This window comes from Acartia tonsa, chromosome 3, assembly GCF_053477335.1.
Source record: "Acartia tonsa isolate MP-2025a chromosome 3, ASM5347733v1, whole genome shotgun sequence".
In the NCBI taxonomy this organism is placed as follows: Eukaryota; Metazoa; Arthropoda; class Copepoda; order Calanoida; family Acartiidae; genus Acartia; species Acartia tonsa.
Window position 1 is genome coordinate 54426867 of NC_137262.1, and position 72089 is coordinate 54498955.

The 72089-nt window shown below is 31.2% G+C and overlaps 1 protein-coding gene across 1 annotated transcript; it reads left to right on the plus strand.

Moving 5' to 3' along the window:
- Positions 1-38205: 38205 nt before the first annotated feature.
- Positions 38206-43687, plus strand: LOC145314588 (serine/threonine-protein phosphatase PP1-gamma catalytic subunit B-like). Its single transcript, XM_080154571.1, has 7 exons — positions 38206-38473; positions 38891-38979; positions 39556-39666; positions 40107-40184; positions 40636-40739; positions 41205-41379; positions 41972-43687. Exons 1-7 carry the CDS (start codon positions 38240-38242, stop codon positions 42201-42203), a joined length of 1023 nt encoding a protein of 340 aa, XP_080010697.1. The 5' UTR covers positions 38206-38239; the 3' UTR covers positions 42204-43687.
- The last annotated feature ends 28402 nt before the right edge of the window (positions 43688-72089 follow it).

A 72089-nucleotide genomic window follows, 5' to 3' on the forward strand; every position in this document is an offset into this window, starting at 1 on the left:
AGATTAAAATAACTGGTTGAAACATTCGAACGCTCAACTTAATGAAACAACCAATCAAAATTCAATAAAAGTTTCCAACAAATACGAAAACGTTACAATAAAACTTTAGGGACTAGTGTAATAAACAGCCCAATATTTTAGTGTTACTTAAGATCTCTGAAAACAGAATGAAGATTCAAAGGGCCAATATTTTCATGAGAAACCTTTCCTTTTTTCAAATCCTTATAGTGTAAATTTACATTCAGTAAAGCTACACATTTTGTTTCCATTATGATTGGCAGAAAAGTTGATAGCCAAATAGTTCTTCTTCTGTTAACTATTTACTTTCTGTTAAAGCTTTTTCTTAATCTTTCTCCCCGTCTATGATTACTAGGCCAAAATAGGAATGTTAAAGTAATATGAACGCCTTTATGATTCTATCGCATTCCATAAAAGAAATTTTAATGGGTGCTATCATAAAACCACAGAAACTTTACTGCAGTTTTTATGATAACATGAATTCATAAAAGTTGCAGTTTATTTAGGTAACAACAGTTATTCATTGCATCGTATTACAGACAGCTTTCTGCGTATATCAAAATAAAAAAATAAAATTTAAATCTGTTATTATTCTTTTTAAAAATTGGAAAATTGCTTGTAATGCAATGCTTTACATGATTTTTCAATATGGCTTAAAACCGTTTCTAATCCAGCGGATGTTAATCGGTTTCGAAGCCATACTGAAAACCAAATAGAAAATTAGGACTGACCAAAAATTTGCAAGTAAAATAAAAAAATCTTCTTCATATACATTTTATTTTGTTGAATTATACCGACACTATTTTGATATATAAGTAAATACATCAACAAGCATACGTTTTTGTTTTCAGTAAGTGGATTTTTATCTTTTAGACAGATAGCTTTATTTTATGATTTTCGAGTGGCTTCTACCATAACATATACCTAAATAGTAAATGTTGCAATTTATTTGAAATGCGCCTCTAGATGCCTCTAGAGGCACTTGAGGGGGGAGTGCGAAGTTGAGCTCCCATTCCCACTTTCAATTTTACTTTTTAAAATTAAAGAAATTGAAAAAAATTATGAGCCTTACCAGAAACTATGAGAAGCTACACTATAAAGGAGAAATATGTCGGTTTAGTGGTTAGCGATATTATTCAGTACACACAGATAGACATCCTGTTACTTTTATATAAGGATTATTTGTGTATTCTAATCCTGGCATGGTTTAAAGAAAGTCGTTTTTTATGACCAGAGACCTGTGACATCTTTCAACCCTAAGGCGCATAAGGTTGGTTTTAATAGAGTAAAACTAGAGTTTCTATTAGGTTTAACTCCTGAGAGTGCGTAAGTTCTGTAGCTCATTTAATGATTGATGTATTGCAGTCTATATACAGAATATGGCAACAATTCAGTCTTCACTTCTTTCTCATAAGATTATCTCTATTTTGCTGTATTGCAATTTACTATTCCTTCAGAATATAAGAAGAAAATATCTTAAAAGTGTAAGGGATATTATGTACTGGCAATACTGGGAAAAAAACTTTTAAAAACATCTTATTGGTATATTTTATACTAGCGGTTACGCCCCTAGAGGCCTCTAGTGGCACTTTATATGTTTTTGTTTGTTAAAGTTAATTTTTTATGTACGATACCACCTTATTTGACGTTGAAGTCTCCCAGATTTTAAGAAAATTTTCAATTTTTTTGTCATTTCTTTTGGGAGGGTGGTAGTACCCTCCCCCAAAATAGTTAAAAACCTTCCCAGGACATATGAGAATCTACCCTGTTAAGGAGAACCCGATCGGTTCAGCGGTTAGCGAGATCCTTCGGTACACACAGACAGACACACAGACAGACACACAGACAGACAAACATCATGTTACTTTAGTATAAGGATTTATGGTAATCAATTTGAAATAATTTGTCTAAAAGTTTTGTGAATTTCTTTGAACCAAAAATCATGACATTATAATAGCAAGAACAGATAATCTTTGTAATTTCCTTTTTGAGTGTGCTTGGACGTTCAAGATTAACCCCTTTTATCCGAATATAAAAGAAGATGGACGTCCAAGGGAGCGGGGGGATTAAGTGGTGTTCACTCCCCTCTTTTATACGACTTTTATACCACTCATTTACCCCCCCCCCCTCCCAACCCCCACTTAAATTTTTGAAAATAAATTAGATTATTTCCCTCAAAACTTAAAATCCCATAGTTTTATCTAACCACAACAGTTTCCTTCAGTATTTTGTATTGATCATAAAATACTTTTTCAGTAAAATTCTACTGAAACTTATATCACAACCATGGGAAGTTATAAAGAATATTCGGATCATATGAAGGAAATGAAGTCATTCCTAAAAAGGACAGAAATTCCCTTCCAAAAAGGACAGAAATCATCTTCCTTTTTCTCAGATATCTCAAATATGGACAAAAATCACTCTCCTTTTTCTCACATATCTGAAAAAGAGGATAAAAATCACCTTCCTAAATCTCACTTAATCTTCCTAATTCTAAGAAAATTAACCCAATACCTCTAAGTTCTTCCTTATTCTCAGATAGCCTACCTTATTCTAAGAAATTCTTCCTTATTCTAATAAGATCTACCTTATTCTAAGAAATACTTCCTAATTCTATGACAATCTACCTTATTCTAAGACATTCTTCCTTATTCTAAGAAATTCTTCCTAATTCTATGAAAATCTACCTTATTATAAGACATTCTTCCTTATTCTAAGAAAATCTACCTTATTCTAAGACATTCTTCCTTATTCTAAGAAATTCTTAGTTATTCTAATAAGATCTACCTTATTCTAAGAAATACTTCCTAAATCTATGAAAATCTACCATATTATAAGACATTCTTCCTTATTCTAAGAAAATCTACCTTATTCTAAGACATTCTTCCTAATTCTATGAAAATCTATCTTATTCTAAGACATTCTTCCTTATTCTAAGAAAATCTACCTTATTCTAAGACATTCTTCCTTATTCTAAGAAAATCTACCTTATTCTAAGACATTCTTCCTTATTCTAAGAAAATCTCTTCCTAAATCTCACTTAATCTTCCTAATTATAAGAAAATTAAAACATTACCTCCTAGTTCTTCCTTATTCTCAGATAGCCTACCTTATTCTAAGAAATTCTTCCTTATTCTAATAAGATCTACCTTATTCTAAGAAATACTTCCTAATTCTATGAAAATCTACCTTATTATAAGACATTCTTCCTTATTCTAAGAAAATCTACCTTATTCCCTCAAAGTCTTCCTTCTCATCACATATCCTTCCTTTGTCTCAGATAATTTAGCTAATTCTTGCTAATTAGACCAACCATTCCTGGGATCTTAAGCTTCAGACAGAAAAACCTTACTATTTTCTTCATATTCTACCAGGAGATAAGAACAGTGCTGTGTTGCAATAATTTTATGTAGATTTTTTTCATCCAAATAAAAAAGCTAGCTTTTTTTAAGAGTGAAAAATAAGAATGTTTTTAATTTAATGACAAACTAGCCCCTAGAGACCTCTTTAATTTTAGTGGGTTTTAAATTTTTTTTTTTTTTGGGGGGGGGAGATTTTTCCTAGGGGAGATATCTCTTTAGAATGTGTTAGTACTCTCCCCCAAAATAGCTATAAACCTTCCTTTGTCTTATAAGAAGCTAAACAGTAATGAAGAACCATACTGCTTCTATATATAATATTAAAAAAATATTCTTATAAAAAAGATAGCTTTTAGAAATTAGAAAAAAAACGTCCGTCAGCTTGGCTAGCCTGGACAAGAATTTGACGCAGCACGGCGGCCTACATGGTAAGGGAGGGCGTGTATTTTTCAAGAACGAACACAAACCCACAGACATACATTTAAAATAAGACCATAGACTATGTATATTTAGAATTTAAAGAATTTTAATGGATAATTAATTATATTGTTAGTGTTTTATTTCAAACTAGCGGCTACGCTCCTAGAGACACTTTTAGGGGCACTTTAGGTGGTGGGAATTGAATTTAATATCTCCATTTTCTATAGTAGTTTAAAATGAAAAAGTGAACAAAATGAAGGGAAGGGGGTTAATTTTTTTGTTTTGTTGGGGGGGGGGGGGGGGTGACCATACTCATCCCCACATTTTTCATTTCTGTTTTTTTTTATTTTAAATTAAAAATTTTTGTAAAGGAGTAATATTTTTCAAGGTGGGTGGTGGTACCCTTCTTAAAATAGCTATAAACCTTCTCAGGATCTATGAGAAGCTACAGTGTAAAAGTGAACCATATCGGTTCAGCGGTATCTAATTATTTTTAAAAAACTTTTATATTACATATTCTATATTTATAAATTGTCTTTGATATGTTGTCCTTGTCCCATGCCGAAACCGAGAAATCAACCTATAATCAGGAATTAAGAGGGATAGGACAATGGATGATAAATCAATTTACTTAATTAATTAAATAAAAAGTCTCTAAAGTTGTTGAGCCCATAAATAAGAAATTGTTAAAATAAAACTTAGTGTACTATGTAATAATCCAGGGAGGGAGTGAATATTGAGCTGTTTATTACACTGCACTGGTCCCCAAAGTTTTATAATAACGTTTTCTTATTCAGTGACTTAAAACTTTTATTGAATTTTAGGATCATATGAAGGAAATGAAGTCATTCCTTAAAAGGACAGAAATTGCCTTCCTTGGGTATAGGAAGGCTATTTCCTTTCCTTTTTCTTACAAATTCTCAGTAAGGAAGGTGATTTCTGTCCACTATCTTACAAATTCTCACTAAAGGAAGGTGACCTCTGTCCACCATCTTACAAATTCTTCCTAGCTCTTAGAAATTCTTCCTTTTCCTCACTATTACAACCATGTTTAATAAATCTACCTTATTCCCCCAAATTCTTTCTTATTCTAAGAAATTCTAGCTTATTCTAAGAAATTCTTCCTTATTCTAAGAAAATCTACCTTGTTCCCTCACATTCTACCTTATTCTAAGATATTCTTCCTTATTCTAAGTAAATCTTCCTTATTTCCCCAAATTCTTTCTTATTCTAAGATACTCTTCCTTATTCTGAGTAAATCTACCTTATTCCCCCAAATTCTTTCTTATTCTAAGAAATTCTACCTTATTCTAAGAAATTCTTCCTTATTCTAAGAAAATCTACCTTGTTAGAAAAGTTGTCGCCAAATTAAGTTGCTAACCTGTTTATTGGTCAGTTTATTCACCATAAAGAAGGAAAAGAGATAGGGTAAAGGGGAGAGGGGATAGATAATGTTTTAACCATCTACAACAATGATATTTTAAGAGGATACGAAATTATGGTTCATCATCCAATTAATTTTATATTGATTCACATGGATACTATCACAGGAGAAAATTTTTAGTCAGTTTAGGTTGCAATTTCCCTTCGATTTTATTTGGTGGGCCATTTTCCAGTAGGAAGGGAGGGAATAGGGTAAAGGAATTGGGTGGAAAAGATCGTTATTTTAGCCCGCAAGAGAGTTCACTCTATTATAGAACATGAAGTGTAAGATCTAAGTAATAATAAATCCATTGTGGTGAATTCAAAATTGAAAAAAAACATTGAAAATTGACCCACTCTAATCTTCATAGGATATATTGCGCAATCGCAAGGGGAGTTATGTGTCAATTTTTTTTCTTATTTTGAAAAGCTAGCTTTTACACAAGAACATATATTTTACTATCCTTACAATAAAAGTAACAGGATCTGTGTCTGTTTATCTGTGTGTATATCTTGTTAACTTCTAAACCAAATATTTTTTAAAAATTTAAAAATTAGGAAACCCACTAGGGGCATAGCAGCTAGTTTTTCAATAAATTAAGAAGCATTTTTATTTTTTGCTCTTATAAAAAGCTATCTTTTTTATTTGGATGAAAAAAATCTGACCTAGATAAAATCAAAATTATTGCCATCCTGTTCTCATCTCCTGGTAGAATATGAGGAAAATAGTAAGGTTTTTCTGTCTGAAGCTTAAGATCCCAGGAATGGTTGGTCTAATTAGCAAGAATTAGCTAAATTATCTGAGACAAAGGAAGGATATGCGATGAGAAGGAAGACTTAGAGGGAATAAGGTAGATTTTCTTAGAATAAGGAAGAATATCTTATAATAAGGTAGATTTTCTTAGAATCAGGAAGAATATCTTAGAATAAGGTAGAATGTGGGGGAACAAGGTAGATTTTCTTAGAATAAGGTAGAATGTGGGAGAACAAAGTAGATTTTCTTAGAATAAGGAAAAATTTCTTAGAATAAGGTAGAATGTGGGGGAACAAGGTAGATTTACTTAGAATAAGGAAGAATATCTTAGAATAAGGTAGAATGTGGAGAAACAAGGTAGATTTTCTAAGAATAAGGAAGAATTTCTTAGAATAAGGTAGAATTTCTTAGAATAAGAAAGAATTTGGGGAAATAAGGTAGATTTACTTAGAATAAGGAAGAATATCTTAAAATAAGGTAGAATGTGGGGGAACAAGGTAGATTTTCTTAGAATAAGGAAGAATTTCTTAGAATAAGGTAGAATTTCTTAGAATAAGAAAGAATTTGGGGGAATAAGGTAGATTTACTCAGAATAAGGAAGAGTATCTTAGAATAAGAAAGAATTTGGGGAAATAAGGAAGATTTACTTAGAATAAGGAAGAATATCTTAGAATAAGGTAGAATGTGAGGGAACAAGGTAGATTTTCTTAGAATAAGGAAGAATTTCTTAGAATAAGCTAGAATTTCTTAGAATAAGAAAGAATTTGGGTGAATAAGGTAGATTTATTAAACATGGTTGTAATAGTGAGGAAAAGGAAGAATTTCTAAGAGCTAGGAAGAATTTGTAAGATGGTGGACAGAGGTCACCTTCCTTTAGTGAGAATTTGTAAGATAGTGGACAGAAATCACCTTCCTTACTGAGAATTTGTAAGAAAAAGGAAAGGAAATAGCCTTCCTATACCCAAGGAAGGCAATTTCTGTCCTTTTAAGGAATGACTTCATTTCCTTCATATGATCCGAATATTCTTATCAGATATTTAACCATATCATTCCTGCAATCAGTTCGCTATCACCTCTGCAAACATTCAAATTATTGATCGCAAAACATTGTTAAATCAGAATTGCATCTTCCCCATGTAGTTAAATGTCATTGAACTATAAATAATACTGGTGTTTTAAGTTTTCTCATTTGTTGGCTTAAAAAATACAAGTAATTCTAAAAATTTCTGTATTGGTTGATCCAAAGGTTCTCTGTAATGAAGAACCATATCGGTCCAGTGGATAGCAAGATCCTTTGGTATGCAGCAGTGATGACACACCTGTAATCAATTTATAAAAGGATTAAACTTACTATCTTAGACCATATTTTTACATTTTGGTACTTTCCAACAATAATTTTGAAGGGACATTAGACTGTAATTTACAAAAGTACCCAAAGTTTTATAACCAATTAATCATTCACTTTTCTTAAATTTTTGTTGGTTGGTGTCAATCTTTCTGTGTCTAAACTTTTCGACCAATGGTTGTAATTTTATTTCTCATCATTTGGAATATACATCAATGCATCGTTTTTTCTCTTATCCATTAAGAGCTCTTCAAAATTTAGAATATAACAGAAGGTTTTTGTTGTTCCTTTATTTTTTTCTCTGTCTTTCTATCTTTCGTTATAGTCTAAGATCATTTTATTTCTCTTTCTCTTCTCTAAAAAACCTCAAAAGATTAAAATGTGCTTTTATCTCTTTAATTTTTTTATTGACCAGGGATAAATATATTACAATTATTGTTCCTCCAAGTTTTACAGGTAAAAACCTGCCTTTGAAAACTTAGTAATACAAGAAATTTTAAAAGAGGACCATATAATATAAATTTTCTCATGCTAGCTTTAAAGTTAGTCTTTTATAAGCCTTAAATATTCCTTTATATCTACACTAGCGGTTTCGCCCCTAGCCTCTAGGGGCTTTGACCCTAGAAGTTTGATCAAACCAATTTTTCGTATTTCAGATTTAAAAGAAAATTTTTTTAAAAGAATTATTTGTCGGGGGGGGGGGGGGGTTAGTCGACCCCACTATTTTAGTTTTAGTTTTAAAAAGAAATTTTTTTTTTGGAGGGGGGGGGGTATTTTTTGTGGGGTTGGGGGTGTCCCATCCCCAAAGAAAATAGTTATAAACCCTCCCGGGACCCATGAGAAGCTACCCTGTAAAGCAGTTAGCGAGATCCTTCGCTACAAACAAACAAACAGACAGACATCGTTCTACTTTGTATTATATCTATAAGACTAAGGAAATTTGATAAACTTTGGTCCAATATTTTCCCCTGTTTTTGTGCCTGACATAAGGATTTGTGAAATGTCAAATCTTCTTGACCACAGCATAAGCGTACAGCAGGGGGGGTTGTAATAATTACACCCTCCTCCCCTTGGCAAATCCCTGTGCACGCTACTTACTAAAGGTACTTTTATAATTCATGAATAACATGGATGACTACACCCAAAAAAGGGTAACTCAACAAATTATACATAGGGACAAACGAACATTAACCGTTATAGAGCAATTGGAAAAAAACAGGATATTAAGTAGAAATTTTAAATAGAAAGCTTTAATATTAAGGAGAAGTATATCGATTCAGAGCAGTTAGAGATATTTTCCGCTACGCTACAGCAAGATACGGAGACCTCTTGTTACTTTTATACAACTATAGCTAAAACTTGATATGATTTAAAAGGTCTTGCTATGTTAATAGGGTAATAATATCCAAACTGATCCCCATTTTAAACAACTTATTTTGGAGTTTATGTTATTCCAATTATGGTACCTACTGCTTTTAAATCTTTATTTTGATAATTCAAGGTCGTGTAAACGGTAACATACAGGGTGTCATAAAAATAAACCTGTTATGTATTACAATGTAATTTTTTTTTTGTTAGCTTTTCGGATTTTTCATCATTATTCTATAAAATGGTCAGTAGTAGGCTGCCAAATCCTTTTTATTTTACTAATATTTAAGGGAGTATTGAGCGTTTAAAAAAATCAGTTTGCGACGGACACCCTATATATACAGAGATTTATTGAACAAGTCGCTAAACGTGCAAAGACTTTAAGATTAAAATCATTTATTTGTCAAAGAACTTGTATAATTATTTTTCTCGTATTCATTTGAATCCGGTGGATAGGAACCGGTTCTCATAAATACGAAAAAAATCGTATTATATCCAGTTTTCTACGAATATAGAAATGTACAATCATAAGATTAAAACCAGTTTTTTTAGCCGGTGCCTCCGGCACCTCGGGGCTAAAAAAACTAGTTTTAATCTTATAATTGTACATTCTATATCCGCGGAAAGCCGTTTATAATACGATACGAGAAATAACTATTCTCGTATTCATTCGAATCCGGTGGATAGGAACCGGTTCTCATCCATACGAAAAAACTATGTCTAGCATCGTATCATATCCAGTTTTCTACGAATATAGAAATGTACGATCATAAGATTAAAACTAGTTTTTTTAGCTGGTGCCTTTTGCACCACGGGGCTAAAAAAACTAGTTTTAATCTTATAATTGTACATTCTATATCCGCGGAAAGCCGTTTATAATACGATACGAGAAATAACTATTCCTAGCGTTGGCTTTATTGTCCCTTACAATTAGCAGGGGGCTAAAGGAATAAGACATTGGCCAAATGATGTACAATTACATTCCCAATGATGATACACAAAATTACCTCTTATGTAGACTTCAATTAGTGGATAAAACGTTTGGACACTCAACTGAATGAACCAACAAATCAAAATTCTATAAAGTCTCGAAAGTTAAGTCAACGGATAAGAAACGTTATTATGAAACTTTGGGGACTAGTGTAAGAAACAACACAATGTCCTCTCCCTCCCTGACAATTGGAAACGCCGTTTACGACATCTTTTTGGACAGTAATACGGAAAACATCCATGATACAAACATACTGTTATTTATGTAGAATTAAAATTAAAGTATAATCACAAAACCTCTCAAATAAACTATAAAGTTTCGTGATTTTCATTGAAACAAATAATAAAATTTTATAAAAGAAACATATCATTTTTATTTTAAAGTACATATTATTGGTTACAATTGTAATGCTGAAGACAATTAATGTCGTTTAGGGTGAAAATATTAACCCATTTTTAAATTGTTAGGTTATTGACTTTCTTATACCCAGGAAAATGTTTATAGGTTTTGTTTAGGTCCAAAGTATCTATATTACTAATCTATATTAAAACTTTTGGGTCATGGAAAGCAAACGAAGTTGCAGGTTTCGTCGCATTTTCACAGTAGCTTTTGAAAGGTTATTTTAGGTTAAGTTAGGGTTAATAATTGCCTCGCAGGGTTAGCACCCCCCCCCCCCCGCAGGTGCTAGAAATAGAAGAAAAGCTACTGTGAAAATTTGACGAAACCAGAAACTTCGTTTTCTTTACATGCTCCAAACTTTTATATTTAACGAATTCATATTTGCACCCGTTAATAATAAAAAAAAACATACCTTGTACAAAGAGTTTTTGGGCATATACCATTTTTTTTCCATCTCATGATAAAATATGATTAAATGCCTTGAAAACAGCCTTTAATGTGAGTCACACTAGTTTTAAACCGTTTGATGTTAATATTATTTTAGTTTTGGGTTGCTAGCTTCATAAATTGTGACAAATCTTCATTATGTTAGATGTGGTGACTATTATTATTGACACAGTGACTTATGTTAATTAAAAAGCTTTTGCTTCCAGGGGCGTCCAAGCTTTTTTTTTGGGGGGGGGTAAAATTTTTTTAAGGGGCGGGTAATTCGGTTTTGGGGGGGGGGTAAAATGGCGCGCGAAGCGCGCCGCGAATTAATTTTACCCCCCCCCCCCAACAAATTTTTACCCCGGGGGTAAAATTTGCTTGGGGGGGGGGTAATTACCCCCCCTGAAATCTGTTGGCAGGGGTAAAATTTGTTTACCCCCCAAAAATTTACCCGCGTGGTAAAATTTTTTGGGGGGGTAATTTAAATTTTATTAAAAATTTAGTATTAAAAATGCGCGGGAAGCGTGCAAAAATTTTTTTTGTTAGAGATTTTTTATTTTGAGGGGGGTATTTACCCCCCCCCCCAAATAATTTTCCTAAATGGTTGGGGTAATTTTTAAATGGGGGGGGGGGGGTAAAATGAAAAAAATTTTAAGGGTGCCTACAGCACCCCCAAATTCGTTTGGGGGGGTAATCGCCCCATTACCCCCCCCCCCCCTTAGACGTCTATGTTTGCTTCTGCCATTTCATTCAATTTTTGAGAAATTTGACTTCCAAGTATTCGTCCAAGATCATATATGGCATCGTCCATTTCAACTGAACCTGTTGCTCATTTATAAGGTTAAGTATCAAACCTTTATACGACTTTTATCTGGAATTTCTAACTGGGCTAGATAATCAGTTACACCTGTTCATAGGCCAAGGTATTTCCCTAAATCTCTCCTCCTTTAATATTACAGAATTGATAGTAGTTTCCATGCTTGAACAGACCAACTCCCAGACAGCCTACAGAAAACAGCTAGACCGTTCAGTTCTAATTCTTGGATTAGTACTCGTCCGCTTTTGGTTTTAGGCTCATTTTAGCAAAGGAAAAAAATACCTTTCAGATCTAAAATATAACAAATCAACATCCATAAAAGTAAAGATCTAAAATCAGAAGGAAAGACAAACGAACAATAATTCTTGTAGAGTTTTAGGTCATACTTTTATTTTCAGGGTTTGATTATAGAGATGACTTGCTTATAATATTGAACCTTTTTTTGTCCCAGAAATCATATTACAAAAATCAGATAAATAGGCTAATAATATTATACAGAAAAATGTTGTCAAAAAGTTTTAAAAGCAACATGTTTTAATTATATGTAGGGATTTTATATAAACGATTATAGAGTTGCTACGCTCCCTGAATCGTACTGTTATAGGAATCATAATGTAAAGTTTGAAATCTATAATACAATTCTTACATGTTTAAATTAATGAAAAGTGTTAACTGTTCTAGACGGACGGACCGATCCTTATTATAGAAAAGCTTCGCTTTTAAAAAGATATAAAGACACGCAACCTTTGCTAATAAATAATCACGCAACCTTCCTTTATAAAAATTCACGCAACCTCACTCATTTATTTCTCAACCCCACGGAGATTATACTCAAAATATAATTAACCATTGCGCATTTAATCTTCGTTTAATTGCATATCTCAGTTTGACCTGATTGATTAGTATTATACCTAGGAATAAATAGACTTAAATCATTATACAAATAAAATATTTCATTCCTTAAATTGATGTTATTACTTGGATGTTGCACCAGATTTCCATGTACTCTTATGAAGTGTCACTCGCAGCTGGCTAGAAAAAAAACGATACCTTCCGTTACCGATACCCTACCCTACCCCCTACTGGATGGACGAACTGACCTATGAATTAGGTTCATATTAGCAACATAAATTGACGACAATTATGAACTTACTCTATATCCATTTCCCCATAATTCAGGAGATTAATAACAAATTGTTCGAAAATTTTGGTATCTTTGTTCTTTAGAAGAACTATCCATGTTTTACACTCATGATCTTGCAATTATAAAATAAATAAAGCATAGGTGGATAAAGAGTTTAAAATTACAATTAATGTTATTTAATACTATTTTATAAGTTTTTTTTTGTCTGAAGCATTAGATTTATGTAACCTCTCACCCGATTGAGCTCTTCACATTGAACTTGTGGTGGTTTCGGGCTATTTCATTTTCATTTTTAAGTTTTGGAATTTTGTGCCACTTATGTATAGAAAGGAGGCAGGGATCTTTTTGTTAAGACAAAGAACAATAAAAAAATGTATATCTCTGAGGATTAAAAATATCCCTTCTTAGGCTTCTTTACATAAAATTAAAAAAAAAATATTTAAGTTTAGACTTTGCTAGTTTGAATCAATCATGATTAAGATGTATTAAGAGTGTTAATAAAAAAAAAACTATTACAAATGAAAAAGATTATTTATGTCTTTACTAGAATAAATTTTAAAACACTGTATCCATAGTTTAAAATAATCTGTAATTATGATTAGTATCAGAATGGATTGTGTACATATAAGTTTATATTATTAATTTACTGCTGTGAACGGGGCCAAAGATAGGTCAATATAAGATAAAACCCTTTCTGAAATTAGAAGTATGTTTTTATATAACTTTAATGTAAAAGAATATAACATTCAGAAATTTGTTGTCAAAAAAGTTAAAAGTCTGCATGTTTTAAATGGATGTACCAAATTTCTGGTAACGATTATAGAGTAGCTACACTACACTAAATCGTACCTAATTGTTATAGGAATCATCATGCAAGGTTTGAAATCGATACTACAATTCTAAACTGTTTAAATTAACGAAAAGCGCTAACCGTTTCACGAAAAAAAACTATCCGTTCCACAAGAAAAGCTAACTCTCCGTGTCGGACGGACCTACCATAAATATAGAAAAGCTTTGTTTCAAAAAAATTTGAGTAGCTGCAATAAAGCAAAATTGCATTTTAAAATTATATAGATCTATTTTAGTTTGATTGAAATAGTTAATTTTATTTGTGCAGTAATGAAAATTCTGTGTAATACACAGGTACCCAAAGTTTTATAACCATGTTTTTTTATTCGTGGTTCAAAAACTATGGGCATTTGTTGAATTGTAATTGGTTGGTTTCAGACCATTAATGTCCAAAGGTTTCAACCAATAGTTCCAATCTAAAAAAGGGGTTAATTTTGTTTATCATCATTGGGGATTATTAAACAATTCTTCAAATTTATTTGCTATTATATCTTTTTTCTAGTATGACATAATGCCAATGTAAAAGCACATCCATGAAATAAATAATAATAATTATTGGTGCATTTCTTAATTAAAATTAGTTTTGTAATGATAATAATTCATTACAATAAAATCTTTATTTTGATATATGTTTTTAATTTTAATAACCATTTACTACAGTTGTTTAAGCAATTTGAGTAGCTTGACATAGTGTCCAATTGATTAGCCATGTAACGTAGGGAGTAAGGGAGGGGACAATGGGCAATTAATTCAATTTAAGAGGGTTCACTGAAAAGCAATGAAAACCAGATTTATCAAGAAAATTTTACCAAAATTGTAAAGGGATCATGGTAACCTAATTTAGAACAAAATTAGTTCTAAGAAAAAAATCATTTACTTGAAAACTAAATTATCAACACATCACAATGTAGTAAACATTCTGTAATTAATCACTAGAAAAATCTTGTTTAGAACTACCTCAACTCTCTGATATATTTATAACTGACCCCTAAACTCAAGCGGTTCTTAGATTTTTTAATACATAAATATCACAGTAGAGTTTCTATACATGAAAAGACATTTTCTTGGGAAAAAATTATTTGTTAAAACCAGCGATAAATAACAAACTTTTCTGTCTGCATATTCAAAACTAGCTCAGCTAGTTAGCGGGGCATTGATGCGCAAGTCCCCAAAATCAGTAAGAATCCGCTGTATTCGTGCACATTCCCTTTGAGCCAGTCCCCAAAGTCTGAGACTTCTTAAAAATTGAATATTCGATCCATTGTCCCCTCCCTTACTTCCTGCATGTAACGTCATAAAAATGAGGGAGATGAGAGGAGAAGTGGTAAAGAAAACACCTAAAAAAGAGATGAAAAATCCCTCATTTTATGACGTCACAAGGCTGATTTTATGAGACACTTTATCCAGCTACTTAATTTGATCTGAAAAGTTTTATCCCATAGAAAAAAATAAACCAAAGTAAATAAAACAGACAACTTGGCAAAGGACGTCCAAGCTTTTTAAAAAATGTTAGGCTTAGAGGTTTGAGTGTGTAATCTAATGTATTTTTAAAATATTTTGAGGGGGGAGTAACATAAAGGGTTTCAAAGATTGAGGGAGGTAAAAATTCTTTTACCCACCCTCTTGGACCTGTAGGGAAAAAAATACAAATTACTAACACCAATATAAAACTACTATATATACATTAATGTACATATAATATTCAATTTAATCTGAAATATTGTTCGCTGGGCTACTTATGACCATAATTGTCATTTATTGTGCTATGACAGATCCAATTTAGAGAGGATACAATCAGTGGCGTGCGAAGCACTTTGTCTAGGGGGGGGCATTTTGAAGATTTTGCAAAATTTTGCCCCCCCCTAAATCAAAGTGCCCCGGGGGGGCACTTTGCTTTAGGGGGGGGCATTTTGATTATATATACTAATTTTAAATAAGGGCGTTTTAAGGGGTGGGATTATTTGATTATGGGCCTCCTAGTCCTTATCCCTTCTTCCCCATCCCTTCCCCCATCCCTATTTCCCATTTATATCCCCCACCTCTTCCCCCCCACCTCTTCCCCCCCCCCATCTCTTCCCCCCTCATCTCTTCCCCCCCCCATCTCTTCTCCCCCATCCCTTCTCCCCACCCTGCTATGACCGAAGGGAAGGGAGCTAGAAAGCAACTTCGAAAAAATAGTACAGAAGATAAATTAACCTTTCCCCCCCACCCTCCACCACAAAACATTTTTAATGTGTGGAAGGGGATGTTAAAAAATCTCAGCAGGAAGGATGAATAACCCCATTAAAAAAAATTGGGGGGGGGGGAGATAAAAACACTCATTTTGGAAATAATTTACCAAAAATTAACCTAATATGAGAAAATGATATTAAATATTTCTTTATTGTTTGACAACAAGGATGACAACATCTTTAAGTAGCAAAGCACAAAAAATCATTAATAAGAATACAGACAAGTAGATTTAAAGAGCATCTGTTGAAATAAATATATATTTTAGGTAGAAAAAGTCACAAATCCTTTTTCCTGTATGTTGTGTGATGACAGTCAAAGTAAATTACATACTGGATGCTCGAAACAGCGAGAAATTTTATTTTTTTTAATATTATAATCCACAAAAAAATATATTGTACCATAAAAACCAAAGATATAATGAACTGTTTAAAAAATAAAAAAAAATTACTTGTCCTTTCATTGTGATAAAAAGCAGAAACCATTTGGAAGGGCGCGAAGCGAATTTTTTTCTTCAAATATGCAGGGAGGGAGGGGTTTTTGGGCTATTTATTACACTAGTCTCCAATATTTCATAGCAGAAACCATTTGAAAGGGCGCGAAGCGCAAATTTTTTTTTTCAAATATGCAGGGAGGGAGGGGTTTTTGGGCTATTTATTACACTAGTCCCCAAAATTTAAGCAGAAACCATTTGGAAGGGCGTGAAGCGCAAATTTTTTTCTTCAAATATGCAGGGAGGGGGGGGTTTTTGGGCTATTTATTACACTAGTCCCCAATATTTCATAGCAGAAACCATTTGGAAGGGCGCGAAGCACCAATTTTTTTCTTCAAATATGCAGGGGGGAGGGGTTTTTGGGCTATTTATTACACTAGTCCCCAATATTTCATAGCAGAAACCATTTGGAAGGGCGCGAAGCGCAAATTTTTTCTTCAAATATGCAAATATTATATTATATTCAATATTATACAAAATAAAATACTTCCTATAACCTGGTTTGTTATGTTCAGTGAAAAAAGATTAAAACCTAATTTCTACACTAATTAAAAAATTTGGTAAGGTTAAATGAATAGTAACTGTCTGCTTGGCGCGAAGCGCCAAAATTTTTTTTGGGCGTATTTCTTGATCTTTTTATTTGGAAACTGGGATAATTTTGCTTTTTGTAGGGTAGGGGGCAAAAAGGGGCATTTTTGTTGACCAGGGGGGGGCAAAATGGGGCATTTTTTAACATTTAGGGGGGGGCAGGGGGGCGGTTGCTAGGGGGGGGCAGGGGGGGGCGTTTTGGTCGCTAGGGGGGGCGATTGCCCCAAATGCCCCCTTCGGTTCGCACGCCACTGGATACAATTTCATCAAAAGCTAAACTTTTTGTATTAAACGTCTATTATAACGTTCATACATTTAAGCTCAAGTTTCAAATATAGAGGATTTGTAATTAATAGAAGAACAACTTCATTTATAAAGTTAACCAGTTTTCAGTGAAGGACTGAATAATAGACGTTTAGACGTGCCCTAGCTATAAAGAAGCTGTCCTACAAACAAAAGAAAATAGTTTACAAAGAAAGTGAATTGTAAGCTAAATAGTCGTTGTATATGCTTGACTGTTCTTAAATATATTTTCTAAAATTTGTGCAGATTTGTTAGGCAGTCATCTAGAATTATGATGTGCTAATATCCGGGTAAAAACAAAGTGTTCATTCAAAACAAAAGTTTTGTAGAACTGTAGCATTTAATTATTCGAATCTTTATTTTCAAACTTCGAAGCAGCTATAAAATTGAGGGTTTATTGGTATATGTACGTTAGTCCGGCCATCCATTCAAGTTACGAAGCAAAATTACATAAATAACAAAATAAAAAACAACGTAGTGACAAAAACTAGAAAATAATACTTTTGCTATCTTGTATTAGTTGTGCTAATATATTATGTGAACAAAGTTAGATAAAAAAATAATAGAATAATTATGATTTGGATCTTACACCAGATTATCATGTACTCTAATAAGGTAAAACTTGTAGCTGGCGAAAATGACGATATCCTCCGTCCACCCTCTGTACCCCATCCCCTCAACTCTTACTGGATGAACGACCTAAACAATAAGTGATAATGGACTACAATTTTTCCCCTGTCATAATATCTACTTGTATTCTATATCCATTGATAAAAAGTAGCTTAGCCAGAGGCTTACAACCAAATTTAAGCGAGAATTAGAAAATTAATATACTAAGTGCTTTTTATCTGATTAGTTAATTTACAAATTTAACAAGGATGATAATATTCATGAAGTAAATCAAGACAAATTAATGATTTACAAAGCCTTACAAGTTTCAATTAAATTAATTTCAGTTAGAACAAAAATCGGCTACTTAATCTTTTTATGAAATTATTGTATATTTTTTTAATTTATTGTCTTAACTGTTTATTATTTAATAAGTTTCTAATTAGAACTTTCTTTATATTAAGCGCGGACACACAAATAAATAGACAAGAAAACATTATTTATAGAAAAGCTTTGCCATTTGAAAAATGAGAATAGTTATTTCTCGCATCGTATTATAAACGGCTTTCCGCGGATATAGAATGTACAATTATAAGATTAAAACTAGTTTTAATCTTATGGTTATACATTTTTATATTCGTAGGAAGCTGGATATAATACGATGCTAGACATAGTTTTTTCGTATGGATGAGAACCGGTTCCTGTCCACCGGATTCGAATGAATACGAGAAAATACATTAAATAATTAAAAACAATTTATTTAAATTTCCTAATTAGCATAATTTCATTTATTAGCAATTGAATGATAAATGAAAAAAAGTTTTCCAGTAGGATAAAAATATAGTTAATTTATGAAAACAAGGGAAAAAATAATGATATGGGCAATGTTATGACATATTCAGTAAAAGTAATGTCCAAACACATGAAGTAATGTAATAGCAGTTTTTTTCAACCATTTCCCAATTTTGGCGTCAGTTTAAACATAAAAATATCATTGAATAATATTAAACAGAGAAAAAAAGCCAAAAAGAGCAGATGTATAACTCTACCTTTAATGGTATTTAAACACCTTTGTTGTTCGATATACGCATTTAATAAAATTTTAACGGACAAAATTGTACGTATAAAGTTGTATTTGACACTATAATTTGTTTAAATACCAAAATGAAGTTAAATCTATCCATCTGTCCTCTTTGGCTTTTTTTCTGTCTAGAAATGTAAAAAAAAGCAAAAAACTAATCCGGAACCTATATATATACCATAAATTTAGAGCACAATCGGTTAGCGACTAATAATTGACAAACAAACTAAAATTACAACTTTAAATTTAAACAAAATTATTAACCATAGAGTAGACACGTTTTTATATGAAGCTGTTGTTTAAAAAAACAAGGATTACAACATCCGTAAGTAGCAAAGCATAAGAATATATCAATGATCACACTGACAAAGTAATCTAGAAATTAGACATTCAGTGTTCATAAATAAAAATTTTAATATTCATATGTTTGTAGCATTAATAACAGACCATCAGACCAAGTAACTGTTTTTCTGGATGCTTCTAGTAAAGAGAATCTTTACAAAAAATATAAGCCTTCAATATTGAATAGCATCATAGAAAATCACGTTTTCCACTAAACACAGCTGACAGACGAACTGATAGACAGTCAGCCGTTTTGAATTATAAAGTAGCTTCGAAGCTAAAAAGTTAGCAGATGGATTCTTAACAAGATCTATTCAATACGCAGAATTCCTACAGTTTAAATTCCAGAGAAAAGCACACAAAAATTACTGTTCAGATAAATACGCAAAAAAATACATTTAGCAAAGTTCATTCTCGTTTGCGTATTATCGTGAAATTGTCAGGAATAATGTTTATGTTGACTATGTGTAAAGAAATAAAAGTAGTCCTAACTCACATATTATCGAAATACTTCTAGTTTAATGTTTTTGTTAATGTCAACTCTTATGACACAGACCTATTTTCGACGTACTGCAGTTCTATAAAAATAAATCTAAGGTAGAAAGAGTGACCCAGTATTTCTAGTTTTAATAATTGCCCCTGGAGGCCTCTTGGAGTGTAGCTGGTAGTTCTAACAAAGGCTATAAAGGCGTTATGGACAGATTTTCTTATTATTTTAAACCTTATTATTTTTACCATATTGGTTAGATTAGGTTTTATTGGATAGAAGGTAGCTCCACTAAGTTAGCAATAGAAAAAGTTACCACACCCCTCTTATTTTCAATTTATTAAAAAAAATGGGGGGGGGGGGGGCGTTGTAATTACTTGGGACATTGGCTGAAAAGCACAGTGATGTGTACAATTCAAAATTTTAACCTTACCTTACTAGTTTAGTCAGCGTTTTCTAATATTTAAAATTGTTTGCCAACTTGTATAAACTGTAAAAGCATATATGCACACATCAGTGGTGTTAACGGTCTTGCCTTTAATATTATTTAATATTCATATGCATGCTCCCTTTTCTATGTAAAACAAAAACAGTATTAAGTTAGAAACACAACACTCCCCCCCCCCCTCCCGAATTTTCAATTTTGATAATATGTATTTTACCCCAGCAGGGCTTTCTTAACCTTTACTTAACCTAATCTAGAATAATATTTTTTTTGGAATTTAGTTGAGAAACTTTGCAATTAAGCTAAAAAACTGCGATACTAAATAAAAACAATTTATTAATTTAGCTAATATAAGATCCTTCAGTGCAATTCTGACTCATTTTTCTTATGATGATGTTCCAAAGATTGGTTATTGGTTTAACAACTTTTTCATAGGCCCGAGTTAAATATTTTCTTTCAAAGATTGTGACGAAAAATCTGAAAAAAAGATAGAAGCCTATATGCTTAAGTAACATGAAGTTTGTTTCTTAGGTCCAACTTTTTATATTTTCAATAAAATTTAAGGTTTTAGGCTATTTAAGGTGATATGGTTCCAAAAATTCCCCTTTCTCCGAATTTTAATTTTAGTTTTTAAAGAAAAGTTTAAGGGAGATTAATATATTTTTTAGAAGCGATTTCTCTGGGTGGATTTACCCTCCTCCCCAAAAATAGTTCTTCGGAGAACCATTTTGGTTCAGCGATTAGAGAGATCTTTTGTTACAAACACACAGACAATCATGTTTAACCTTTTTTCTCAGATTATTTGTGAATGTTCAAGAAAATTTTTATCACGGGTCATCATTTCAAGGCTCGCCTCTGCTTGATGAAAAATTCATCAGTTTTTCTTCAAAATATGTTAATTATTCTTTCTTATGTGTTTCCCCAGAAATAGGAGGACTTTGGCACTAAAAATAGCCTACACTCCTCCAATATCTAACCTTTTGTAAAAACCAACTGAAAGTTGACTAGGGTTGGTTTTTTTTTCATTGTCATATCCCTGTATCCCTGCTCATGACTTTTCTTATCATGGTATCAATATTTGAATCAAAGCTTTTCAATAATTATCAAATAATTTCGGACATATGGTAATAAAAAGTCCTAAGATTAAAACCAGTTTTATTAACCCCAGAGGGCCGAAGGTCCGGGCTAACAAAACTGGTATCAATTTCATGATATTTATTTTATTATTCATAGAAAATTTCTGTAATACGATGCTAAACAGTATGGCTGGGAACTGATAAAGTGGATATTCATCGGTTTCGAAGCCATACTAGAAATACCTAAATCTTACTTAATGAATTGAATGATCTTGTAAAATCATAGCCAGCAGTAAAACCATCATTTTCTAAAACAGAAAGGCTACTTACTGATATATGGTTTCATTCTTGTTTATGAATCAACTCATTGTTTGATTTTTTAATCAATTTTATAACGTTTTTGCATTTTTACTATAATGCTACGATCATTACAAATACTCTTTGTTTTCAAATGCTTTAATAGTTATTTCTCGCATCGTATTATAAATAGCTTTCCGCTGATATGGAATGTACAATTATCAGATTAAAACCAGTTTTTTATCCCTGAGGTGCCGAATTAGATAGAAGTATTCCTGTTGAGGAATTGTTACAGAGTTTTATTTCAAATGCATGAAACATACATGGTCAAAAGATGCCCTTTGCAATAAGAATACATATTAAAAGTTCTCTAAAATATTATGAAGTATGTATCACAGTAGATTCTAATCTACTGCAGCCTTTCTTAAAGTCGTACTATTACAAAAAAGATCTGCCTATTTAAGAACATGTTTAGCGCATTTTAAAGGGCTTATTTCCATCCATTATTAAGTTTATACCCCCTATATCTGTATGTAATTCAAAGATACATTGCATACGAATATTGGACCAAGATGTTAACAACCAATCCTATTATGATATCTTTACATAAAAATTACAGAATGTTTCTTACTTTGTCCATGCAGCAAAGATTCTCCACTAAACCGATATGGTTTCCCTTTACAGTGAAGCCTCTTATTATACCAGGGAAGGTTTGGTATGAAACAGTGACATTTTATCCAAAATATTTATAAAGATTAAACCTTTGGTTATATAACCTTCTCTATAAGTCCTAAAAGTGCATTGTAATGAGTTGCAACTATTTTTCTTTTCGATCCTCTTTTTTTTAAAGTCATGCATCTGACTTAGCAGCATTAGATATTCGTAATGTTCATTATAGATTAACTAATGGATTCGAACCCCTAACCTACACAACTACGATTTATTCTTGAGTAGAGGGTTGCACATGTAAGTAAACTCTATTATTTATAGTAGAATGACCATGTCCACTATTATTTAATGCAGGAAAGAAAAAGGTCATTGTCAGTTTTATTATTCTACAATCCTTTGAAAGAAAATTTAACTAAAAGTTTATAGATATCTAATTATATCAATAAGCTTTCCGGTGTTGTCTAATAATCAAAGTGCCTTTAAAGCGCTGATCCCACCCCTCCATCCTTATCATAAATGAAAAAAGTTTTTTTTCTAGTTAAACGAATTGCAGGGAACCTTAACCCTGCGGGGCTACCCAGTACTTAGTAAAACCTAACCTTACCTTACCCAAAATAATAAACAAACAAAAAGCTAACTCCGCCCACCACCTTTATTTTCAATTTATTTTAAAATTATTGCAGTGCTCGACAGGGTACTTTAAGTGAAAGCTTTAATATTTCTTCTATCCCTGAAATCCTGATAAAATGAGATATATTTCAGGGAGTAAGAGAGGGGACAATGGATCAAATATTCAATTTTTAGGAGTCTCAGACTTTGGGTACTGGCTTAAAGAGAATGTGCAAGAATTTAGCAGTTTCTGACTGACTTTGGGTACTAGCGCACAAAATGCCGCTAACTCGTTTGTTAGTTTTGAATGTTGCAGACAAGTATCAATAAACTTAATTTGTTATGATGTGGCTGGTCATAACAATTTTTTTCTCTCCAAAAAATATCATTTCATAGATAAAAACTTTATTGTGATATTTGTTTAATAAACAATTTAAGAATCCAATTAAATTTTGGGTTTTGGGGCTATGGGTTGAATAGGTTCCAGGGAGATTTTTCTAGTTATTAATTACAGAATGGTTACGTCAGTATGATGTGCTGGTAATATATTTTTCAAATAAATGCTTTTTTCTTGGAACTTTCTTCTAATTTTATAGTTTTCTGTATTGTATTAACTCTCTCTTTACAATTTCCCCATTATTAATTGCCCATTGCCCCCTCACTTCTCCCTGGATATATTTGCATGGTATATTGCACAATGTCAGCACTTGTGTAAAACTCACGGATACTCAAGGATAAGTCAATAGAAGATACAATAATTCTTCACCCAATTTAATCTTAAATTTTAGGCATTCAAACAAATACATTTTGAAATATTATGATCCATTTTGAGGGGAGGGGTGATAATCCCCACATTTACCCTTGGGCCTGCAAGTGGTCTAATCATCCATTCTTTAGATGCAATAAATCCTTTTGTAATGACCTTTAACCATGGGTTTTATTTGAGTTGTTTCAGAAGGGTAAGTCACAAAAAGATATGCTCGTACATTGTACGATTACAGAGACTTAACAGACCAAGAATGTACGGAGAATTAAAACGTACAAAGCCCAATAACCACTACAAGTTTACTTCTAAAAGTAAAATGTTTTTTTTTCTTTTTGAAAAATCTATGCTTTGAAAAATCTATGCAATAAATCTTTTCAAGTTATTATTGTAAAGCTGAAGACCGGATGAAATGTATGTACTGTGTACTGTGTATTTACTGTGTAAAAAATGGTTCTAAAATAGTATATCATCACATAGTACAGGCTTTAGGTTCTACGTTTTATACAATCATAATCTTTGGCAGTTATTGCTGAGCTATAGACATACTAATTTATATATAATCATAAAAAAGGAAGCTAAATCTTAAACCTCTAGTAGAAGTGCTTTGAATCAAAACATCTTTGTACATTTAGTACATTTTATTTTTACTGTAAATTAAGGAAGCTATCAAATCGATCAATAGCTATAGAAAGTTAAGATTAGTTTATAGATGAGAAAATAGCGTTTTAGTTTATTACTAGAAGATCTTAAATTAGCTTTAAGTGTTCTACATTAATACAAATTTAAACCTTAAAACCTTTAAAGTTAAAGTTCTGATTTTCTAAAAAGTTTTGTTTAAGTTAGCTATAACATTTAAATACAAAACTCATTTCTGATCATCTAAAACACATGAGAAAGCAATTTAAGTATTATTTTTAGAAAGTCCGATTGTGAGATTTATTTTAATAAACATAATCAAAATTTGACCAATAATTAATTGAATTGAAGATTTGCTGCTATTTACTTTAGCATGACCATTCTAAATAAAATTAGGGTATGTTGTCTTATTCAGTTCCCATTTATTTTACCTTTTTAATATCATTTTAATTATATAGTAATTTATAGTTACCAATTTTAAATTTTCAGATCATGGAAAGAAAACGAAGTAGTTGGTTTTATCGTATTTTCGCACTAGCTTTTCTCCTATCTCTAGCTACTGCGGGGAGCTCAAACCCTGCTAGGCAATCATAGAATCTAACCTAAAATAACCTATCGAAGCTACTGTGAAAATACGACGAAACCCGCTACTACGTTTTCTTTCTACTTTTTTGTATCATTGAAAGCATTCTCTAAATTGGTGTATGTGTGTGTTTCTGTGCTGTAGAGATATGAAGATGAAATTTAGATGAGTGAACCAGATTAAGAATTGGAGTTTAATTGGAGGGACCTTATCACTATTTGTATCAGAAGAGAGAGATATGAACAGTCATCCACATGTTCGGGGATATATACACACTCTTACAAATTCGTTCTCAAAAGCGAAGAGCATTGATTATCCTTCCTATCCTTATTTTAGACTTTACAAATAAGTGAGGGGGTAGTTTGTTTATTTATTACTTTAGGTTGCAAGGGTTATATTAGGTAATGAGTAGCCCCAAAATAATTAAGACACAACAGAGGTGAATTCTTTTTTAAAAATTCGCCTCACTAAAATCAGTTTGCCCCACTAAAATTCTTTGGCAAGATCCTTTGCAGTCTTTTTTATTATAAGACTGCCTTACAATTTTGACTTTTCCTCAATTTTGTAAGTCCCCAAAAGAGTCCTGTAGGCTGAAACTGGGAACCCTCCAACTCCATAATCTACTCCTGCCCAAAATGCTTGCTGTCAATCAAACCAATCAACTCTAACAAACTCAAACATCAAACCAATTTAAACATTATTAATTTAATTGTGTAGTTAGTTTATTATGTTAGTTATCAATATTTTATATGTATAACAGTTAACCATTAACCTGCTAACACATATCTAATTTTTTTTATATTTTTTTTTTGTATTTTACTTATTATATTATGTATGATTTTTTTTCCGTAAGAATAAATCATTTTAACAACAACAAATAAAAAATTTAGAGGGGATAATTTTGCCTCACTAAAATTTTAGTGGGGCAAACTGATTTTAATGAGGCAATTTTTTTTTTTTAAGAATTCACCTCAGGTATAGGCCCCGCAAGGTTTGGGTCACTTGAAATTAGGATACGCTCAATGGGGGGAGGGGGTTGGTAGTGATTATCAGGCCCTTTTTAGATTTATGGTAGGTCGATCAAAAAAATGAATTCAAACAATTATACTGACTAATGATGTGAATGATGATTATGAAGAAAAAGGTAATATAAAATTGTAAAATTTAGATTGTTTAAGTAAAAGTTAAAACATTCAAAAAGATATTATTAATTTTTTTTATTATGGATAATTTTTTAGAGTGAAAGACAAAGTTAAAGTTTATAGGCTAACTGTGTGGGCCATCAAGTAATTTCAATAATTGTAGATTCATTCTTAACAAGTACATAGTCTTAATATTCTAAATAAAAACATTGAATTAACAAGGATGACAAACAAGTCTAGTCTTTATAAAAGATTATTATCAATTTGAAAGAAAGATTCTCTAAAACTTATTTTGCAATACAAAACAATGAACATATGTTCTAATAAAAATGTCTATGTACCTAAAGCAAATTACTGTATTGCCCAAAGTTTTATACATATGTTCTTTTATCTGTTGGCTCTAAAAACAAAGGGTACTTTTTCATCTTAATTGGTTGATTGGGTCAATTTAACAGTATCCAATAATTACAACCAATACTTTTATACTGCAGACGTGAAAATATTGTCCACAACAATTTATCGTCCATTGTCTCAACCTTTAAGGCCTGATTATACCTTACCTTTACGGTAATCTTTCTGGGATCCAGAATCAATTTAAATAGATTTAGATTATTTTCAGTAAATTTCAGAAACCTTTCATTAAAAAAATTTTATTTTTTTGATATCCTTAAAATCACTTATGCTAAATATAAAAATTGATAAAAGACTGAAAGATATACAGGTAATATAGATATTATTTATTTGATTTAAATAAAATAAAATCAGAATGTAGGCTAATTAAATGAGGCATGTAATTGTGTAGAGAAAAAAATTTTAACAAACAAAACAACATAAATAAAATTTTTGTCCATAGCACAGAAATGACAAACTTGAAATGGTACATTTAATTTTATTTTCAGTCCGTTAACGAACAAGTTTAGTTTATTTGTTTATTGTGTTATGGTTAAGTGTTATTTAAATAGGAATTTTAAAATTTATAGTTATAGAAAATCTACACTGTTAAAAAATTGGCAGTTCTGAAGGAACGTTTGATAGATGAGCGGAAGAAAATTGTGTTATGACCAATAGCGACCAAATAACTGGTTGTACATTTTGGTTTAATTTACCTGATTTTTGAATAGCACATCTACTTTATAACTAGGAGCTTTCAGTACGTCAACACTAAATAATAATTATTTCGACACACCTCCAAACTAGAGTAAAAATTAATAGTCTGTTGACTGTTTTGCTTATTAAGTTCTTACACTTTGAAAGAGTTTATGTTCGTTTGACGTACTATCTAATTTTAGAGCTTCACTTCATTGATTACATCATATTTGTTTGATTACATTGTTTTTAACAAAATGTATAAAATAGAATATACAAATACTAAGCATCAGTATTGGTCATTTTTGGGGTTTTGTTTTCTGAAAGTCAGAGAGGAAATGTCTAGCCATGATTCCGGAGAGTCGACCAGTTTTTAAACTTTGAATAATGCATTCCTTGTTTTATAGACAGCTTTCCGCGGATATTAATATGAATAGTTAAAAGGTTTAAACCAGTTTTGTAAGCTCTGAGGGGCTGAAGTCCCGCGCTAACAAAACTGGTATTAAATTCATGATTTTTATTTTGATATTTATGGAAAATTGTCTGTAACACGATGCTATATCTTATTTTAATTTTCCGATATAAACAGACAGCTCCACTACCCAATTGTATAAATTAGCTGCTCTGAAAAATATAAAATATTTAAAAATGAACTTCATGAGTTTCTCTGTGAGAAATAAGAGCAAAAGTAAGAGGAAGAGTGTTTATACAAAACGAAGCAATAATTCATAGATTTTTTTTATCTACAATACAAAGCCCTTCAAGTTCATCTTTTATTGATTCTGTTTTTTAATTAGGTTATGTTTGGTTTACATCTCGTGCTTATTTTTTCGTGATTAAACCCCACTTTTGTAAAAATTATTATCATTAGGTTTTTTTATAAATATTTTTCTGCGTGTTTGAGTGGAAAGTTAAGGAAGGGTGGGACCCTTGTTAGATTGATGTGACCAATGATTGCTACTTTACCTAACCTAACTATCTATCTATCTATACACAATCAAGGGTTACAATGATAGGACACTAGCTAACACTAGTCCTCAAAGTTTTGTAATAACGTTTTCTTATTCATTGGTTTAACAATTTTGGAGACTTTAATTGAATTTTGATTGATCGTTTCATTAGGTTAAGTGTCCAAACGTTTCAACCGTTTCCACAGATACACATTGGGGTTCTTCATCAATTCATCGGCCACTGTCTTATCCCTTTAGGTCCATGATGTTTAAATCTATCTATTAAACCATACTGAGATAGGACAACGAAAGAAACGATTTGTATTAGTAATTCTGTGTATATCTGCAGGGATTGAAAGAGATAAGACAATAGCCAAATAACCAAACCATCAAATCCCATTAAAGTACCCAACGTTGTTGAGCAAACGAATAAGAAAATGTTATTATAAAACTTTGGGGATTGGTGTAATGTATTTAATATCGTAGAGTGGTTGCGCTGATAAAATATAAGAACATGTCGACATAAGAAAGTAATTTTGATGAAATAATTGTAATTAGTGTTTAAAAGACCGTTGATAATAATTATAATTTTGCTTTAATTATAGTTTTCTATATATTTGATAATTAGTGCTAGCTTCCCATATGTTAACAGGTAAAATCTCAATAATCATTATATAAAAGTAACAGGATGTTTGTTTGTGTGTATCGCTGAACTAATATGGTTAGTTATCCTTTACAGTGAATCTTCAAGGAAAGGTTTATAACGATTAAAAGGAGGGTACCGCCACCCTCCAAAAAGAAGAAAATAGCCCCTTGCTCATGTGCCTCTATAGGTGTGATTTGTATTTAACCCCTTACGGTCGGGCCCCTTGCCGCACCTTAATCGGTCGGGGCGTTCAACGCCCCCCCTCATTATCTCAGTTCCTATTAGAGCTAGAGGGCTAAAAATTTTTGTGCAAGTCTCCTGTTTGGTAATGAATTTCCGACCTTAAGTGAGTCTAAGTCAATTTTCGCTTCCTTCACCCTTTTATTTAACAACCTTTGTTTTTAGGTCCTTTTTCACTTAAAAATTTCAAACGGCTATAATTTTCTTATATTTGAAGCTAGAAGAACAATTTTTTCACAGAAAATGTTTATCTTTATGTAAATTTTATATTAGAAATATCAAAACATAAATTTCAGCGGCCGCAGCTGTTCTTGGCAGCTGCCAGCCGCCGCAGTCGGCGGTCGGCGGTAAAACGGCGGCGGATCTTTATGAAATTTTAATACGTTATGTAGACATGTGAGAAAAGCTTAAGTTTAAAATTTGAAGTCTCTAAGTCAAAAATTGCGGTCACAGGAGCCTTTTAAAGACTTCTGGAGACCTGGAGGATCAGGACCTGCAGGATCATACCTGGAACCTGAAATTGACTTGAACACCTGTATTTCATATAAGGATGTACTACTAGAGGATAATTTAGTATTTTAGTAAGATAAAATGCTTTTTTTAAGTCAAAAAAAAATTGCTCTTTACCTGGATCACCCTGCCAGGTTTGCTGGCATCCTGTGCCCGCCAGGATGGAGATATTAAAAAAATTCCAACTCTCAGTTATGTGTTATACCCATACCTAAAAAGTCAAGCAGTTTTGGGCTCTTTATCTTTCACACACAGAAAATGAGATAGAAAAAACCGGAAGGGGGGGATACTTTCCGGTACAGCTTCGAAACAGATTAATAACCACTTGATTAGAACCGATTCTCACCCATACTGAAAAATATGTATATGTCGTATTATAGGAAATTTTCCACGAATATAAACTATTCTGGTAGAATTTCTAAAATTCCCTCTTCGAATTTTAGTCTTAGTTTCGCTAGATTAGCTGAATTCTTCTAAAAAAGAAAAAAATCTAGTTATGGGAATTTCATATTTTCATACAAATATTGAGGAAATACGTAATTATGAATTTGTTGATTATGTTTACATGTTAGTATACATATTCACATTCATATATTGATGTAAGTTAGATTTAAAAACAGCAAAGTTATTTTAGCAATTTTCATAATTTAACTTGTCATAATAAAAGAAACTTTATTAATTCAGCTTTTTCTGTTAAAACTATAAGTTTTTCTCGTCATTATGATCATAATTGGAATTCTAGGAGAAACCTTTATCTGCTATCCAAAAAATATCATTTATAGTAAATATATTATTTAATTTTACAAGAAGTAACATTTTATAACATGTACCTCATAAGGGCGAGGCAATCATCAGACAACCAACTCTTTTATTGCAAGACCTTTGTTTGCAAGTCCCAACTGTGAATGGTAATGAGTTGCGCCAGTTTTGGGCCCCCTACTCTAACTAAAATTGTCGCGCACCTGACATAGCATGTAGTAACCTTTTTTAACGTCTTTAGATATGACGCGGTGTTAAGCCGCGATCGAACATATCATCTCCCCGACGACGAGCGGATGCGATACATGTAGAGCCGTGGTCGTGGGTTAAATTTTAACTACACAAATGCACAAAACCTATACACAATATAAAAAATATGTCTCATTGTGAACACACCCTGATTTGTTATTATATGTGATTTGACAAGAAATTATCAGATCCAAACTCGACCTAAGGTCATCTAGATTAACTTGATTGGATCTATACTCTCATATAACCATAATATGAGACATATAACAATTAGACTTTTCATCTGATTAGGAGGGCCATTACTCTAAAAATAATTTGTCTGACCTCTAAATGGCTCAATATAATGAATCTATAGAATTTACGTATAGAGTTTATGACAGGGGGAAAATTGTCATCAATTTAGGTTGCTAACATGAAAATCATTTAATGGTCAGTTCGTTTATCCAGTAGGAGGGAAGAATATGGGGGAAAAGGGTTGGATTGGGGAGGAGGGGTGTTTTAGCCAGCTACAAGTTTTACTTTATTAGAGTACATGAATATTGGGTGTAAGATAAAAGAAATAACAAATCCATTTCTAGGATTTATATGAATATTCCCTGTAAAGAAGAACCAAATCGGTCCATTGCAGTGGTTGGTAAGTTCTTTTGGTACAGACATTCAAACATTTCACCTAATTATCAAAGAATATATTCATCTATATTTCGGATTACATAGGGATATTAAGGAATAAGACAATGGACGATAAATTGATGCGCACCCCAAATTATCATAAACAAAGTTACCCTTTTAGAAGTTACAAGTAATTGGTGGAAAAAACGTGGGCACTGCTTATTTTTAACAACTTAGGTGAGTTCTTAAAAAAATTTGCCCCACTAATCGCTTAGTGGGGCAAAATTGTTTTCGTGAAAAATCCTCCAAAATCACATCCACCTCTGGACAAAAATCTATTGAAAATTATGAAACCCAACAATAGTTTATAAAACTTTAGGGACCAATTTATAGCCTCCTAGATCCCTGAAAATACCTATAAAATTCCCCCAAAATGAAATTGTAAACCATCAAAAATAGATCAATAATATTTGGTATATTTTCATTGGTATGATGGATGGATTTATTATGGTTTATACATAGATTATTTAGACCATCGTAAACAAACATATAATCCATTATCTATCTATCTATTGATTTTAGCTATTAGAAGCGCTGTCATTTCATAATTAAGCCATATCCGTATGTCTAAAGGTCTATATTCACTGATTGCTTTTAGGTCCTTGGATGGTGTTTTTTATATTCATACTAAAAAGTCTGGGTATGGTTTAGGCTATTTTTATGACCTTTCCAATTTATTTGAATCTCAAAAAAGAGGTTGCGCCCCTGGCATCTAGGGACTCTACCTTTGAAACGGTAAATGGCGGGTTTGGGGGGGGGTGGGATTAGACTTAAATCTAAAAATAAATAGCCTAAACCCATCCCTGTGAAGCTTCCCTGAAAGGAAGAATTCAATCTGTTCTGAAGTTAACTAGATCTAAGGCTACTTAGTAAAATCCTTGTAAAGTAAAAAGATGTTTGTCTGCGTGTCTGTTTGTACCATAAGGAAAAAGGATAAGAGGATGAATACTCACCCCTTTTTCATGGTAAAATACTACTTCCCCATCCCTAAATTTAGAAGCAGACGAAAATCAAAAACCGCCCAGGGCTTTTTGTAAGTCAATCATAAATAATAATGTGAATAAAAAGAAAAGCGATATTTAGCAAACAGCCGTAGGCGGTCAGAATCAGCTGAATATTCATTATGAAAAAAATTTCCCCCTTTTTAGAAATAGAAGGATTCATCTTTCATGAACAAATTTTTTTAAATAAAAATAAAATTCTATGTAATTTTTAATTAAAACATTAAAACGAAAATATCTAATCTAATATTCTTGCCCTAAATATGGAAATAGTAAAAAGTAAAAAAATATTTTTTTTTAATAATTTTTAATCCTCCCATTTGAAAAGTAGTGGAATAGCAATAAATTTTAGCGCGGCAACAGCGCTGAGTAGGCCTCTAGGCCCACTGCCTATTTTCGTATTCTAGTTGCTTCGATTCCTCTCTTTTATTTTTTTCTCTATGGGTTCTCCTTAACAGGGTATCTTCTCATAGATCCCGGAAAGGTTTATTACAATTTTGGGGGAGGGTACAACCACCCTCCTAAGAGAAATCACCCCTAGAAAAAAAAATTATCCCCCCACAAAAAAAAATAATTTCTTTAACAAAAATTCAAAAATTTCCCAACCCCCAAATTCTTTTTACTTTTTGTTTTAAATCTAAAATAAGAAATTGGGTTATCAAATTCGACACCCCCTACTCAAGTGCTCCTAGAGGCATCTGGGGCGTAGCCGGTGGTAGAATATAAAGATACTAATAGATATAAAGAAAAGGTGTTCAGAGATTTATAGGATTTTGTAGATAACTCTTTATTGAATAAATATTTAATGATGTCAATCTTCCTTTCTCTCTCAAACTATTTTTCTTTGTTTTATTTTATTTAAAATAATGGATGTGTCTCATTTGAAAATAGAATTGAGAGAATATTTGGTCATGAAGTTTACGAGATCTAACGGGACAAAGGTAACAAATTCTACCCCTTTTATATTACAAAACTTTAATTCTAATGCAAATACTTTTAATTGAACCCTATATTTTGAGCTTTTAAATCTATATGTTAAAGGACGGTCATTTAAGTAGTGAAGTAGATTCGCTACTAAGATGAATTATGTGTATTACTTATAAGCTAGAAGTAGGGGATATACTAGTCCATCACCTTATCCATTATCATTTCAAAAACAGTGGTAAAAGGAATTAAAAAAAGAAGTTAAAATGGACAACATTATAAACCATTAATTTAACATATTTTGAACATTTTTTGTATAATTGTTCTTTGTACTAAATTTTATTTGAACTAAAAAGCAAATCCATTTATCTGCATAGTGAAAAAATATATGTAGTGAGGCTAGCATCGGCCAATTTGGCTGGTTTGACCACGACTAAGAGTGTAAACAGTTAAACAGATATTATGACAGCAGTGTCAGTTACGATGGTTTAAGGTAAACACCGAAACAGCATTTCTTAACCTCATTTTCCATTTAACCCCTTGGAAACTTCAGTTTAATGAACACTCTCAATTTTCTCTTCCTCTATTCCTGCTTTAAACTATATGTGCCAGTTAATTAATTTTGAATTCTAACATATATTAATATCCATTTATCCCTGTTCAAATGTAACTTTCCATTATCTGAGTAAGTAAGAAAATGATTGAGGGGCGGAAATGTCACAACTACTAGACTGTATGTGGACTTTATATCAGGGAGGGAGACGACATTGGGTTGTTTATTAAACTAGTCCCCAAAATTTTATGATAAAGTTTTTTCTCATTCGTCAACAACATTGAATTTTTATTGGTTTGTTCATTAAGTTGAGTGTACAATTATTTCAACTACTAAACTAACTGCAAAAGGGGTAATTTATGTAACATTATTTGAGATGTACATACATTTATCGGCAATGGTCTAATCCCTGACTTTCTGTATGTACTAAAAAGGATTTAGATAAGTATCCTCTTGAAATATTTATGCAAAATAAAAAAAAACTAAATAAAGCTATAAGCATAGAAATCAAAACTTTGAAATATTTTAATAATTTTGGTTTAAACTGCAAAACAACTATTAGAGGGGTTAATTATTTCTAGGTGCGATTTCTATCAAAAACCGTTCCAGGACCTATAAGAAGAACATTGTAAAAGAGAACCATATTGGTTCAAAAGGCAGCGAGATCCTTCGGTACAAATAGACCCACATTAACAAACATCCTGTTACTTTTAGTATTTTTTTTTTCTTGATTCTCTGTCACTTTCCTTGGATTTGGGGAAGGAAAACCACCAAAAGTGGAATATTGGTTCTTAATTAAAGGACATATACAAATGTATTATAAATCATAAACTATGAGCAAACCATTAAAGAGTATTTTTGAAGGCAAGGGGGGGGGGGCGTGTGTGTTATCCCAAATCGCATTGAATTCAGAAAAAAAAATTCAGAAAAAATTCAGATTAGGGTGGGTAATATAAAATTTCCAACAAAAAAATGCAATTGGGGGAGGTGGGTGTACAAAAATTGTTTACAATTTTTACATCCCAAGTCAAAATCTTTTGCACACCCTTGGTCAAATTCATTAAAGCTTTAGGAATAGGCCATCATGACGTATGAACCCTATTAACCAAATTTAATATTTATAAAGTTATTGCTCACTACCCCATATTTAACAAACCTTCTTTAAAATCTCACAAATATTGTCATTTTAAAAAATATATATTAAAGTCAAAATTTTGTTTGATATTTTAATCTACCATGAAAAAATGGACAGGGCACATCTATTGACATTGGCAGCTAGACGCTTAAAATAAACAAGGATGACAGCATTCATAAATACAATATTACATAGTCAATATGTTTAATTATTTCAAACAAGGATGACAACATCCATAAGTAGCGAAGCACAAAAATTGTGGATGGGAATATGTAAAAGTAGATTTAAAGTGTATTTATTAAAATCAAGAATAGATTTATTGGGAAAACACAAAACCTTGTTTTATTTTGTATGATGAAGACGGTTAAAGTAAATTACATACTAGATGCACATAACAATGGGAAAAAATATTTTGAAACTGTTAATGCAAAAAAGTTTTAAAATTAGACCAAAAATTCCAAAGATATGGGGAAATATGTCAAACATATAAAAATAGCCCAAAACCTGCTAAAAGGCAGTTTGGCCGCCATTGTTTCTTTTCTTAAAATGCCAGAAATTTAATTTTGATATCTTTAACTGAAAAAATTTCCAAAATCGGACCATAAACACCAAAGATATGGGGAAAAATGTGAAAAATATAAAAATAGCCAAAAACCTGCAAAAAGGCAGTCTGACCGTCATTGTTGTTTTCTTCAAATGACGGGAAATTTAATTTTGATATCTTTAACTGAAAAAATTTCGAAAATCGGACCATAAACACCAAAGATATGGGGAAAATTTGGAAAATATAAAAAATAGCCTAAAACCTGCTAAAAAGCAGTCCGACCGCCATTGGTGTTTTATAGTTAATTGTGCTCCTTGATGATGGGAATGTTGTCAAAAAATTTCAGAATTCTATCTTTTATAGGAGCCGAGAAAATCACGTTTCCCCCAATTCATTAATTACGGACGGACGGACAGACGGACGGACGGACAGACGGACAGACGGACGGACAGACGGACGGACGGACATTGTGAATTATAGAGTAGCTTCGCTACTAAAAATGATAGCAGCGTTTTCTGCTGGTTTATGAAATTATCTAATGAGAAAAATAGAAAATGTTTTTAAGTAACATATTGACATACCACTAATTTAAGAATAGCTTTGCTAAAAAAAAGAAGCTTTTTTGTACAGAAAATGTGTCAAAAATGTTTAGAAATTAGTGGGTAAGCCTTGGCCATCTGCTTTTAGCTTTTATAATGCGTTTGACAGATATTAGTATACAATTATAATTTTTCTTTTTTTATATTGGAAAACTAGTACTTTTATGGTTAGTTAAATCTTAAAATCTCAAAAAGTTCAACAAATTTTAAGAAAACTTCATGTTTGTCTTTGGCAGATTTTTTACCTCCGTAAACGAAATTCCACACTATTCCTAACAAATTAAAAGTTTTAAAAGCTAAAATAGGGGATATAGGGGCAAAGATTTTAAAAGAAATTAAATAACTTTAATTGTTACAGGAGGGCTTGATAATTCAAACTTTTATTGGGATATCTGTTCTCATGTCAAACTATTATAAATTGTTTGTTATAATTGAATTCTTTGACCAAGTGTTCTGCAAATGTAGTAGATAGAAATCCTTATGTATAAAAGCACCAGAATTTCTGTCTGTGTGTACCGAAGAATATGGTTCTTCTTTACAATGTAACTTGCAAATTGAAAGTTGACTTAAATTGTCAAATGCACTTATGAGGTAGATTCAGTTGAAATGTTGAAATTACCCTTTAATCTACTAATAATCAACTTTAGGAGATAATTTAATTTGCTGTTCAGTATTTCCTCCCTCCCCGTTTTTAGTAGCTGTTTTATGTAAACACCAAACACTCTATTAAATGAAGGAAAGTATTTACTTTTAATTACAGGAAGTGGGAAATAGTATTACGAAATAGTAAATGTAAACTATCTTACACTATTTCAAATCAATAAAGTTGCTAATATAAAATTTACAATTTGCATAAAATAACAAAGCAGTCAAGAAAATAGCATACCTAGATTATAATGAAACTATGATGTCAGAAAAATTAGTTCAGCGCCTGATAAAATTTCATCATATTTTAGATAAAGATTATTACACATTAATAACATACGAACATAGATCCGTGAATTTAAGCATAAATCAGAAAAAAAAAATATTTTTACTTGTCGATTGTCAAAAAAAAGAAACAAATTATCAACATATTAAAAATAGAAATTACCAATAAGTTTATCAACATTTCCAGAGATGCATTGCAGCTAAAAATCAATTAACATTACTTTGTCATAAAAAGAGTATACTATAAATCAATTATAAAGATAACACGGTAGTAAAAACCACTTTTTAACTGATAAGGATTAGAACATAGAATGAAAGAATCGTTATTTATAGCTTCGTATTATAAACAGCTTTTCGCGGATATTAAAATGTAGAATTAAAAACAAAAGCTAACAAAACTGGTATTAATTTCAGGATTTTTATTTTAATATTGATTGAAAATTGTCTGTAATTCGATGTAATACTCGATTTTTCAGAAAGGCTGAGAACCGGTTTTAATCCAGCGGTTATTGATTAAAGCCATACTGAAAAAAAGTACCGGTAAAATAATTTAGACATTAAATATAAGTAATAAAATTTATGGTTTCTTTTGTGTTATTGACTCGTCTTTTATTTCAAGCGTTATTGACAGACTTACAATTATTTCAAATTAAATAGTAGTTTTACTGTTAAAAATTTCTATTTTCATAAAAAAATATTGTGCATATACATGTGCTTAATAAAACAAGGAAGACTGCATCCAATAAAGCCGCCGTCACAGATCTTATAACAGACAATCCAAGTTAAATACACAGCAAACCCGAAGCAATTGCACCTGCCTTTTAGCTGCAAAAAAAATAAGAAAAAATGCAGCTTAAATTTTCTTGTAATGCATAGATTTAATAAACAAAAAGGATTTAAAAGCTTGGACTCGAGGACTTCCAAGATTGTCATAATTTTTTTAGGTTAGGGGTACGGTTAAATCTCATTTATTTCCAAAAATTCGTTCGGACACCCTTGAATACACTTTGGTTTGTATTTAACGGCATTATGGGGATAAGACCTATAGACGCATTTACGCATGTACGAACAAAAACAAATGTATGAAAACTTTGCCACAAGAAAAAAAGATAAGGATTAATGTATTTCATCAGAGAGAAAATTATTTGAGTCATTTTACTAGAAACCTTTGCTGTGAGACAACTTGTGTTTTAGTGATTTACATAGGGACAGAGATAATTATACTTAAAAACGAATAGAACAATAAAAAATTCTTTAGTCACAAACTTTTTCACAACTCAAAAATAACAGTATATCTTAAATATTATATTTTGGGAATAGTCCCTTTTGTGGCAACGCCCCATAAGGGGCGACTTGTCGTATTTTTAAAATGGCTTTTGATAGGTTATTTTAGGTTATATTGGGTTAGGTGATTTCCCCACAGGGTTAGGCAATTGGCCACGCAGGGATAGAGTCCCCCGCAGGGACTAGAAATAGGAGAAAAGCTACTGTGAAAAAACGAAGAATCGCCCCCCTAAGCAGCGTTGCCACGAAAGGGACTATACCCTATATTTTTTATATTGAACAACATATAACATAAGAATAATAATTATTTTGAAACACTTCAAAATTATAGTAAAATTATATCATTTTTAAGAAGAAAAAATATATTTCTAACTCAGATATATTATTAAATGCTTTACATTCCCTAAATCTTTACATCATATATTTGCTTCGTTCTATCATCTGTTTTAAAGTATATAAGTCTCTGACCCTTCAATTAGTGAGCTAGCAAATGACTTCCAAGTTGGGACGTTGGGCTGGTGGCAAAATGGACCAAGACAAAGACAAAGACTTGAACATAAAGTTAAACATTGACAGCATTATAACCAGGCTGCTGGAGGTGCGGGGCTCGAAGCCCTGCAAGTCTGTGAATCTGGGTGAAAGTGAGATACGTGGTCTGTGTTTGAAATCCAAAGAGGTTTTCCTAAGTCAACCAATATTGCTGGAATTAGATGCACCACTCAAGGCAATTTCCTTTTTGCATGGCTTTGACTACATACAAAACTCCTTTTAATAATATATTATTTTTAAGATCTATTTAATATTTTTACAGAAATTTAAAGAATTTAAATCTGGGTATAGGTTAAAGATATCAATGGATTTATGACAAGGGAAAACTTTTGGTCAATTTATCTTGCCAATATGGACCTCATTTATTAGTCAGTTCGTTGATCCAACACTGGGAAGGGATTGAGTAAAAGAAGTGAATGGGGAGGGGGGGAGATAATTATTTTAGCCAGATTCCAGCATCACTTTATCAAAGTACATGAAAATCTAGTGTAACATTCAAGTAATAATATATAGGATAACAGAAAGTAGTTGATAATTTTAAAAGTCCTAAAGGCTCTGATTCAAATAAACTGGAAATTGATTCTGATCTCAGATTTGTGGAGATATTCACGGGCAATATTATGATCTGTTGAGGCTGTTTGAATGTGGAGGCTTTCCACCTGAGGCTAACTATCTATTCTTAGGGAAAACTAAATATAGAAAATATCAAGAACTCTACATTAATAAGCAGCGGATCAATAAGGTTCAAATTTACATGCAATTTTGTTTACACTTATAAATATATGTTCTGCTTATTATTTTTTAACAAGATAAAATGTTCATTTGTACTACCGTCTTAATTTAAAACTTCGCTCTTGTGGATTTTGTCACCTTTATTAAACGTATGCTTAGTGTAGCTAGACAAGGTGTCTCAAAAATCAGCAATGTGACGTCATAAAAATGAGGGAGATGAAAGTTGATATGGAGAGAAACCCCTAAAAAGAGATGACGTCACAAAACAGATTTTTTTAGACACTTTGTCCAGCTACTTTGCAGTAGCTATGCAATAAAAATGATCAAGTTGTATTTTTATATCTCTAAATTAAAATACTTTTTATTACTTTAAAATAATAATATGTTAATTGATAAGGAATAAGAATAATTGATAGAAAATTCAGAATAGTTCAGCTACTCTATGATTGGAACTTAGATTAGATTACAAAATTTTTTTTTCTAAAACTATAATTCTAACTTCTATATTTTGTTTGCTTAAATACCAGGTGACTATGTAGACAGAGGAAAGTATAGCCTAGAAACTATTTGCCTCCTTCTGGCATACAAAATTAAATATCCAGAAAACTTTTTCCTCCTACGCGGCAACCATGAGAGGTGCATGAAACTTTACAGAAAAACAATTTAAAAAAAATGAAATATTCTTTTTTAAATTAGTCTTCAAAATTGTATAGCAATGTTATTTTCAAAGTATGTAATTTAATTTGATAGGACATTTAATTGTAATGCCAAAAAATTAAGAAAGATATTTATATGGAGGGAGGGGACATTGGATTATAAAATACATGGTATCCAAAGTTTGACTTTTTAAAAAAAAGTCCGGGTACTTTTATTGAATTTTTATTGGTTGGTTCATTAAGTTTTCATTAAATATTTTTAAAAGAGATTATTTTATTTGTCATTGAGGGTGTACATTAATTTATTTTCCATTGTCTTATCCCTTAAGATCCCTGAATTTTACCTAGGTCCTAATTAGGTTGCCAAATTACAGTTTTATGATAAATTACAAAAAAGTGTCATGCACCTGACATTGTAAGTGCGAGTGTAAATAGAATCTATGGTTTCTATGATGAGTGTAAGAGAAGATATAACATCAAATTATGGAAAACATTCACAGGAATTTTTCTCCTTCAAATTAAAATCAAGAATAACATGTAGGAAAGCACAAAAAACTCATGGATGGACAAACTGACAAAGTGAGTTATAGGAGCTGTATCGACGGGACAAAGAAGGTCAAATATATAGCTTAAACCATTCTAGAACTTAAATGCAAAATGAAATAGCCTAAAACCTTATTAGGGCACATGTGAAGCTTACCTTAAATAGAGAACCCTATCGGTTCAGTAGTTATTGAGATATTAAGCATCAGTGTAATAGGACTACATTAGTACATACCCCTCAATCTAACTATTCTGTCACATTTCATCTGACTTTTATTGATGCGTAGTTTTGACTGGGAATCGAACCCATTACCTTGAAAAAACTCGCGGTTGCGTTACCGTTTATGCTACAGGCGTGAAAGAGTTTATATTCTTTTAGATTAGTTTGAGGAGAAATTTTGTTGTTAGATTGTTTCAACTGTTTGCCAGTAGCTGCTATTGTTGACGAAAAGATATTTTGTTGTCACGGAGGACTATCACCTGACCTACAGAATATGGATCAAATTAGGAATAGAGATATTAAACAAATAAAATAGGATCATGTTAAATTTAAAGACTTATAAGTTTATTTGCTTTGCCAATTTCAAATTATAAAATCACGGCCACAATTTTGTTTTTATATAGATCATTTTTTAAAAAAAGTAGAATTAATCTACCTGACTTATTATTTGAAACTTTACAACAAAGTGTTTTGCTTCAAATGGCTCCTTAGATGCATGACAAAAGAAGGTTAGATCTATTGAATTGGCTTACATAAAAGGATCATTCCAATTCCATACGACCTTTCTTAATTAACTAAGTGTTGCTAACTGACATTTTAACTTCATTAAATAAATTAGGTCATTCTTGAAAAAATAGGCCAACCCATTATGTCATAGCTAAATTAAATCTGCTTCAAATCACAAGCCTCGTTCAGAATATTTAGTTTTTCTAAGGATTATACTTTTTGTTAATAACTCTACTCTATAATTAGACGGATAATGCGTCCGACGGATATACCCGACCAGGGCCTGCTATCCGACCTCTTGTGGTCAGACCCTGACAAAGACACGCAGGGCTGGGCAGAGAATGACCGCGGGATCAGCTTCACCTTTGGCAGGGACGTGGTCACCAAGTTTCTGGCGAAACATGATCTGGATCTAGTTGCAAGGCATAGAATAATTATTGATAGAAAAAAATAGTATAATCTATAATACAAAGTAGAACGATGTCTGTCTGTCCGTCTGTCCGTCTGACCGTCTGTCTGTCTGTCTGTCCCTTAAGATCTCGGTAACCACTGAACCGATCGGATTCTACTCTTCAGGGTATCTACCTATTGGTCCTGTGGTGGTTTTAAGCTATTTTCTCGGGGGGTGGGACACCCCCAACCCCCCCAAAAACCAAAAAATCCCCCAAGGGGCGAAGCCGCTAGTCTATTTTATAAAGTAGTAAGGTTTTTTGTCTGAAGCTTAAGATCTCGCTAAATGCTGGAAATATATGGTTTTCAACTACATTGAAGCTTTTAATAGGTAAAGAATACATTCAACATTTCAAAAGAAATAGCCCCCTGTATTAATTACCCCTCATATCTTTTTTTCTTTTTCTTTTTAACGTAAAGAGTCAAATTATAGGCATTAAATATTAATTAAGAACTAGCAAATAGATGAACATGTGGAAGGGCAGACGATCCCACTCTAAATATAACAAGTATGCTATTTCTTAAATTCTCCTTAATTCTATCTTCTATTATTCTATGTATCAAGAGCGCATCAAGTAGTAGAAGACGGATATGAATTCTTTGCTAAACGTCAGTTGGTGACCCTGTTCAGTGCGCCAAATTTCTGTGGGGAATTTGACAACGCTGGCGCGCTTATGACAGTGGATGAAAGTCTGATGTGTTCTTTCCAGATTCTGAAGCCTGCTGATAAAAATAAATCTTCCTATAGTGGTTTAAAGAAAGGTCACCCTGATACACCACCAAGAGCTAAGAAATAAAATAACAAGGATAACAACATCCATATATGATACAAAACTGTTAAAATACAAATTACTGTTTAAGAACAAACCTACATTTGTAGGACTTGATTATAGAAATTCTTCGCATAACAATGTACCTTGTTTTAATAGGAATCAGTATTCAACAAGGATGACAACATCCATAAGTAGCGAAGCACAAAAATTGTGGATGGGTATACGTAGAAGTAGATTTAAAGCGTATTTATTAAAATCAAGAATAGATTTGTTGGAGAAAATAAACACTAAACCTTGTTTTATTTTGTATGATGAAGACGGTTAAAGTAAATTACATACTAGATGCACATAACAATGGAAAAAATATGTTGAAACTGTTAATGCAAAAAAGTTTTAAAATTGGACCAAAAATACCAAAGATATGGGGAAATATGTCAAACATATAAAAATAGCCAAAAACCTGCTAAAAGTCAGTTTGGCCGCCATTGTTTCTTTTCTTAAAACGCCAGAAATTTAATTTTAATATCTTTAACTGAAAAAATTTTGAAAATTGGACCATAAACACCAAAGATATGGGTAAAAATGTGAAAAATATGAAAAATAGCCCAAAACCTGCAAAAAGGCAGTCTGACTGTCATTGTTGTTTTCTTCAAACGACAGGAAACTTAATTTTGATATCTTTAACTGGAAAAATTTTGAAAATCGGACCATAAACACCAAAGATATGGGGAAAATGTGAAAAATATTAAAATAGCCAAAAACCTGCAAAAAGGCAGTCTGACCGTCATTGTTGTTTTCTTCAAATGACGGGAAATTTAATTTTGATATCTTCAACTGAAAATTTTTTGAAAATCGGACCATAAACACCAAAGATATGGGGAAAATTTGGAAAATATAAAAAATAGCCTAAAACCTGCTAAAAAGCAGTCCGATCGCCGTTGATGTTTTATAGTTAATTTTGCTCCTTAATGATGGGAATGTTGTCAAAAAATTTCAGCTCTCTATCTTTAATAGGAGCCGAGAAAATCACGTTTCCCCCAATTCATTAATTACGGACGGACAGACGGACGGACGGACGGACAGACGGACAGACGGACGGACGGACATTGTAAATTATAGAGTAGCTTCGCTACTAAAAATCGGATAAATAGGATAATTTTTTTTACATAAAATTTTTTTGTCAAAAATAGGTTAAAAATCAACATGTTTTAAATGAACGTACGGACTTTCCAGTTAGAGTTGCTACGCTTTCTAAATCGTACCTAAATGTTATAATGCAAAGTTTGAAATCGATAGAACAATTCTAACAACTTCAAATTATCGAAAAGAGCTAACCGTTTCGGACGGGCGGATGTACGTATGGACGGACCGACCCTAATTATAGAAAGCTTCGGTTTTAAAAATAAATGATTTTATATTATTGTATATTTGAAAATATTTATCTTTGGTTTAAAATATTTACTTATCTTTTGTAAAAAAAAGCTGTAAAAATAAATATTCATGTTCAACTTATCAAAAACGAGTTAGTAGTAAAACATCTACATGAACTGCCTGTACTAAAAGAGGTGTACTAAGCTCTACTATCATTGTACATAAACACATTTCGTAATTTATTCTATATTATTTTATTATAAATTGTATTATCGATAGTTAAATTCTGAAATACATACATACATACTTATGTGTTACTTAAAAAGTTTAATTAGCAGAGCTGCTCTATCATTTTTTTGTCCTTCCTTTTGTTATTCTGTTTAGAACGTTCTCATCCTATTATATAAAGTAGTAAGCGTTTTTTGTCTGTCCTGAAGGATCTTGCTAACTGCTAAACCGATATTGTTCTCCTTTACTGTGAAGCTTCCTATAGGTCCTGGGAAGGTTTTAAACTATTTTTGGAGAGGGTTTCTTTACCCCCCTCCCCCCAAAAATATTTTTTAACTCTTTTTAAATGCAAATTTTAAATTGTGTTAAGGTCGACTTTTCCCCCTCCTACCAGTGCCCCTAGAGGCTTCTAGGGGCGTAGCCGCTAGTATTATACAAAGTAGTTAAGTTTTTTTGTGTGCAGCTAAAGATTTCGATAACTAGTGAACCAATTGAATTCTTGAATTTGATGAAAGTGTATTACATAGGTTCTGGGATGGGTTTAGGCTATTTCAGAGGGGCTAGAGAGATGCTAGAGGCGGAGCTGCTTGTCAATTATATAAACTGCTACTTAAACTGCAATTAAGATATATTTTTTTCTATTCTTCAAATTGGACGTTATCGTTTTTTTAAAACATATTTTATGCAAACTTTAAAACACTCAATATGCAATTATTCGGCATCCATCAATTTTCAATTAATTCAAAGTATTTAGGCTTTCTCTCTCATAGCCGACACACAAATGGTGCTTTGCATTTTTAGTATATTAGATTAATTAATAATAGATTGATCTCACCTCTCCCATTATATAAAGTACTAAAAATGTTCTTTGTGTCAAGAAACTACTGATGTGATTGAGTTCTTCATATTAGGGAAGCTTCATAATATTCTAATATTTTCTTACTTTTTTCATACTTTGAATACAGAGTCTCTAGATGGTAGGGGCGAAGCCACTAGTCTAATATAAACAGTAATGTTTTTTTCTTCTGTGAAATGAGCTAGCTCCTCTTTTTTAATTGATATCTAGCAAAAGACTAGACAGTTGAGCTTTCTTGTAAGGGAATCTTTATAGTGGTCTAACGAAGATCTATTCTAAATGCTGATTAGGAGCTTAATATCATCATCTTATACTATTTCTCTCATATATGCTTTTTAGTCCATTTTTTCTATTTCGTCTCTTTCTGTATTTTAATTCAATAAAAAAAATTCAATAAAAAATGGGTCACAAATTAAATCTATTATCCCTTTACCTTTTTCCTCGCCTACCTACTAAATCTAAAATTGTTTGTTTCAAACCATTTCTGAGATATTAAGGAGGGGAAATCAATTAAAATTTAATACAACATTTAATTCACTTTGCTACATAAATACTTTTAAGACAGGGCGATATATTTATAATAGTTATTTCAAGTATGGCTTCGAAACCGATTAATATCCACTGGATTAGAACTTGTCCTAAGCTATATTGATTTTTATTTTATTTTAATATTCGTGGAAAATATTTTGTAATTTGATGCTGTACAGTATTGCTGAGAACCAGTTCAAATCTACCGGATATTGATAAGTTTTGAAGCCTTACTGGAATTAAATAGTATTGATTTTATGTTGTTGAATATAAGATGGCCATCGCTTTATATTGCTAAAAGAGCTTCTGGTTTTCATAATATTTCATTCTATCAGTTGCTTGCACAGAACATTTTGGTATACCAATAAATAAAAATCACTCTCACTTATTTTTGTTAATGAAAATTAGATTTAAGATTAATTTTCCTGTTAATTTATCCTTGTCTCTGTCAATTTAATTTTTGTCTAATCTTATTTTTATTGTCTCTTTAATGAAAGTTTCTAAACGTTTTTGTTGTTAAGATTTTAGCTAAAAAAGGATACTTAGATTTAATTGGTTGTTATTTATTCCAAATCCACCGCCTTTCCAACTAATTATATCCTAAAATGGCTAGAAATTTGAAGGGAAATTTAAAAGAATGGTTCGACAGACGACAGTATAGAGATTAGGAGACTGCGGATAAAGAAATGTTTTTTTTCTGCAGATTGTTAAAAAAAGGCTTTTGTACAGTGGCCTATAAAATTTTATGGAAGTAAAAGCTTTAAGGTTGCGTGTTAGATACGGATGCGGCTGGAAAAACCTAATAATCTAGATGTTGCAAATATTTGCTTAAAGATTATGTATTTAAATATTCCCAATTATTTTTATAATTTCTTAGATTTGTTTTGCACTTAGGTTCTACGGTAGGCTAAGTCGATTTTTGATTAAAATTAGTTTTTCTGTAACTTCTTGGGGATTTACTTGTTTTCATAAAAAAATTTCCTTTATAAAAAAATACTTTTTCTTTTGAGAATATGATATTTTTAACTTTGAAAACAGCTGACACATAATAATACTAAAATAAATTACAACAAAAAAGCACTAAAATGACTTCTTCTAAAACGTAATATTCCTTAGTTACACAGCCTTATAAGTAATATGAATTAGCATTAGGTGACACAAATAAGTATACCAAAAATAAATATAAAAAATAATAGAATATGTAAATGTAGCGCAGCAATAATAAATAATTATAGTATGTATAGAACCTTTAACCCTGAGTTTCAAAGAACCATTAGTTGTATTAGATTTAAAATCTATATCTTCCCTGTTTATATAGAAGCTTTTAATTTGTCTTTTCTTCTAAAAAAAACAATTATTTAGTAGTTGTATTTGTTTCTTGCCGTAGTTGTTATCATCAAAGTCATAAAGGATCATTTTTACTGACAGAAAATTTCGTCTTCAGGGTAATAATCCCTCTCCCATGATTAGTATTAATATTAGTATGAGACTTATTCCCGTGGGAATCTTAAATTCTAACTCAGGGCTGGTTCCTTGAGTTTTATATTATATATAATCACAGCAGCAAACCAGTCTAGAATAGTGTCTATTTGTGCTGTGATTGCAATAAATTTAATGTTTTTAAAACCATACTCATATGTGGACAACCTCTAACTGAGAATAGTTTCTTTAGAGGTTGTCTTACAAAAAAAAATTATTTTACCAAGCAACTAGTAGCAACTATATAACACACAAGACATAAGAAAAGAGAAGTAGCTACGACCATAGCCACTAGGGTTTTTAAAATTTCATTTGGTTTAGTCATTTCAGAGATCATTTGCATCAGACAAGAAAATCTTGACTACTTTACTATACTAGCGTCAGAAGGGTGATTTCCCTTAGGAGGGTAATGGTACCCCCCCCCCCCAAAAAAAAAATAGTGTTATAAACTTTCCCAGAAGACTCATGAGAAACTATGATGTAAAGGAGAACCAGATCGGTTTAGCGGTTGGCGAGATCCTTCGGGACAGCAGACAGATACACGCAGAGACGCAAATCCAGTTACTTTTATATAAGGATATGGGATATTTTGTTGAATATTTAGTTTCAATGCGAAAACAGTTTCTTTGTGGCGTGGGGGAATAAATGATTACACTTATATGCTTTCAATTCAAGAGTATTTTCAATTTTATAATTATTTTTCAGCAAAAACTACTAAAAAATTTGTTTTGTGTGTCTGTGTATTTTATTCTTGAAATTTTGAAATTAAAAGTATGTAACACGTCTTATTTAAGCCTATTTAAGTTTAGGTTAAGTTTAGTATAGGTTAGGAGAACCATGAAAGGTTAAACCTACTAGCATAGTACAATTAAGGGGACGGGGGTTGTTGTCTGCTCTTTGAGGGATGCCAATAATTTTATTCTTTTTCTCTTCTCCTATATAGTATAGTAGGTTGTCTGTCGTTTGGAAAAACTTTTTATAGATTACCTAAAAAGATGAAAAGGGCAAGGAAACCGATCGTAAGACTGTGGTATTTATATTTTGTTTGCTCACCTTATTTCAGTAAATATGTAATATGTGTTATTATTATAATTAGGGAATATATCAAATAACAAATAACAACATCCATAAAGGCGAAGCGCTTGAACGGAAGGTGAAGAGTTACTACGCTTTATAAATCTTACCTAACTGTTATAGGAATTGTCATGCAAGGTTTGAAATAGGACAAATAGGACAAAAGAGCTAACTATTTCACGAAGAAAAACTAAGTGTCCCGGACGTACAGTCCGACCCTAATCATAGAAAAAGCTTCGCATTTAAAACATTGCTGCAGCTGCAGTTTTTTCAACAATGTTGAACGTCAGCCACCCAAGCGGCCGCGGCTATATTGAAATCAATACTACCTAGATGAGCCGTTTTTTATTAAACAAATCTGTAGCCTACTTAAAATTTTGATAATGTTTTACAATTTGTTTTCTAGATATGAAAGTATATGATTTATCTTTAATAAAAATATGTATTAGTAAGGTTTCTATCTATCATATAGATTTCCTATTTATTATTGTCCATGGATCATTTACATTTATAAACATTAGCAAAAAAATCATAATTCCCCTTTGATGTCTTTAATTCCCATTCAAGCCCCCTCCAAAAATATCTTATTACACATTTTTTTCTTTAAAAAGCTACTTGCAATATTAGCTGCATACCCTTAAAGTGCTTGTCGAGCAATGTACCCCTTCCCCCCACTCCTTATTTTTACGCAGTTTATTTTGAGACTGTATAAATTGAGAATAAGAGGGGGCGTTTTCTTGTGCCTAACCACTTAACCACTACGGGGAGCTTTTACCAAGCAAGGCTTCACCAATAAAACCTAACTTGACACAAAGGAATAAACAAACAAACGAAAAACTACCCTTTACCTTTACTAAAAGAAGAGGGGGGGGGGGAGGTTTGTGCTCAACAAGTAATTTTAAGGGAAAGTACCTTTATCCACTTCTTTATAGACGCAGCTAGACTTCTTGTCATATTTTTCCTTGTTAAAAGCGTCCGTCTGTCCGTAACGGATAGTTTTTTCGTCAATTTAGGCATGTTAGAATTGTCCTATTGATTTCAAACTTTGCATGGTGATTCCTGTAGTAGTTAGGAATGATTTAGAAAGCGTAGCAACTCTATAATCATTACCATAATGTCCGTACGTCCATTTTAAACATGTTAATTTTGTTTACTTTTTTAACAACAAATTTTTATGTGATCTAATAAACCGATTGATCTGATTTTTGGTATATTGATTCCTGGGACAACAAAGTACAATATTATAAGCAAAACAACTCTATAATCAAGTCCTAAAAATGTAAGTATGTCCATAAACATTATTCTGTATCAAGTAGTTTTTCAACAATTTTACTTACAATTTTGCTTCGCCTCTTATACATTTATATTCTGATTATTCAGTTCTGACACTATACAAGTGTTAGTGTCCGTTTGTCCTATCGTTTCAGTGCTTCGCTTTTATGGATGTTGTCATCCTTGTTTTATATAATCTTAATAAACACATCAAAGTACATTTTTGACATCCATAGGAAGATAAAAAAGTATTTATTTATTTTACTAAATAAATAAAATTCTGATCATTAACATAAAAATTTACTTACTTTTTTAAAACAGAGAGATAAAAAGTTAAAATAATTTTTTTTTTGTCGTATGAACATTCTGTAAAAAGTATTAATGTCTAATTATATTATATAGATGAATAATAACAATCAGAAAAATTGTATAATGGATGATCATACATATAGGGAATCTTCACACACAAAAAAATCAGCTGTAAATCTTTGATAGCGGCTGAGGTCCCAGGCAGAATCTTTTCTTAACTATTTTAAACATTCAAAAACCTAAGTGTTGTATCTTTTCTCTACTTCAAGCACAAATTTCGTTGTAAATTGTCTGTAACACGATGCAATCCCCTCGCCACCTCCTTGGTGAACCAACTAACTAATAAATTAGGTCCACAATAACAAGCTAAATTAACAACAAATTTTCCCCAGTCAATATATCCACGTATATCATATGTCCATTCTTACCTCACTCACACGCAAATAAAAAATATCCCACTGTGGATTTATCTTGTAGCTCCGCCTATTTCCCTTTTACATTAATTAAAACTCTAAATACTTTAATTGGGTCACATAGCAATAGATTCTAAGATAGGGAATTAATTTTTTTTAAATTAAAGAAATATTTTTTGTAAGCTAAAAGGTGTGAAAAAATTATTTTGGGGATCATGATCATGAAATTAATTAACCTTGCCTTAAAAAAATTGCTGTCTTTAACATTGTAACGTTGTCAGTTTAAAAATAGGTCTCTTTTTTAATAATTCTGGGTACTAGGTAAAGTAACACACCCATTTATATACAACCCCTTGATGCATGTCCTTTGTCTGAAAGTCCTATCTGTGCATAATAATGACTCGTGCCTGTTTTTAGATTTAGGCATCCTCCTAATCTTACTTGTGATTTCTTTTCTTTGCGTTAGAATAAAAGTCATATAATATTTTTTTTAAGATATTGTATATATTATAAAATCCTCCTTGGGGGATTTCTTTAAAAATCTGAACCAACATAGTTTTTCATCTCACACTTTATAGGGAAAAAATTCAGTTTCACACTGGCATGAGAAGTGGACATTTTTGTATTCAATTTACTTATCATTAGATATATATTTAATATTACACTTGTACCTCTGTACCTTTGATTAACGAAATTTAATTTTCTATGCTAACTTTAGGTTAGGAAATAGTCCCGCAGGGATAGTTCTCAGTGAAATGGCCCTGTTGGGTTAATGCTCCCCCCGATGAGCGAGAAACATTTTACTTTTAAATTAAAAATAGGGGTGGGGAATTATTTTAGGTTTTTGTGACATTTTATGCTAAACATTGGAAAAATATGAAATACAAAGCAATATAATTTTAAAAAAATATGTTTATTCAATTTTTGCTCACTGTGAAAATCGAAGCAATTTTTCATATTATTTTTAGTGAAGACAAACATCTCAAAACATTAGATTTAGATTATTACAATTCTGATTTTTTTCTACAATGACGATTTTCAGAACAAAATGAGTACCTTAGTTGCTATATTAAACACAAACGGCTACTGCCCTAGATGCCTTCAGGGGCACTTTTAGGAAGGGGGGAGGTCGACACTCCCATTCTCAATTTAGCTTTAACAAGAAAAAGTAAGAGTAGGGGATTGGGGTACTATTTTCTAGTGTTGATCTATCTTGAGAATGTGGAGACAAAAAAAAGATGGTTATCAATATAAAATGAAATAAAAAACTCAAAAATTGCTCTAATATCAACATACAGGGAAATGAATTATTTTACAATATTTGTGTTCTACTACAGATTCGGAATTCAGCAAATAAAATTTGGGAGATTAATTATCTTAACCTTTTTATATATCATTTAGATTTTTTAAAATACTGAGATTAAGATATTTTTTCTTCTTATACTTATAGGTGTTTTTTTTAATTAATGACCAAAACTGGAAACCTTTTTGAATATAAAGGTGTTGCTATTTCCTAATAAATCCTATAACTTACATTATTATCATACTATTTGATTATTCATCGATTACTAATTTAAAAACTTTTTAAAAAAGTATTTGTTATTTTTGAGTGAGAAGACCTAATTAGAAGTATACAAAAATATTACACTCAATTTCAATTTACAGAAACTGAAAGTGAAAACTACCTATTTTAAATAGACAAAGTTTAGAGTATTTTTAGTTGTATTTTTCTTGCTTTTTGGCTTTTTCCTCAGACCTTTACTTCAATAGTTATTACTCAAAGATTAAAAAAGTGGGTGGGGAACATGGTGGTGATAACCCCTCTTCTATAATTTTCTTTTGAGTAGTTATTTTTTTTCTGTGTCATGTATTTTAAGGTTTAGCCTTTCCTTCTTCAAATAGCCTTAACCCATACTAAATCAATGAATGTGATCTTACAAAGAAAAATACATACAAATTCCCACAAACACACATACAACCAAAAACTATTGCAATATAAGAATGTTTATAAGAGTATGTGTCATAATCATTGATTCTGGAGTAGATGGGAGATTAAAATTATTAACCTAAGGAAGCTTAACACTATATCATTGCAGGACATGGCAAACAAATATGAAAATATAATCCTATTATATAAAGTAGTAAGCTATTTTAAAGGATCTCACTAACCGCTAAACAGATATGGGTCTCCCTAACAGTAAAGCTACTTGTTGGTCTATGGATGGTTTTTATCTATTTTTGGAAGGGACCCACCTTCCTAAAAAGATAAATTGACCCTTGAAAAAAGACCCCCCTCCCTCCAAAAAAGGGGGGACAGGGTCCAACCGCCCCCTTTCCCAAGTTCTCCTAAAGGCCTCTAGGGGCGAAGCCGCTAGTTCTATATAAAAGCAGACTAAACCATAAAATTTTATGTTATTATTAATATTAAGAAATCACCAAACCTCTTAGAAAATATGACAATTTAAATAAAGAAGGTGTATCAACTTTTTTTTTATAGCTAGCCGGTTCTTTTAGTAAGTAGTAGATGTAAAATTTTTCATAGAATTCAGATATGCAATCGGTTTTTTTTTGTAGACCTCTTATTTTTTAAGTAATTTAAGTTTTTTTTTTTAAATTAAGTCGATTTTAAGGTACTAAAACGCAACAAAAAAAAGAAAGAAAATGGCCATTATGAACAAAAATAGTAAGATCTTTAATTTGACACCTTACTTTTTCAATTCTGTCAGGTAATTATTGAAAAAATCGATTTTTTTAAACCCACGAGAATAAAAACTTTGAACTTAATTTTATTATTTCACAGATAAAAAAATATGGGTTCATATATACCTTTAGAATCAGAAAAATATTACGAATTCATTGTAAGCAAAATTGAAAAAAAAAGTTTACAATATAGTACAGTATGACCCTCGAAAAAGTATTTTTAAGCATCTGCAGCCCTTATATCTCAATGAATTATTAAAAAATGCATATGTCCTTGTTCTCCATAGTATTCCACGTAAGTAGATATAAAAATATTTTTTTTACCTCCATTAACGCCGGAGATTTTTAGAGCTAAAGTTTTGAAAAAGTGACTGAGAAAAAGAATTTTTTTTTGTTTCTCTTATTTTTTGGATTGTTATATTATGTTTTTCTGGCAACTGAATAATGAGACACAAAGAAAAACAAGTTAACTAAATATTTCTTTTTTATTCCACCAAAATATATAAATTTTTAATGGCAAAAAATACTACTGAATGAATTGATTATTTGCAAATTTTAGGTTATTTATTAACCCTTATTTATAGTAAAGGATTAATTATGACAGTTGCTCCGCCTACTTTTCTGACATCTCAATTATTTAATAGGGGGTAAATTAAGCTTTTTAGACTAAAAAATCATTATGTTTTATTTTTATTTTCTTTATAACTTTTTTGTTATTAAAGTTAGGATTGTGAAACAAAAACAATTTTCCTGCTATATTCATAGAGATTTATTTGGTTTTTCACAACTGAATTCCCTTATTGTAATGAAATTGAACATAAAACAAAACTATTTAGCTCTATTAATTAATTCTTCATTTAAAAAGTTGCCTATAATATGTTTTACCAAATCTCTATATTCTTACAATTATTTTATTTTATTTTATTCTCAATAGTTTATTTGTCTTTAATTTAATGTCTTTAAATGTTTACATTCAATCTATGCTAATCATACTCTAATGAATAGTCTATAATTCATTGGTCTATAGCATATCTCCTCTCTTTAGTAATAATCATTTAATCTAGATTACTTATACACCCATATCCAAAACTACAAGATTGCTTTGATTCCAAATTTTGCAATTGAAGCTTTTTAAACCATTCCTCTTCAGCTCTCAATAAACTTGTACTTGTACCCTGGGTTGTTATAGCTATAGGGTATTTTAGGGAACTTAACCTAACTTAACCAATTTAAGAGAATCCGCAAAAAATAACATACTTGTTTTTGTTTCAATATATGGTTAGCATATACTTATCTTACAAAAAGGTATGCCTACAAAGGGTAACCTATCTTTAATTGTATGTTTACATACCTAAATGTAATAGTGTCTAGTAAAACTAATATTTAGGAGGGGCATTGGAGCTCCAATTGTAAATTTAAAGATTTTGAATTTAATTACAATTTAAGGAAGAGCTTCTACTGACTATTTAAAGTACCTAAAGTCATCTTGTACAATTTAGATTCTACAGGAACTTTCCACTGTTTACAAACAGACAGACACACAGACACAGAATCTGTTTAATTTTTATAGAAGAATTATATTTGGGGCAATTATATTTGATAAATATGCACTCTACTACCCTAGACAAGTTTTGCATCAAAAAACTAGATATTTTGTCTTGTAATGTTCCATCAGTAATTACAACATTTTATCAAAGTGCATACACGAGTCAAAACTAAGGATACAGAGATAAGTCAATACAATACAAATTTACAATACTCCTGCACAAAGACATTAAAAAGTGGCCATTACTGACAATGGATTTATTATTACACCAGATTATCATGTACTCCAATAAAGGAAAACTTGTAGCTGGCTAAAATAACGGTTCTCCTATCCACCCCGTTACCCTATTCTTACCCCTCCTACTAGATGAACAAACTGACCAATAAATAAGGGTTATAGTATTAGCAAGCTCAATTACGACAAATTTTCTTCTGTCAATAAATCCACGTATTCTATATCCATAATTACAGCACAATAATAAATTTAGTAGCTTGCAAAAAAATATTTTATTATCATATACCTACCCCTGCATTACTGGCCGCAAGCGAAGAATTGCTTTTTCCTATAACATTTTTCAGCACAGGATAATTAGATAGATAGCAGATTGTAAGGAAGATAGATAACAGATAGCAAGCTGGATAGCCAGATAGATAATTAGATGCAATTCAGGTAAATACCAGGGAAATAAAAACTATGTTTTATCAAACTGGAGAAAAAAGATAAATATTTCCCCAATTTGAAAATTATGACTTTTTTCTCTCATTATTTAAGAAAGCAATATAATGTATAATACTTTTTTCGACCAGCGGAAAACTGAAAGGTAAACATATGCTTCAGCTGCCATAAATTCAGGTTTTACTTTTTTGTAGGGTGCTCATATTGAAGAAAAGTGTTGAATTTTCGAATTATAACATATCAACTATATTTGCTCATAAGAGCTGCATTTTTTCAACTTCAGTAGTTTTTGCTTTATATTGTAAAAACATACGCAAATGCATGTTAAATAATTATCAGTAGAAGTGTGTGTAATAAGTCACATCAATTAAAAAAATCACAAGAAGTGCAATCATTTAAACTGATTCCCAGTAGCGAAGCTATGTGTAACAAGGGTTATGTCTATACATGTATCTCCATGAAATAAATTTAAATCGTTGTTGGTCATTACAAAGTTTAGTTCTAATTTTAGAGAGTAATAAGATGTCCGTGTGTTTATATGTTTAGCGAAGGGTCTTGTTAACCACTGGACCATTATGGTACTGTGTTAAAGTGAAACACAAATTAACAGCATTATAAAAAGTGAACAAGGAACTAAAGTCTTTTTGAACTTCAAATACTTTTCTTTTTAAATGCTATCTTTCTTTTATCAGACTTCAATAAGCTTTACAAAAAAATAGGGTAAAAGTCCCTTTCGTAACATCGCCCCATAAGAGGCGATTCATCGTATTTTTAAAATAGCTTTTTATAGGTTATTTTAGGTTAGGTTAGGTTAGGTTATATTGGGTTAGGTAATTGCCCCACAGGGTTAGGTAATTGACCCCGCATGGGCTAAAAATAGGAGAAAAGCTACTGTGAAAAATACGAAGAATCGCCCCATAAGGTGCGATGTTACGAAAGGGACTATACCCAAAAATGGTATGTACAATGTTAAAAATAAATCACAAAAAATGCTTTGAAACAAATTATATTTAGATAATATAGATATGAAATTAGTAAATAAGACGGAATTCCAAATTCCATTAAAATTGTATGTTTTTGTAAGTCCATTAAGATATCCATAACCACTATACCGATAGTTTTCTCCAATGTGTAGGGAAGATTCAATTAGGTATCATGATGAATTTAGATTATTTCATTTCTAAATCATCACCATAGAGGTAAAGATTATGCCAAAAATGCGGGTCTTTGTAAAATTAAAATTGCGCGGCTTGAGTTAAAAGTAGATAAAAGTTATGTGTACATAAGTGCTAGGGGCAAAGTCAATAGTCATTAATATGATTAGGTGACTTGGAAAGAGAAAAATAAAAAAAAATAACATAGTTTTATTTCAATAGAAATTTTTATTTTTTTTATACAAAAGTAAAGAACAATTAACATAATTATAATTATAATAATAACTATAAATATTGAATTTACAATTATAGGAAAGTTAACAAATAACAATAATAAGTAAATTTGTTATTAATCATTTATTATTACATATTACTTTTCTAATTAGTAGCGTAGCTACTCTTTAAGTAATATTTGTTCATGAGCTGAGTTTAAGACTGCCTATTAAGAAAGTTGTATATACAATTTTTCTTAAATGACTTTCTAGCTCTTTTTTGCCATATAGTTCGAAGCTTATCAGGATTAAAAGCTGCTTTTGACATTCTAAAAATAAAACATTATAAGTAATATTAAATGGGGTGAAGCCACTATAAAATTAAAAATAATGTTTTTTTTGTTTACAAAAGATATTATCTGATAACCTATAATGATCAGAACCAAGGACTTACAAATTGTACAAGATACAATTTATAACATCAGGAATAATTTTAACTACTTGGTTTAAGTCAGTAAAAATGCTTTGTTATATGTATATAAAATAAAATTTTCAAAAATTGCATTTTGGTGTTTAATTTTTTGGCTATTTTTTTTTGTAATATTGGCGTTTTTGTTGTAGAAGTTTTTAATATTCATGTTATTAGTTCCAATATTGATCCTCTAAAAACTAATCTATTAACTAATCTGTATGTTTGTTTACTCTTGCAAAATTTGATACTATATGCAAATAATCTATTCTTTTGATAGTATGGATATTAGAGGTACAAGTGTTTTCGGGCTAGATTTAGTGTCACAGTCACTGGTTTCTTGTATTATTTCTTTAAAGTTTTTAAAACACCAATAAAATAAGTTTATTATGTTTAGATTATATTACTATTTGTTAAACTGAAATTAACCTTTAAAAAATCAAAAGAAAATTTACTTATTTTGTTAGCTTTTTATCCCCCATCACCATCAATGCATTAGTAGGCATAAATATTATAGAATATTAATTTTTCCTTTTTAATTAAAAGTTATTTCTGACATAATTGGACTTTGACTTGTTTATAATCCACTTAGACACAAAAAGTAATGGTGGTGTTATTGATTGTCCTTTTTTTGTACAGTAATTATTTTCTTGTTTTTTTTTATTTTCAAAATAGCATATTAAAAAATTGTACAATTCTAATGTCAGTTAAAATTTTAGAGGCAGTATTTAGTGTTTTTTGCAATTGTACTTTTAAACTCTTGTACATTTTCGGTCTTCAGGGTGATTAACATCAAAGAAGTGATTAACAGCAAAGAAGTGATTAACATCAAAGAAGTGCATAAAATGACTTCTAGATTATTTCTTGAATAATGTACCAAAATGTCTATTTGTTGTAAAGGAATACGTTGTCTAGGAATTCACGAGATCTTACTAGACACACTTACACAATTAGCTTCTTAAGTAATACAAAAGGAAGAATACAAAATGCATTTTTTAAAATTTGCGTTTAAAAAAAACTATGCTTTGTAGCACCACCACTTATCCGGACCAATATGAATCATAATCTGTAACTAAACAACTTAAAATGGTCTCCAAAGTTGAATATGAGATGTTGCTACAAAATAGCAATATTTTATTTCACTTAGTCTTATCAACACTGACGTGGTTACTAATCTTTTTTAGGTAGCCCAAAAGGTCAATAAATTTCGAAATAAAAGTGTTGCTTCAAAAAAGCTATTTTTTGCAGCATTTCATTTTATCTGGACTGTTGTGGTTAGATAGCCCAACTGGTCTCTTTTTCACTTAAATTTGTAGATACTAAGCTTTCCTAAAAATGCGATCTTAATGGACATACATAAAAGCAAAATTTTCTACTGAATTGGATTGTTATTCAAAGTGTCTATCCTATTTTGAAAAGTAGTAAGGTTTTTTATCTGTAGCTTAAGATATCAAGAACTACTGAACCGTATGAGTTCTAGATTTCAGAGAAGCTTCACAAAGGCCCCAGGGTGGTTGAAAGTTATTTTTATTTTAGATGCAAGTCTTGGGATGGTTTTTGGCTATTTACTGAGACCCTAGATGCTAGGGGCGCAACCACTAGTGTAGTATAAAATACCTGAACTGTAGCTAAATTTAATTTTCCTCCATATTACAAGAACACTTATGAGTATTGACAGGTGATAAAATACAATAAAAGAACAAAAGGCAAAGATCAAAATTAGATAGATTGATAGATGAGGGTTTTATTATTTATTATTTTTTCATGCAAAAATAAATAATATGCATTGTTATTTTATAATAAATAAATAAAAACAGATTGAAATAATAAGTAAATTTTGTCTAATATAAGTAACGCAGCCAGCAAATGTGTCTAGTTTCAAATATAGGCTGCGTATTACAAATTACATTCTAATGCTGTTCATAATTACAATCTAACAACGAATAGAAGATTGTTTTCTATAAATTTCTAATAAAGGTACTAAGAAAGAGAGGGAATGTCTGATTGAGCCAATAGAAGAATCGCATTGGTACATACATTTAATTTCATTGGTTGAAATTTTGTACACATCTTGTTACGAATGCATGTTTTTTTTCATTTCATACATAGATAAAAGTCAGCTGTAAACAGTATATTTTCTTAGTAGAAAGCTTTGCGGATTCAGAATTAATTGCCCAAAAATTTCGTTTAAATTTTAAAGCTTCGAAACGAGGTGGATTCTTAAAAAAAAGTTAGGCTGGCTACTCGCTGGTGAGGCAAAATTATTTTTGTGAAAAATCCTCCAAAATCGAATAAAAAAATTTACAAAAATTAAATAAAATCTTAAAAGGGTTACTAACATATGATTTTGTTTAATTTTTGTAGATTTTTAATGTGCTTTTGGATGATTTTTCACAAAAATAATTTTGCCTCACTATCGAGTAGCGAGTCTATAATTTTTTAAAGAATCCACATCAGCTTGAGTCGAAAGTAAACAATACTTTTGTCTGCTAGAAATGTTCCTTCCTAGATTTGACAAAAAAGGGTTCAGAATATGCTTCTATTCTTCTATTTCTATTAAATATCTTAAGGTGCATTGTTGAAATCTATCAACAATAAAAAATATATATTTATTTAATTAATATAACTTAGGTAAAGGTATGAACAATGAACTTTAGATCGAGTTGCCGTGCCAATTTTTTCATCTTATAAACGAAGGCATAAGAGGATTGTTTTATATACCTTTAATTTTGATTGCAGTTAAAACAAATTAAAGGCAGTAATAATGAAAAATGAAATATATGACAGAGAAAAAAAGAACAATTTATACCATTTTTGGCAAAGCTTTAAAAAATAGTCATTAAAGTTTTTAATTGATATATTTTGTGTTTAGATAAAGCTAAGTTATTAATCTAATTTCAAATGTCGTATTAAGAAGTTTGTTGTGAGTGATGCAACGGCTCATCCTTACAGGTCCATCTCCTAGCTAATCATTTTTCCTCATCCTTAATTTTTTTATAAACTATAAAATGTTTTTTCTCGATTCAGAATCAGGCACTGATGTTAAACATTAAGATAATAATATTTCTTTCTTTCTCTAGATCTCAAATCTGAAAAATGAATGAGTATGAGTATTGTATGTAATTAGCATGCCATTACAATACAAAATTTGTCTTCAACACTTTCATTTGTAGCTAGCATGCATCCAAAGATATTTAAAATATTAACATAGTTACAGTATGTACAATAATATTCACAATAAATACTTTTTGTGGAAATTATGACAATAATCTATAATACAAAGTAGCTTGATGTCTGTCCGTCCGTCTAAAGCTTAAGATCTCGGTAACCACTGAACCGATTGGATTATACTCTTCAGCAGGGTATATACCTATCGGTCCTGTGGTGGTTTTAACCCTTACAGATCGGGCCCCTATCCCCACCTTAATAGATCGGGGGGGGGGGGGGGGGGGGTCATATTGACCCCCCCCCCTCTATCTCGGCTCCTGTTACAGTTAGAGACATAAAATTTTTTTCTGGTGGTTCATGTGTATTTTTAGAGAAAATTACTTTTTCTAGTCATAGCGGTCAGACCGCTCCTTAGCCGCTTTTTAGCGGCCAGCCGCTAAATATTAAAACAGCTGTAGAGCGGCCAATTTTGCAGCTAGGATGACCAAATTTTAGGACGAACTTTTATTTTTCATAACAAAAAAATTACTTTTTCAGATCATCGCCAAAAAACGGCAAATAACAGAAACTGCCATTTTCGGCGGTTACGGCGGTAAAACGGCGGTTGGCGGCGCCATATAATATTTTTATCTGTTTACTGTTGCTCAAGGATTTACCAAAAATTTTTTAGGCCTCTAGCTGTAATAGAAGCCACGATATTCATGATATATGTCTGTAGTAAAAGCCGGACAAAAATCGGTCATAAAGTCGGTCAGGGAGCGGTCAAACGGTCATAACACCACTTTTATCAGAAGGTCATTGATATCTAAGTATTCACCAAAAAAATTTTAGGTTTCTACCTTATAAACAAAAGTCATAATGTAGAAATTAAGATTTATTTAGAATTTTTTCTAAATTTGGTTCGACCTAACCGACTTTGACCGGACGCCACGACCGACACAGACCAGATATCCTTATAAGATCAACTCTTGCCGACGTATAATTACTAAACTTAAAAAGTCATGAAGTCACAACTCTCTATCTTACCTACAAAAAAAATGACATTGAAAAAACAGAGGGGGGGGTCAATATGACCCCCCCCCCGATCTGTAAGGGTTAAGCTATTTTCTTGGGGGGTGGGCATAGACGTCCAAGGGGGGGGGGGTAATGGGGCGGTTCCCTCCCCCCCCAAACGATTTTTTCATTTTAACCCCCCCCCCCATTTAAAATTTACCCCTACCCTGGGGGTGCCGTAGGCACCCCCAACCATTTAGGAGGGGGTATTTACCCCCACCCCAACATTTTTGGGGGGTAAATACCCCCCCCAAAAAAAAAAAATTTTCTTGAGAACACATTAGACTATGAGCAGCACCAGTAGTAATTTTCTTGAGAACACACTAGACTATTTTTTTTACGAATTTTGCGAATTTGTTATTTAAACGAGAAAATGTTTTCCTGCTGGGTAGGTGCGAAAATTTGCGATCCGTTCTGCTAGGTAAGTAATAGAAGATGTAATTATACCTCTTGGGGCAAAGCCCCTAGAGGCTAGGGGGGAAACCGCTAGTGATATGATAAAGTGGTAAGATAACAATGATAGTCAAAAACTTTTTGAGACTGATTAACATCCGCTGGATTAGAACCGGTTCTCCGCCATACTGAAAAATCACGTATAGTTTTATCTTATAGACAATTTTCCGCGAATAATAAAAATAAAAAAAATGTAAACCAGTTTGTTATCCCGGGTCAAAGTCTTATAATTTCAAGTTATGGATGATCTAATCACTGCACTGCATATATTTGATGGAGCCAGAATAATGTCTTTTAATTGGTATATCCCTAACTATCAATTACCTCATACGGACGAGGCTGCTGTCCATGACACTTTAATTGCTATAACCCTAGCTCTGGTATCTTTCTTTTATTATGAAATGATAATGAAAGTCTTGTGACTTGCAGATATGGTTTTGAAGAGTTGTTTAAACAAACAGAAGAACCCGAAAAAATAGCTTTCATGGAATATTTAATATACCCGGTAAACATTTATTGCTTCATGATTAAAAAGCACATGTGAAGACAACATTTGTTTTAAAATTATAAGGTCTCTAGACATAAAAAAAATAGGTTGTTTTGTTGAAACAATAATTTCTGAAGATCATGTGAAAGTTACTTCGACTTCAGGAAACTTATCTTGATTTAGTGACAATAACTGTAAAAAATACTGCCTTAGGTATCTGAATTTTGGGAACAAAAGGGATGCAAATTGATTAAACTGGTATTGTCCTCACAAATCTTAGATTTATATTCTATTATTTTACCTTTCATGTCTCATTTTGAGCCATTTTTTTCTAGAATTAGTTTGGACAAAAAATTTTATTTGTAAAATAAAATAAGAACATCTTAAAGCTCAGTTAGTTGTTCTATTGAAATAATAAAACGAAGCATACATAAATTGCAACTTAAGGGGGTTACCGGCTCATAACTATTTCCAGGGTGGGTTGTATCACCCAGACAACTCTCTTAGTTAAAACGATTCTGCACGCAGTTGTGAATAACTTACTGAATATTACATGTATATGACTTTTTCCCAACCACAGAAACTTCAATTAGTGACTTTACAACTTTTTGGTGGGCTAATATATTAAAACAAAAGCAGGCTTGCCAATTTCTGTTAGTACTTTTAACTTTTGCAGAAAATAGGAATAGTATCATGTACTTAAAGCTTGAACAATTAGATTTTTTTAAATTTTGTCAGGTTTAAGTAGTCATTTCATACACATAGATTTAGCTTTGCATAGATCATTATATTAAAATATTTTATTTTATATAAATTTTCTTATTTCTTGGAAGCCCTGATAATTTGTGAGGGTGCATGTAAGGTCGTCTGGTGCGTGCGTGTGTGCTGCATAATTGCAGGGATAAAGGGATATAGATATATGTTAATCTAATCATTAAAGTAAAAGAATAGAGGTGGCATGAGCTAAATATATTTCTACTCTAAGGGCAGTTTGTATGGGTATTTGAAATCAACCAATAGCATCGGAAATATTAACACAGCCGAGGCCATACAAAAGAACAAAAATAACAATTTTCTAACAGACGAAAAGGGTTTCTGTCACCTGGGGCAGGAGATTGTCTGGATTATTCATCTATACTCTTTCATTTATTATCTAATCTTTCTATCCATTTCTAAAATGGAAATTCTGCTTTTGTTAGTTTGTAAATATTGGGTGAATAAAGAGTTGTAGATTAATTTTCCCTGCTATATATATACCTGCTCCTAATTTCTATTTTTGTAAACCTACTAGACTGCTTTTTTATAAATCTCTACAAATGTTGATCTTAGGATTTTTAGGTTTCAACGGCTAGATTGGATTACTCAGGATTTTTTATAATAAAACTCTTCAAATTATTGTGAAGATTTACCTCACAAATAAACTTTTTATCTGATCGTCAATCATATAAAAACATTGTAGATGTAGGTGTTCTGTAAGAAACATGACTGTTTCGGTATGTATTTCTTGTATTCCCTGGCAAGTTCGAACCCATTAATCCCTGTTTCCTTACACCAAATTTCCTAGAGAATGAGTGTGTTACGCGGCATTCCTAACTATCTCCGCGCGGCGCGTGGCTTGTAAACGAACAAAAGAAACGCGCACTTTTCCTTTGATTAGTCCCACGTGAGGAGCTACGTGAATGAAAATAATGTATTGCTTGAATATACATGTGCTCTGATGTGTGGAATATCTCAAATAAGCCTTCCTGCTTAGTTTGACATCATATGTGGTAAGAATTTATCTTTTAATTCTTAATAATAAGCGTAGAATGGTACAATTTTATGAAGATATTTAAATCATTAATTTTTCAACAAATAGACCATTTAACTGCTAAGTTTTGATGTACGAATATTTTCCTTTATATTATTGATCATTTTATTCTAAAATTATCAATTTCTGATGCTATTTAATATGTTTTGTGCCAATTTAAAGTTTTTTAGAAATTTCATATTTTTTATTAAATTGAAATCACGCAACCTCGATGTTACAAAAATAATAACCATTAATTTTATGATATTAATTCTTATATTTTTGTTTTAGACTTACTGTTTTCATGGTAATAAATACACATTCGTAAACTTCACTATGTTGGTCATTCGGAGGGCTTGAGATTAAGATTTCGAGAACGGCTAGGCATTGCGTTCCGAAACAATGACTGATTGTGAAAAGGCTTTTATATTTTTTGTGAAGATTCTCTAGATAAAAAATTACAATAAATATTGTTGTAAGCTCTATAATGCATTGTTCTGAGTTTAAGTTCACGTATAATAGTTGTTTTTACTTATGACATGATGAATATGAACTTTCTTTGGGGAGGGAAAAGACAACCATTTCAAATAGTTTAATGCTATTCAAGGCTTTTTTCTAGTGTATTTACTATATGTAGACTGGTCATGGGTTGTAGCATAACTAAAGATTTTAAAATTGGTACCTTCACAGCTGCTATTATATCAAACGCCTGACAATAATAGTAAGAGTTTACTAAACCTTGGCCCAAAAACAGGTTAAACACATATAAAGGTACTTACTGCCTGACAAAGATAATTCAATGAAAGGGTTGATTGGCTATAAATGGGGGAGAATTAATCGTAATAACGTATCTTCAAATGGCAGAATTTAGCCTCATCAATAGGATTTAAAACTGTCTCTAAATATTTTTATTTTTTTTGTTTGCGTTAACCTACCCCTGAATCTCTATTAATCTGAAAGAAAGGAAGTTAGGTGAACTTTAATATGTAATATTACAAATGAAATACAAATTTGTTTGGGAAAGAGGGATAGCTCTAATGTAGATAAATTTTACAGAAAAAGAATGTCCCGATTTTCCATTGGGTCTTTGAAATCATCTAATAGCGTCGGAAATATATACACAGCAGAGTCCCTACAAAAGAACAAAAGCTAATTCGCTATCAGACGAAAGTGGTGACCACCACTTGGGGCAAGTAGGAATATACATCTATACAAATACATTTATTGATGATAGATTAAAACTATCACATTTTTAAACAGTCAAATTTTATTTGAACTTTTTAATTTAAAAAGGTTATCATAATAGTTATTCATCGCATCATGTTATAGACAACTTTCCGCGTATATTAAAATGAAAAACCAGTTTTGCTAACACCGAGGGATTGAAGGCCAGGTATAACAAAACTGGTATAAATTTTATGATTTTCTATTTTTATATTCGTGAAAAAATTGTCTATAACACGATGCCTTGGATTATAATCGGTTTCGAAGGCATACTGGAAAATAATATTCTTAATAAGCCTAGTTATACTTAAGTCAGACAACCAACCCTATGTCTTCTTTTTCCTAACAAGATCATTTTAAATTTGCTACGCATAATCTACACACAAAACTGCAAAAATGATAAGCAAAACATATTTTCATATTGATCTTTAGCAGGAAGGGAGGTGACATTGGTTTGTTTATTACACTAGTCCCCATAGTTTTATTCGTTGGGGACTTTTTATTGAATTTTGATTAGTTGTAATCTACAGAAGGGATACATTTGTGTATCATCATTGGGGATAAACATAAATTTATCGGCCATTGTCTTATCCCTTTAGATCCCAAGATCTTTTAATAGGAACTTTTAAATGTAAACCAGTTGAATATAACTCTGTTTTCATGAAACAAATGAATTGTTATCATTTAAAGCCATATATTTTTTGTAGTCAAGTAAATAGAAGTGCTTGAAAATGGTGTTTGGAAGGAAAAACCTAAAACATGAACTGTTTATGATAAGTCTTGAAGATTTGCTATAATGCATCAACATATCTTTTCCTTGGGGTTACAAGAGAGTAGACCTTGTTTTAAATTTATGTCATCATTGAAACTTTATCAGACAGGCAGGCACATACAATTCAGTAAACGTAAATAGACTGCACAACAATAAATTTAATGAATAGGAAACCCCTTTTTTTGAAACTTTAGTAACTTTATCAAATAGAGAAACAGGCATGCAATAGAGCAAAGAAGACTATGCCAAAGATTAGCTCTAAAATCATTAAATGAAATAGACAGGAAGGCATACACAAATTAGAATGGAATACTTAGTTAAAGGTTTTTAAATAAGAATATATTATGATAAGTCTATTACATTCAGCTCTACTAAACAGACAAGTAATAAACTCTAATTAACTCTTTTCCAAGAACATATTTTTTAACCAGTAGTTTTAGTACTAATAAAGATTTCATTCTAATCATAAAAAATATGAATTGTGGAATATGATTATTCAATTAAGGTCAAAATAAGTGCCTTACTAAGAATCTTTACTTAGAAGTAACAGGATGTCTATCTGTGTGTTTGTAGCTCAAGATCTCACTAACTGCTGATACGACTTTACACTGAAGTTTCTTATAGGTCCAGAGAAGGTTTAAAACTATTTTTGGGGAGAGTACCTCCACCCTCACAAGTTAATTCAACCCTGGAAAAAAATCCCAACCACCAAAAAAGTTTATTTCTCCTTTTTCTTTTCAAACTAAAATGGAAAGTGCATTGTCGAACCACCCCATCCTGCCAAATGCCTCTAGAGGCATCTAGGGGAGTAGCTGCTAGTTAAAATTTTAAATAAAATAATTTTTATTCAAGAAAAACCTTTCATTATTATTACACTTTTGACCTTCCTGCCTTACCTTGAAGAAGTTATCAAATTTATATTATTTTCAACTTTTGTATTATATAATAATTTGTAAAATAAGATAACTTCCATCTTTGCCAAGGTTATTCTCCAAAAAGTTGCTGCATTTTCTGGAAGAAAAAGTTTTCAAATTTTCAATTCCTATTAAATTGACAAAAGTTTAGTTTAAAGATTAGATTTCAAAAGCTTTATAAAATGTAAAATATATGTACTAGCGGCTACGCTTCGTAATTTAAGAAAAAAAAATTATTACCTCTGGAGATACCCCCACAAATTTTAAATAATTCTTTTAAAAATTGAGGGGTAGATTTTTTTCATTTTTTGGGGGTTGGGGGTGTCCTAAAAAAATAGCCTAAAATCACCTCAGGACCAGTAGGTATATTCCCTGAAGAGTTAAATCCGATCGGTTCAGTGGTTACCGACAGACAGCATTCTACTTTGTATTATAGATATGTATATTGAAAATCAAGGCTTCTTTAATTTTAATAATTTTTATTTTAGTAGTTGTGGAAAGCGGTCAAACAATTCTTTTTGCACTATCCTTGTTGAATTGATTTTATTTTTAGAAAATGAAAGTGGGAAAAAAGTGAAATGTGTTGAATAAGAAAACTAAGTATCTAGTCAAAATTATATTTTCCACACTCCATGAAAATCAGTGTTCTAACAAGAATGATAGATTTGTTAAATAGCAAAATTTAGTATCCTTTTACAAAATTAACATGAGATCTGTCTGCCTGTTTGTTCAAATGTATCTAATAACTGACTCGATATGTTTTTTTTCTTACAAGCAATGTAGACAGGTCCTGGGAAGGAACCACCACCCTCATAAGAGATAACGCTCAGAAAAAATAACTTGCCCCTAAAATGTTTTTATTTTTGGAACTAAAATTGAATATGTGGAGGGAATCGCCCATCACCTTAATTTCCACTATAGGCCTCAATGTGCGTAGTCTTTAGTATAATATTTATAAAGCAGGCTTTCTTACAGGTTGTATCTAATATATCTTTCATCTTTTTTTATCGTGCTATTTTTTGTTGCTATTTCATGACATTGTATGAACAGTTAAAGATGAAGGGTTTTCACACATTAAAACACAATTATTTATATGGTGATAAAACTTCGTGGTTTTCTAGGATAGGCATTTGTATTCTAATAATAATAAGGATGGAAAAACCAATTGAAATCCTCACAAAAAAATTCAGACAACTATCTTAAATACCAGCTTTAAAAAATAATTTAACAAAAAAAATAATACATGCATCTTTAATGTTTCCCCTAAATTTTAAAATAAAATTTCATGCAAAGTACAAAAAAATTTCATTCTGCAAAAATCTGATAAGAGGGAAAATGTTAATTATCTTACAAATACATTTTTATCATAAAAGAGTGCATACACAGCAGTAAAAAAACATAAATATTATAAAATTATTTAACACAATTGACGCATCTACTATTAAATCAATGCATTTTGATATAAATGTTCATCTGTTTGTAATAAAATCAAATCTATATTGCAACAAATTTGATGAACTTTTAGGTGTTCCTTCAAAATAGTACAAATAGCAAAAGAGAAAAAGAGAAAAAGAAAATTTTTTGCATTATTTTCACTACGCCCTTTTTCAGGGATGTTTAGGAAATGTACTTTACTCCTCAGTAAGTTACTTAGATTTAAAGTTATGAGTCATTTGTAAAACGGACTGTTTAGAACGTTATCATTTTAAACTATCAAAAAAATGGCTTCAAATAGCTTTTTTCTGTTGTCATATCACTGTTACTGTTTATGTTTTTATCAAATTGCAATCTTGCTAAATTTTATCAAAAAAACGTACATACCTGCATTTCAAGAATCTGGACAAAGTTTTGATAAATTTCTAAAATAATGAATGTTTTACACATGACAAATTCGCCATTTAAAAAATATTTTTCTCCCTAGAAATACAATACATTTTACCTAGTAATGATTCTTTTTTACTTGTATATAAATTATCCTTAACTTCCAATTAATAGTGTGAATGTGGATGACAAAAAATCTTTTTCGTGTTCATTTTAGGTTAGGTTGGGTCAAGTAATGGTTAAAAGAGACCGAAGAAATAGGCATGAAATAAGTTATTTTTTCAACAACTAAAATTGAGGTTGGGAAAAGGTTTTAGTGCTTCAAAACTAAGTTGTAGTGAAAGAACCTTACTTTTTTAGATTAATTAACCTTATCTTTGATGAGAAATTAGAATACATTTAATTTAGATAAAGTAATAAAAGCTGCATAATAATTATCCGCCCTTGGGCTTTCTTTAATTTCATAATGCAGCCAAACTTGTTTTTTTTTTCTATAGCATAACTACTCTTCAAGTCAGACTCATAATGGTATATTTATAATGTGTATAACATTTTTCCCACGTTTTTTTCTTTTGCACTCAAAACATTGCAATTTTCTAACCAATTTTTAAAAATCAAATGATTCTCTTTCGATTTAAAGTGATAATCTAGAGAAGCCTAAGCATCATCCGCTTTTTATTGGATGCGATTCTCTAATACTCACGGATACTAGGTTAAGTAACATCCAATAGACAACCAACCATTTGATTGCACGACCTTTGCTTTGTCTGGAAGTCCTAACTGTGAATCTGCTTAAGGGTCAAGTCATCCCCCTACTCCCAATATTAGTGTCACGTGCCATTGGGTATTATTTTAATGCTTATTCCGCGGATTTTTTACTCAATACCATAATAAAACAACAAGGGAGTTTTTTTACTAGCGAAAAACGGAATTTAGCTGATTTTAATTCAGTATCATTATAAAATATTACATTTTGAATGAAATAATACAATTTAAATAATCTAATCTTTTCTTTATTACTAAAACATGATTTTCATTTCTTAAAAATAGAATTGGCTAGCCCTATCAATGATGGGAAAAATGTTCTCAAAAACAATCAGTTAGAAAACAATGGCAATTAAATCAAATTATGACTCTTTCTTCTCTTCATTTTTTGGGGACAAAATTTTTGATCTTTTATTCTCCTATTATATATTTTTGAAGATGATAGAATATGTTTAATTAAAGTGGATGCAGTTTTGGTTTATGTTATGGCAACTTTCCTTTGACAATCTTGTTTAATGAAATATTAAGTAAGAGAAAAAGATGACTGACAATATGAAAAAAACCACGCATTTTCTATATAATTATACTTTAAGAATTATAAAACAAAAGACATTAAAGGGCGGGTTTTGATCGGCCAAGACATTACAGGGAAGATTAATATACAGCCCTTTCTTTCCCCAATATCAAAAATACATAAAGGAAAACTTTATAGAATAAATGAAAGATTAATTTATCGGCCATTATCTTATCCCTGTATCCCCTTATTAAATCTGCCCTGTTATAAGATCTTGATTTATTGTTAGAAAGAAATTTAATGATTAGAAAATAACACATTTTCTCGTATTCATTCGAATCCGGTGGATAGGAACCGGTTCTCATCCATACGAAAAAACTATGTCTAGCATCGTGTTATATCCAGCTTTCTACGAATATAGAAATGTACAATCATAAGATTAAAACCAGTTTTTTAGCCGGTGCCTCCGGCACCTCGGGGCTAAAAAAACTAGTTTTAATCTTATAATTGTACTTTCTATATCCGCGGAAAGCCGTTTATAATACGATGCGAGAAATAACTATTATTACACTATTCTACTATGGTGTACTATAAAGCTTCCACATATTGTCATATCAGCTAAGTATTCTATATTATCAAATGCCAAAAGTGTCAAATTAATTAAATGGGCTGCTAAGCGATGAGAGTTAATCAAAAAGGAAGTCGTAAGAATTTTATTAAAAAGTTCAATCAAAGATTTATAGATTTATAAACGTGATGCGTTTTGCGAAATTGATAACATCCCATTATGTGTCTTCAATTCAGGGGATAATACTTTAAAAGTTAGAAATTATTTACTCTTTTCCAATATAAAGTTTAAATAAATCTACTGATTCTAAAATAAGATTGAGAAAGGACAAATAGAAGCGATGTTTTTATCTAATACTTGAATAGTTATTTCTCGCATCGTATTATAAACAGCTTTCTGCGGATATAGAATGTACAATTATAAGATTAAAACCAGTTTTTTAGCCCCGAGGTGCCGAAGGCGCCGGCTAAAAAACTGGTTTTAATCTTATGATTGTACATTTCTATATTCGTAGAAAGCTGGATAAAATACGATGCTAGACATAGTTTTTTCGTATGGATGAGAACCGGTTCCTATCCACCGGATTCGAATGAATACGAGAATAGTTATTTATCATATTTTCGTAATATTGAGAATGCGAGAATTATTTTAACAATTTTGGTCATGTGATCAAAAATTTGAATTGTCCGTCTACTATTGCCCCCTTTGTGGGCGAAGTAGGTGGAAATTAAAATTTTTGTCACTTGACCTTAATATTGGTGAAATAATTTTGAATGACCTTTCTTGTATAAGCAATATTAATAAAATATGAGAACCGGTTCCTATTCACCGGATTCGAATAAATACGAGAAAGAATATTATAAATCATTCTTCGTTTCGACATGCTTTAAATGGCAAGTTGGATTAGATAATTCACTCATTTTTGCATTACAGACAAACAAACAGATGGACCAAAACGTTAATTAATAGTTTATTCTACAACTTTGGATGAAATTATGTCAGAACTTTGATACACAACCAACCAATGTGGTCTATATTTATTTCTAATCCTTGTGAAGGATTAGTGCATTTTTAGTTTTGATTGCAAAACAACAAAATTGATGGTAAACAAGGACAATTATGCTCATTAGTAGCGTAGCAGTGAATTGTTTTAAAGATTAAATAAATATAAAAACTATATAAAATATAAATCAGGGAGGGAGGGGACATTAAGCTGTTTATTACACTAGTCCCCGTGTCCTAAAATAACATTTTCGTATTCGTTGGTTTAACAACATTTGGAACTTTTATTGTATTCTAATTTGTTAGGTCACTTAGTTAAAAGTCCAACGTTTCAATCATTAATATAATCTACAGAAGGTATAGATCATTGGGGGTGTACATCAATTTATCGGCCATTGTCTTATCATGTGAAAAACTAGTCATATAATCAAGATAATTAAAAATAAGACTACATTTGTGCTTTAAATCGTACTTGTTAACCTTAAAAGATGATAAAACACATGAATCTTTTTGTAATTATAGATAAGTCCGTGTGTATTATAAGCCTTTCTTTTTATAAATTTCTTTAGCTTATACAATAAACCAAAGAAACAGACAAATATAATGAAATTAGGGAGATTGCAAATAAGTTTAAATAAACTACGCTTTCTCCATTACCCAATTTGTCAGCTTATAAAGGCAGAATTAACTTTTTTGAATTTGAGATGGTTTTGTTATTGTATTTACAGTCTCTTTCTGGATCAAGACATGTACCCTGCTTGTTTATATTTATACTATTTTTGTCACACTCCTAATATAACAGTGCTAGTTAACCATTTTACATCTTGATATTTGCTAAAAAGTTGCTACTCTACTCTTCTGTTTTATCTCAAAGAATTAATCCCTGTTACAAAAATACATTTTCCATAATCTTAGAATATAACCAAAAGTATTATTAGTAAGTATTTTTTTGGGTGTTTTGTCAATGAGGTAAAATAATTTTCATATAGCGAAATGTTATTATAGTGATGGGATGTGTGTTTATACGTGTACGTCCAGTAGCTGAGTATCTACTCTATAACTTACTTTTTTTACTCACAGTGAGCCATACGCTA

What these genes read in the sequence shown, in the direction of transcription:
- LOC145314588 (XM_080154571.1), top strand. Translation starts at nt 38,240, where the DNA reads ATGACTTCCAAGTTGGGACGTTGGGCTGGTGGCAAAATGGACCAAGAC. An exon ending in AATTAGATGCACCACTCAAG is followed by an intron (nt 38,474 to 38,890) that starts GCAATTTCCTTT and finishes TTCTGATCTCAG; the next exon opens with ATTTGTGGAGATATTCACGG. An exon ending in GAATATGGATCAAATTAGGA is followed by an intron (nt 40,740 to 41,204) that starts ATAGAGATATTA and finishes CTATAATTAGAC; the next exon opens with GGATAATGCGTCCGACGGAT.